The sequence below is a fragment of the Mauremys mutica genome, chromosome 1 (genome assembly GCF_020497125.1).
Source record: "Mauremys mutica isolate MM-2020 ecotype Southern chromosome 1, ASM2049712v1, whole genome shotgun sequence".
NCBI classification, from domain to species: domain Eukaryota; kingdom Metazoa; phylum Chordata; order Testudines; family Geoemydidae; genus Mauremys; species Mauremys mutica.
The window spans coordinates 153,224,779-153,296,867 of NC_059072.1; the positions used below are offsets into that span (position 1 = coordinate 153,224,779).

The following is a 72,089-nucleotide window of genomic DNA, read 5'->3' on the forward strand; positions in this document are numbered from 1 at the left end:
TAACAACCTCCGGGAGGGAAGGGGGGAGGAGCAGGAAAGCAGCGTGCTCAGAGGAGTAGGCGGGGAAGAGGCAGGGCCGGAGCAGGGATTTGGGGAAGAGGTTGGAATAGGGGCAGAGAGGGGGTGGAGTTGGGGCAGGGACTTTGTGGAAGGGGTTGGTATGGAGGCGGGGCAGGGGTGGGGCAGGGTGGAGTTGCGGTGGGGCTGAGGGCAGAGAGGAGGGGGTCGAGCACACACCAGCACCAGCAGAAGTCGGTGCCTATGGTGCTGGGCCCAACAGCCCTCAAGGGCCCAGAGCTCCTCACACTTCTCCCAGCAGTGGGAGAGTGGTAGAGGGGAGATATGTAAGCCTAGGCTCATTAAGGTGTCGTTCCCTGTAGATTTGGAAGGGTTGCTATAGGTTAATTGGAGCACCTGCAGTCAATTAAGGCCCTGTGAAGAACCTAATAAAAACCCTGCTTCAGGGAGACAGGGTGGTGTGAGTAAGGACTGGAGTTTAGTGATTTGTTGCTGACAATTGAAAGACTGGAGAACTGGAGGAAGGGAGATCCCAGGGAGACTCCCTCCCACAGCGTCAAGTACCAGATTTCCCCAAAACATGCCTCCATTAGAAGCTGCTTAGTCAATGAGCTTGACTGTCCCATTCTCCTGCTTTGATGCTTTCTACTACATAATACTAATCTAGAGAACTAGAAGAATTCTTCTGCCAGCTCTGCCTTAAGTAAATTTCTGCCTCAAGGGATAATCCCTGAAATCCAACCACCAGTAGACAAAGGGTGGCACTATTGTAGTCCCTAATCAAGATAACTTTGTCAACAAGACCAACACATGAGTCTCTGACACCACTTACTATAAAAAACCACGTAATAATTCACACAGGTATTTAAAGACACTGTCAAATCTTTCCCCAAACAACTCCAAGAAAAGCTCTATAATCTCATCCTCTCTCAAACCCTCCCCATGGAACTTCTACGTGCTTCCCAAGATACCCAAACGGGGGAACCCAGGCAGACCTATCGATCTGGCCCTGCCACTCTCACTCAAGCAATATCAGGACTCATAGAAACCATCCTCAATCCGCAAACTTCCTCCAAACACTTCCAAGTTTCTCCAGAAACTCTGCAACATTAACAACCTCCCACAGAACACCATCCCTGCCACCATGGATGTCACCTCCCTATACACCAGCATCTCTCACCATGATGGCAGCACTGCCTGCCTCAAATACTTACAAAATAATGTAATGCTCTAAGAAATGTACCCAATATATACAGCCAAACTCACCCATTTTATCCTCACCCACAGCAATTTCATATTTAATCACAAACACTGTCCAAATGAGGGGGATAGCTGTGGGTATTAGGATGGCTCCCCAATATGCCAGCCTCTTCATGGGCCAACTTGAGGTATGTTCTGGAAAAATGTACCACAAAATCAATATTATACCCTGGACGAACGACTTACTCCCTCAGATTTCCACCACAACTTCAACAGCTACCACCCATCCAGGAAATTCTCTCTAGAACACTCCCACACCAGCATCAACACAGAGAAGGACCAGGATATCATATAGGAAGATGTGGATGACCTTGTAAACTGGAGTAATAGTAATAGGATGAAATTTAATAGTGAAAAGAGCAAGGTCATGCATTTAGGGATTAACAACAAGAATTTTGGTTATAAACTGGAGACACATCAGTTGGAAGTAACAGAGGAGGAGAAGGAACTTGGAGTACTGGTTGATCACAGGATGACGACTATGAGCCACCAATCGGAACTGGCTGTTAAAAAAGCGAATGCGGTTTTAGGATTCATCAGGTGACGTATTTCCAGTAAAGATAAGGAGGTGTTAGTACTGTTCTACAAGGCACTGGTGAGACCTCATCTGGAATACTGTGTGCAGTTATGGTCTCCCATGTTTAAGAAGGATGAATTCAAACTGGAACAGGTACAGAGAAGGGCTATTAGGATGAACTGAGGAATGGGAAAACTGTCTTATGAAAGGAGACTGAAAGAGCTTCCCTCATTCAGCCTAACCGAAAGAAGGCTGAGGGGAGATACGATTGCTCTTTATAAATATATCAGAGGGATAAATATCAGGGAGGTAGAGGAATTATTTAAACTTAGTACCAATGTGGACACAAGAACAAATGGATATAAACTGGACACTAGGAAGTTTAGACTTGAAATTAGATGAAGGTTTCTAACCATTAGAGGAGTGAAGTTCTGGAACAGCCTTACAAGGAGAGTAGTGGGGGCAAAAGACATATCTGGCTTCAAGACTAAGCTTGATAAATTTATGGAGGGGATGGTATGATGGGATAGCCTAATTTTGGCAATTAATTGATCTTTGATTATCAGCAGGTAAGTATGCCCAGTGGTCTGTGATGGGATGTTAGATGGGGTGGGGTCTGAGTTGCTACAGAGAATTCTTTCCTGGGTGCTGGCTGGTGAGTCTTGCCCACATGCTCAGGGTTTATCTGATCACTATATTTGGGGTTGGGAAGGAATTTTCCTCCAGGGAAGATTGGCAGAGGCCCTGGAGGTTTTTCGCCTTCCTCTGCAGCAGGGGGCACGGGTCACTTGCTGGAGGATTCTCTGCACCTTGAGGTCTTTAAACCACGATTTAAGGACTTCAATAACTCAGACATAGGTTGGGGGTTTGTTACAGGAGTGGGTGGGTGAGATTCTGTGGCCTGCGTTGTGGAGGAGGTCAGACTAGATGACCATAATGGTCCCTTCTGACCTTAAGTCTATGAATCTATGAATCAACTGCCTGGACAATGCAATTAGCTTCAGTAATGGAAACCTACAAACAAGAATACATGAGAAACCCTCAGATCACCACACTTACCTCCAGAGATCCAGCAACCACCCAGACAAACCGAGAAATCTGGTCTACAGCCAGGCACTCAGATACCACAGAATGTGCTCTGAAAAGAAAGTCCCGGGATACACATCTAAACACTCTTAACACCGTCTTCACTAAACAAGGACATGACACCAGAGATGTAGATCACATCATGGAAAGGGCCACTAAATACCCAGGGAGAAACTGCTTCAATACAGAAAACAAAAGAAAAAAAACACTAACTACACACCCCTAGTTGTCATCAATCATCCCTCACTGGAAACCATACACGGAGCATCATCAAACAGTTACAGCCAAAATTGATGGGGACCACATCCTGTAAAATCATGAACCCCTCTTCTGGCCTTGAAACAACCCCTCCAACCTCACCAACCTCGTCATCAGAAGCCAACTCCCCACAGACTAGGACACACCAACTCACAGCGGCAGCAGACCCTGCTGGAACCAGAGATGCAAAACCTGCAGATGCAGCTCCACTGTTACGATGATCAATATCACCCCCACAACACACCTTTTAAAACTAATGGGTCCTACACATGCCTATCACAGCATGTGGTGTACCTCATCCAGTGCATTAAACGTGCCAGTAACAACTATGTGGGTGAAAGCAGACAATCAGTATTCTCTTGAATGAACTCGCACAGAAAAATAATAGAGAAAGCCACCTTATCACCTGTAGGTGAACACTTTTCACAAAGCGATCACTCCATATCTGATCTTTCAATACCCATTCTCAAAGGAAATCTGCACAACACCTACAAATGAAAAGCCTGGGACTTAAATTTATAATGTGCTAGATGCTAAAACCATGGATTTAACAGGGACACTTGTTTCATGGCTAGTTACAGACATGTAACCGATACCTACCTGCTAATTCTTAATGGCCTACTTCAAAATTTTTTACATAATCTAACTCATCCCCCCTCATTTCAAGTGTCCTCCTACAACATGCATCACCCCTTATGCTTAACAGTCTGTCCCAACTTGTATTTACCTCAGGGCTTGCCAACACTACAGGTTATGTCAGTATAAATCATATCACTCAGGGGTGTAAATAAGCCACCCCCTCCAAGTGACATAAGTTACACCAGCCTCAGTGCCTGAGTGGACAGTGGGAGAGCTTCTCCTGCTGATACAGCTACTACCTTTCACTGAAGTGGTTTTGTTATGCTGACAGGAGAGCTCTCCCCTGTGGACACAGAGAGTTTCACCAGATGCCCTGCGCTGCTGTAGTGCTTCTAATGTAAAAGCCCTCAGACACTCCCATTTCCTTTCCTTGACCCATTAGCTCAAAAACTTGTATCTTCCACTAACAGAAGCTGATCCAGTAAAAGATATCACTACACCTATTTTCTCTCACACACATCCTGGGAACAATATGGCTAAAACAAGGCTGCAAGCAAAAAATTAGAAGTTGATATTGTCTCTTTTAACATACAAGGTTAAAGTGCCCAAACAGAATTGTTGTGGGAATTGTTGCCACAGTTAAATTTCCCAACCTTTGCGGGATGGAAAAATTCTCTCAGTCAGTGCAGTGAATACATTCTTCTGTGTCCCCAAGCAAACACATTGGCAGTTTATGTGAATGTGCAACTTGATGCTCAGAGTGACATCAACACACCAGTATATAAACTGCACTGATGCTTCCAGGGATCCCAGCAGTGCCCAACACATTCAAACATGCTGTCTTATATCCTAAGTAGCTGTCTATTTCAAGACCCGGTGGCCTAGATCTGGAATCCACATCTTGGTGTGCAGTAAAGAATGACACATAACGTACTGTGCTGGGCTTCCTCTCCTCCGTTGGGTGAGCTGCAGGTGGGTGGGGCTTGAGAGACACACTGGTGGAAGAGAGTGAAATTAAGTGTTGATTTGAGTGGTGTCCCCTGTTGCCATTGCTAGGGGAGGCACTGCCGTGTTAGGGTCCCAGGCCCAGATCCTCAAAGGTGTTTAGGAAGCCAGTGGGAGTTAGGGCCCTGGATACCTTTGAGGATCTGGGCACTAGACACAGTCTTAGTTGGATGGTTAGATAATGTGGTCCACTCTTGACTCATTCCCTTGAACAGCGCTGGTATTAAACTGTGTCAGAATTGCAGGATGGTGAAGAAATGAACCCATGCTGGCAAAGAGAAACACGGCTCAGTGAGCAACTGCCACAGCTATAACCAAAAAGGCCAACATGGAGCAGGCCAGGTCATAGTCACCCCCATCCTCAATTTCTATCCCAGAAGAGCAAGTTGAGGATTATTCCTGCTGTCTGGAATTCACATATCACTCAGGTGAGAGTCCTCAGGTTGTGCACACGGAGTTTCTGGTAAGAGTCTGCATCACTGAAAAGCAGCATGTCACCCGCTCGCACTCTCTCCTAGGACATCCCCCAACCCCAACTCCTGAACTGCACTGCCGACATTTTCATCTTCACAGTCGATATCCATCTCCACTTCATTATTATCCACCATCACCCTGCAAGCTTCCTTCAGCTATCTCCCACAGGTCAGTATCCCGCCCCATGCCCTTCCCATGGCTGGTAACAACAATCACCAGCATAGCATTCCGCTGACAGTCTCCCTCCCCCAGCACCATCTATGCCTGTCCCTCCCCACTCCACAGCTGGACCCAGGATGCCAAGGGATCCCACCCCAGGCCCAGTTCTGCTACCACATGGGTCTCGGCCAGAATCTCAAACTGCTTTTGCACTCCTTGTCAACAAGAACAAGGCCATGAGGTGGGAAAGATTGGGCTTGAAATGGGAGCATGCAAGAGGCCTCACATGTAGGCCTTGCTGGGGTCAGCAAGGCCCACATGACCAATTACATTCAAAGTAGGGTGGACTAGGCCATCTCAGCCTTGGCTGTAAGGTTGGAATGGAATAGCAGATGCAGGACCTCCTCAGGATCTGATGACAGCTTCATGGACTGTTCTAGAAAGTGGGGTTTGAGCTTTGCAACTTGCAACTTACTCAGTTTGCCTGTCACTTTTGCTACGTAGCACATCTGCTAGGTGTGTGTGCCTCTGCCCACCCAGTGGCCCAGGTAAGGGATCTTTGCTGCACCAGCCTACACTTTGGCACCTGGAGTGTGAGGCCTGCCTCACTGAGGCTTCTCAATACCTTCCCCACCTGTGCTTTGTGCTCCTCCCTGGTGTTGCTAAATATAGTTGTAACCCCTCTGCCAGGCTGAAACGATAGCAGCAAGGGCCAGGTCCCTTCCCCACAACGTAATGCAAACCAGCTCGAGCCCCCACCCAGTGACCTGGGAAAATCTTACACACACCCCTGGGCGCCTCAAGGAGGCAATACTTCCCCTCTCACAAGCACAGACTCTTGGTGTAGCAGAAAAGGTTTAATCACATGAGATAAACAACAAGCATTAAATTGGGAAAATACCTCAATTAGAGTTCATAGGTCAAACCGTGAGCAAAGACCCACCCCAGCAAATTGGGCCATGTCCTTCTCTCTGGGCCCTTGAGTCCAGCAACCCCCCACATCACCCACAGTCCCAAAAGTCCCACAATCCAAAAGTCTCTGGCCTGGTCCACACTAGGACTTTAATTCGAATTTAGCAGCGTTAATTCGAATTAACCGTGCACCCGTCCACACCAGGAAGCCATTTAATTCGACATAGAGGGCTCTTTAGTTCGAATTCTGTACTCCTCCCCGACGAGGGGAGTAGCGCTAAATTCGACATGGCCATGTCGAAGTAGGCTACGTGTGGACGGAAATCGACCTTAGTAGCTCTGGGAGCTATCCCACACTGCACCACTCTGTTGATGCTCTGGACAGCAGTCCGAGCTTGGATGTTCTGATCAGCCACACAGGAAAAGCCCCGGGAAAATTTGAATTCCTTTTCCTGTCTGGCCAGTTTGAATCTCATTTCCTGGTTGGACATCGGGGCGAGCTCAGCAGCACCGGCAACGATGCAGAGCTCTCCAGCAGAGGAGTCCAGGCAATCTCTGAATAGAAAGAGGGCCCCAGCATAGAATGACTGGGAAGTCTTGGATCTGCTCAATGTGTGGGGCGAGGAGTCTGTGCTTTAGGAGCTGCGCTCCAAAAAACGGAATGCAAAGACCTACGAGAAGGTCTCCAAAGCCATGACAGACAGAGGATCCAGCCGGGATACAACGCAGTGCCGCCTGAAAATCAAGGCTACCAGAAGACCAAAGCGGCAAACGGACGCTCCGGAGCCTGCCACCACTGCCCCACCAGTGAACGTGGACTCTGACGATGGGATAGTGTCGACGGCCAGTTCCTCGGCGATGTTCGCGGACGGGGAAGATGAGGAAGGGTTTGTGGAGGACGAGGCAGGCGACAGCGCTTACAACGCTGGTTTCCCCAACTGCCAGGATCTCTTCATCACCCTCACGGAGAGCCCCTACCAACCCTCCCCGACCGTTAACCCGGACCCTGAATCAGGGGAAGGATCAGTCGGTAAGTGCTTTAAGCATGTAAACTTTTATTATTAATGGAACAGGAATCTGAACCATGTGAAAAGGAGGTATATATATATGGGGATAGAACAGAAATCCTCCTGGGAGATCTCCACGAAGCTCTCCTGGAGGTAATCGAAAAGCCTCCGCAGGAGGTTCCTGGGGAGAGCTGCCTTATTGGGTGCTCCGTGGTAGCACACCTTTCCGCGCCAGGCTTTCATGAGGTACTCAGGGAGCATTGCCTCCCTGAGCACGGCTGCATAGGCCCCTGGTTTGTGCCGGCTTTCACGCAGCATGCGCTCTCTATCTCCTTCAGTGACCATCCTCAGGGTGATCTCGCTCGGAGACTCCTGCATCTAATTAGGGGAATTACTGCAATGTTATGCCTGGTCCAAAATATTTTTAAAAAATCTGCAGACAGACGGCGTAGCAGAGACTCAGCACGCTGCTGCGTGACAAGCGTAACGGAAAGCCAAAGAATCAAATGGACGCTCATGGAGGGAGGGGGGACTGAGGACGCAAGCTATCCCACAGTTCCTGCAGTCTCCGAAAAGCATTTGCATTCTTGGCTGATCTCCCAATACCTGTACGGTCAAACACATTGTCCGCGGCGGTTCAGGGCATAGCTCGTCAATGTACCCCCCTCCCCCACCCCCAGAAGGAAATGGAAAAAAAATCGCCTCTTGACTCTTTTAAATGTCACCCTATGTGTACTGAATGCTGCTGGTAGACGCGATGCTGTGGCACTGTACTGTAGCATCTTCTCCCCACCCCCGCCTCATGGGTGGCTGATGGTGCAATAAGACTGATATCCGTCATCATCATCATCATCAGCCTTGCTGTAGATGGTGTAGTGCAATATGACTGGTACCCGTCCTCGTCATCAGCCCATAAGTAGACGGCCTGCTAACTGTCTTCATCATAGCAACAGGGGGCTGAGCTCCATCAGCCCCCGCCCTTCATGTGTAAAGAAAAGATTCTGTACTGCCTGGACTGTCATAGCAGCAGGATGCTGTTTTCCTCTCCCCCACACTGCTTAATGTCCTGTCTGGACAATCATAGCAGCTGGAGGCTGCCTTCCCCTCATTTCATTTCAGTAACAAGTCACTGTTTCTTATTCCTACATTCTTTATTACTTCAGCACACAAATCAGGGGACACTGCAACGGTAGCCCGGGAAGGCTGGGGGAGGAGGGAAGCAACAGGTGGGGTTATTGCAGGAGCACCCCCTGTGAATGCCATGCAGCTCATCATTTCTGCATAATCTGACATGGAGCGGCTGTGCTCTCTGGTTCTCTGAAACACTAGATCTCTACTACACTAGCCCCATATTCTATACAGGAATTATTCTATTTTTAGATACCATAAAGGAAGGATTGACTCAGGGAGTCATTCCCAGTTTTGTCTTTTGTGCCCCCGGCTGATCTCGGCCAGGGGCACCTATGACAGCAGCAGAAGGTATAATGCAATACGGCTGGTAACCATCATTACCTTGCCAATTTACAATGGCATGGTAGATGGTACAATATGGCTGATAACCATCTCTGCTGTCATGCAAAAGCAAATGAATGCTGCTGTGTAGCTCTGCTGAATCGCCTCTGTCCGCGGCATCTAGTACACATACGGTGACAGTGACAAAAGGCAAAACAGGCTCTATGGTTGCCACGCTATGGCGTCTGCCAGGGTAATCCAGGGAAAACGGGCTCGAAATGATTGTCTGCCGTTGCTTTCCCAGAGGAAGGAATGAGTGACTACATGTACCCAGAACCACCCGCGACAAGGAAATTTGCATCATCAGGCACTGGGATCTCAACCAGGAATTCCAAGGGTCAGGGGAAACTGCAATGGGGTGGAACAGGGGCAGAGTTTATGCTTTCCGGATTGCCTGCAGCAGGAGTGCTCACGAGATAGGTGCTGTGCATGCTCTTGTTCACAGACACAGACTAGACTGTGTTCATTGTTCGCAAAAATGTATCTTTGCAAGGAATTCACTCCCTTTTTCCCATCACACAGCTTCGACTGTCTCCAGACCTGCCACAGCATCCCCCTCACAGAGGCTGGCAAAGATTAGGCGGCGAAAGAAAAAGACACGGGATGAGATGTTCGCTGAACATATGGGCTGCTCCCAAGCCGAGGCGGACCAGCAGAGCCAGTGGAGGGAGACCCTCTCTCTGTACCAGCGCTCACACAGCGAATGGGAGGAGAGGTGGCGTGAGGAAGACAAGCAGGCGACTCCAACGCTGCTTGGACTAATGAGGGAGCAAACGGACACGCTCCGGCGCCTTGTGCATGTTCTGCAGGACCGCAGGCAGGAGGACATAGCCCCCCTGCAGTGTATCTGCAACCGCCCTCCCCTGCCACAAAGTCCCATACCCCCCTCACCCAAAATAACCAGAAGGAGGGGCGCCGGGAGGCGTTAAAACTGTCACTGCACTCCAGCAGAGTGCTCAAGTACCTAAAAGCTCTCATACCCTAAATTTTGAGAAGTCCTTCCCTTCCAGACTCACCCAAGCTCCAATCCCAGTTTCATCCCCTAACTGTCTAGTTAATTATTAAAAATACTTTGCTGTTAATTACTGTTTCTGTCATGCTTTTTTAACAGAAGACTGTGTTTGAAGGGGCGGGGTGGGGAAGGGGGTTGGTAATTGCATAGGACGGTCACCTTTACCAGGGTACAGACACGGGGGCAGGATCAGCAGCAGGTCACACACACAGTGCAGTCAGTAGGCACCCTGGTCGGTATGGGAGGTGGTTTCCAGGTTCTGTGTGGGTGGGGGGGGACGTGACTTTGTAGCGGGGGAGGGCGGTTACAGATCTTATGCAGCGGTCCTTGTCCTGGTATCCGTCCTCCTCCGCCACAAGGTCACATAGCCCCCGCACACGGAATCCCAAAAAGGAGGGATGGCAGGCTCCGTTGAAACAACCAGTCCGGCACTGCGGACCGCTCTAGGAGCAGGAGCCTGTCATTCCTCGAGTTCAGAGGTGGTCTTTACATCACCGCACACCCTACCCAGCACAGTCTGCGTCCCAGTTTCAACCCTTTAACGCAAAGTCATTAATAAAGAAACCTTTCTTAAGTAACAATGGAACATGTATTTTATTTTTACACGTGTGTTGGAAGTGGGGGAAACGGGGTATGTAACTGCAGAGGATAGTCAACAGTAACCGGGTAAAGAAACAGGGGCAGGTTCAGCTTCTCTGTAAAGAAACTGAACAGTCACAGGTCACGCTGCTCGCTGCTCGCTGGTACTTGAAGAGTTCCTTGTCACTGTCCAAGACGCCTGTATAGGGCTTCATGAGCCAGGGCATTAGCGGGTAGGCTGGGTCCCCAAGGATCACTATAGGCATCTGCACATCCCCAACAGTTATTTTGTGGTCCGGGAAGAAACTACCTTCCTGCAGGTGTCTAAACAGACCACAGTTCCTGAAAACATGCGCGTCATGAACCTTGCCTGGCCACCCGACGTTGATGTTGGTAAAACGTCCCCTATGCTCCACCAGTGCTCGCAGCACCATTGAAAAGTAGCCCGATTTCTCAGCAGCTGACTGTGGAAGAGGTGGACGATAAGGTGCGAGGAGTTGAAAACGGCCATAACTGCAGCGGGCTCCATGCTCGCAGTGCTGTGGCATCCGCGCTGTCACTGACCAGAAAAGTGCACGAACAGATTGCCCGCAGGCGCTTTCGGGGAGGGAGGGACGGCGTGATTGACGGTTCAATGATGACAGTTACCCAAAACCACCCTCGATACATTTTTTCCCCCAGCAGGCATTGGGGGCTCTACCCAGCATTCCAATGGGCAGTGGGGACTGCGGGAACTGTGGGATAGCTTCCCACAGTGCACCGCTTCCAAAGTCGACGCTGGCCCCATTAGTGTGGAATCACAAAGTCGAATTAGTGTCCTTAGTGTGGATACACAAATTCGACTTCGTAAGGTCGATTCCACAAATTCGAATTAAGTTGAATCGAACTACTCTTGTAGTGTAGACATACCCTCTGTCCCGGGTCAGTGCAGCCCCAGAGTTCAAGAGTCTCTCTGCAGAGGTCCCCCTCCCCAGCCTGGGTAGAAGGGGCACCTTACGTGGTTCGGGGCCAACTGCCCTGCCTCTTCATGGGGTTCTGCTTCCACTAGTCGTCTCCGCAAACAGCTCAGCTCTGCTGGCTCTGTGGGCTGCTCCGCTTTGCCAGCTGCTCTGGTCCACCAGCTGTCCCGTGATCTGCTCCGGCCATCCTCGCGAGCTGCTCGGCTCCACTCACCCAGTGGCTGCACAAACTGCTCCACTCCGCTCTGCCAGCTGCTCTGCTCCATGGTCTTGCTTCAGGCTCCCCCACTCATTAGCACAGTACTCTCAGCTCAGCAAGTCCAGCTCTTCAGTGATTTCAGCTCTCAGTGATTTCAGCTCATAGTAGGGGAGCCCCAGTGCCAGTGAGTTCAGCTCAGTAACCTGTATCTAGATTCTTAAGGGAATCAAAAAGTTAACTCTGACATTCCACAGTGGAGAGAGGCATAGGTGGAACTGGTGCTTCTGGCTCACACAAGGAGCCTGCATCACCAAGTACAGATATCTGTCCCCAGCCTCTCCCTCTTGACTGGGTTTTGGAACCCATGTCCCTTGTCTAGCAAGTGCTATTTAATTGATAATGAACCCCTCTATCATAAGACAGTTTTGTAGTTCCTCATTTACTTAATCGGGGTGACAACATTTTATTGCTCCTGCCCCAATAACAACGAAATTGGGGCTCCCACAGCTGTGAAAATAACCATCCCAGGCTGCTGTGGAGTATACTAAGTGGGGTGGGAGTGCCAATGCAAATAACTGAAATGCTAATACGAATACTTGAAACTTCTTTCTGCACTCCCCATAATCTACCACCAGATGTCAGGGTAGAGCTCATCCTGACTCTGCTTACATCGTGATGTCATCTACATAGCTGATAGCAAAGCCCTGGAACCCATGTAATACCTGATTAAGCAGCCTCTGGAATATGGCTCTTGCATTAATTAGAAGGATAGCACCTTAAATTCAAAACGTACAAAATCAGTAATGGATGCAAACTTCTCTTGTGGCTCCGTATCCAAGGATGTTTACCACCATCCCTTAGCTAAATCCATAGTAGCTGATTGTCACACCATATTTCATATATTATTTTTATAGTAATTTTTCTTGACATCAACACCCCAATTTTTATAAAGCATTGCATGTGCAAGGGCAGCTAAGGAGTATGCTACTTTGTAGAAACATTGATCCTGGAATCATTTCTTTCTTTTCATCCAGAGTATTGTGAATTCCCCATAAAACTTTTGACACAGATATTAACCAGTTTTATCTGAGATTACCTGGGGAGTATTTCCCAGAATAGAGGAGTCCTGAGGAAGTCACAGTGGGTATGTCTCAAGATACCTTTTTGTGTCACAGTTCCGCCGAGTTCATTTGAGTCTTAGTTACTTATTTTCCATAATCTTGATATGGGGTAGGAAACAGCTTTTGCAGGAGCTAATATTAACTAACATGGTGTTTGGTACATATGGATATCGGCATATGTTGCTTTTTTATGTCTGTTTCCAGAATTTCTCTGATTCATTTCAGAATAGCAGCCGTGTTAGTCTGTATCCGCAAAAAGAACAGGAGTACTTGTGGCACCTTAGAGACTAAGGTGCCACACAAAAGCTTATGCTCAAATAAGTTTGTTAGTCTCTAAAGTGCCACAAGTACTCCTGTTCTTTTTTCTGATTCATTTATATGTCATATTGTTTATATTACATCAGCAAAAGGGGGCGCTTTAATACCAACTTTTCAATACATATTAACCTAACTTACAACAGAGATCAAGATAAGTATACAGAAAAAGAAATAAGATGGACCACTCAAAGAACAGCTAAACAGACACCACATGCCAATTAATCTCTTCTTCCTGAATGGCTCAGCAGTGATCATTTTTTCCGCTCTCAGCTGCAGCCTGAGTGCTGGCATTTACATGTGAGATATGATTAGCGAGCATTACTCACCAATTTCAAACATTAGTTGAAAACAATAATGTGGCAAGTGAGCCAGTCATGTACTAGAATTTGTCTTGTGTATGTAACAATATTTCCTTACCATTGAATACTATGTTTTACAATGCATGGAGGCCAAGATCATATGAACATCATTTCCCCGCTTTAGGAATATAGACAGTACAGAGTATAATACACACATACACATGGCCTGCATTCTTTTACTAAATCTGAAAAAGGTCTGCAGAATAGGTGACCCAACTTCCTTGGGTTCCTCTTAGAATACAGAACATTCCTGACTTCAGAATTTGAGCCACAAATTAGTTCCGCCTTATTCTGAAATCTCATTACACCAACAAACGAAGAAGGGTTCTTCTTTCTCTTCCTTCTGTTAATCCCGTCAAATGGGGTCCACTCTACAAGTCTTCTCCCTCCAAAGTGCCATCTCCTCTCTCACACTACATGCTAACAAGCTTTCCTTTATGATGACATCTCACCACTTCTTGTTGGGTCAGTCTCTGCCTTTTCCCCCATCAATCTTGATCTGTTGGACTGTTTTACCTATATAGTTGTCAGGACTGGGCTGTACATGACCAAATCATCTGAGCCTCCATTCCCTCATTTCTTTTGTTTATGGATGTTACTTTGAGCAAGTCTGTAACACACACATTCTCCATGTAGTCTTTCTTGCTTATGCCACTTCTCCATCTCAGCATTTGAATTTCTGTGGATCATTTGCTCGTTGTTGCCCAACACTGAGTGCCATACATTAAAACTGGAAGGACCACCGTTTTGTAGACTTTCCTTACTAATCTTATTGGTTTCTTCCTGTCACATTCTGCACCGCTTATCTCTTTCCATTAGAGCCAGGCATTTATTATCCTAGCTCTACTATTCTCCTTCACTTCCCCAGATTCTGGAACCCAGATACTTGAAACTTTGCATTTTCAGTCCTGTCTGCCAATCTAGTTTCAAGGAGAATTCTTCAGTGTTCACATTACTGAAATTACACACGGGGCCACCCAGAGGATTCCGGGGGCCCAGGGTCTTTGGCGGTGGGGGGCCCCCGCTTCAGCGGTAAGTCGGCGACGGGGGGTCCTTCCATTCCGGGACCCACTGCCAAAGTGCCCCAAAGACCCACGGTGGGGACCCCCCGCTGCCGAATTACTGCCGAAGACCCAGCTGCACTCCGGCGGCGGGTTCAGCTTCGGCGGTAATTCGGCGGTGGGGGGGGTCTTTCTGTCCCAGAGAGGAAGGACCCCCCACCAGCGAAGACCGGGAGCAAAGAATCTCCGGAGGCCCGGGCCCCGCGAGAGTTTTCCGGGGCCCCCGGAGCAAGTGAAGGACCCTGCTCCAGGGCCCCCGAAAAACTCTCGTGGGGGCCCTTGCTGGGCCTGGGGCAAATTGCCCCACTTGCCCCCCCCCTCTGGGCGGCCCTGATTACACATCCTATACTGTTTTTCCTCTGCTTATTTTGAGCTCATGTCTTTCTAACACAGCTCTCCATTTATCAAGATCCTCTCCTCACTGCATAGAATTTCATTTTCAAACAACATGCACCAAAGTGCCTCCTTCTGTATGTTTCTTGTGAGGGTATCTAGGACCAGGATACACAAGGGCTCTATGCTGATCCCTTATGCACTCCAACCTTTAATGATAGTTCATGGGTTTCAGCACCAGAAGTTCTGACTGTTGGTGTTGCACCTACATATATGGCTTCAATAAGCCACACAAAGTCTGCACAATCTTCCTCCTCATGCACCACCAGATGACTTCTCCTGGAACTCAGTCAGAGGCTTTTTCCAGATCCATGAACTTCATGTGAATACTTTCCCGCTGCCAGAACCAATTCCAAGCCCAGCTGAAAAAAGGGGGGGTTGGCATCAGGTTGGCAGCAAAAATTTACATAAATTGACACTATGAGTCCTGAAACGAATCAAGAAAATGAGGGGTATTCTAGAAACGATGCATAGTGCCCCGACCCGTGTGTGGTGGAAAGTTGGCCAGGGCTATGGTACAGCTTTGGACGTGTGCAGTTAAAGAAGCTACCCCAGAAAACTAAGATCGGACTGGCAAGTTGGAATGTCGGCACACTAACTGGCTGTAGCCTGGACCCAGCGGAGACACTGAAGAGGAGGAAGGTACAGATAGCACACATCCAGGAAACAAAACAGAAAGAGGAAAAGGCCAAAGAAATTGACGAAGAATACAAAATACTGTGGGGGCTCCAGCTTAAGACATGGAGTAGGCATAGCCCTTGAGAGTAAAATAAAGGAAAGAGAGACTGACGGTAAATAGAATCAAGTTAAGGATAGTCAAGCTGGCTTTTGAATATGGCTTGCTAAACATAGTAAGTGCATATGCATCCCAGTCTGGCTGTGGGGAAGATGAGAAGACAAGTTTCTGAGAAATGTTAGACACTGCAAATTCCAGGAAATAGTTATCAGCGCCCACTTAAATGGACGTGTTGGAAGAGACAGGCATGGAAATGAAGTGCTATTAATACAAATCTCAGGAATTTCTGAATCCTCCTTTGTAATCAGGGTTAAAAATGTCCTCTCAGTCAGTAAGTTCCTTCTCCTCACCCCAATATGCTCCGGATCTTGGCAGCACCATTTCTGCGGGATGGATACTGAAATGAAGTTTGTTTTCCAACAATGCTTTGTACCCTATATATCCCCGGGTTTTCTAGCCCATTAAATCCACAGTATTAAACCTCAATCTTTCCCTGCTCCTGATGAGAGCTTCATAAAGCCTCCTGCTTTCTCTCATAGCCAGTTGCATTTTCTGACTTTCCAGATATTTCACAACACATTTCACTCCATTTCCATTGAATCCATTTCACTCTGTGCCACATCAAATCATAGCAGCTACAGCAGCACACCACCTTACATCCCTTTTCCATACTGCAAATCTTTCAAACTCTTGGGAGAAATTTTCAATGCAAGTTAGATTCCTAACTGCCATTTGTTCTTTGAAAAATCCCCTCTTGTATGTCCTTCAAAACTTATTTTTACCATAGTTGCTATTTGCTGGGGTCAAAGTTTTCAAAAGTGACTGCCTAAAGTTCAGCTCCTAAGTCTATACTTAGGTAGTGTCATGGTTACAGGGCTAGTTGCACCTCTGTTGCCTTTCTGGTCTCTCTGAATGCACCCCTCCCTCAGGCCTTAGGCTTCTTCTCCTTACCTGCTTCTCAGGGGAATCTTATGATTCTTCCACTCAATGTCTACACTTCGAGCTGGAGGTGCAATTCCCAGCATGAGGAGACATACCCGGGCTAGCTCTGATTGAGCTAGCATGCTACAAATATAGCATCACCTTTCTTCAACCAGTTAATAAATAATACTACTTAGCTCTTATATAGCACTTTTAATCTGCATTTTAATGGCAGCTGGTCTGTCAGGGAGATTGCCCTTTCTTGGGGCTGTGAGGAAGATGGCCCTTATAAATAAAACAATCCAAATCAACACATACATTTTCAACAACAGCTAAGAAAACAGAGCAAAACTCCTGCTAAATACACCCTGTACCTTCTGTAGAAATATTATCTGTTTAGAAGTGCCTATGTGGTTTCAATGCCTTACAAGGACTTTTGGTTAAGATCTGGTGAAGAAGCACTCTCATATCTGACATTTCCTCTATGGAGAACTATATCATATCCTTGCAGGGGAATGGATTTGATTGCCTAGGAAATGCTTCTATTTCAAATGACTATGAGCCTATTTCTTTTCACTTTTTCAAGTTTGCTCCTGTGTTGTAAACCTCCATCTTTAGTTCCCTATAATAATAGGAGATAAACCTATCTCCTAGAACTGGAAGGGACCTTGAAAGGTCATTGAGTCCAGCCCCCTGCCTTCACTAGCAGGACCAAGTACTGATTTTTGCCCAAGAGCCTTAAGCGGCCCCTTCAAGGATTGAACTCATAACCGTGGGTTTAGTAGACCAATGCTCGAGCCACCGAACTATGCCTCCCCCACCCAACAATAATGTGTTTGTTCTTTACAATGTATTGAGTAACACTGTCATTCTGTAACAGGGCTAGAAGAAATTCTAATTCTTATACTGCTCTATGTCACAGTTGTACTGGTTACACTCCCTTTTCTCTTCAGCTCACAACAGATACTATGGGCATGAGTCTCTAGTCACTTACATGGAATTCACGCCTGCGTAAATCCGTCGATTTCAATGGAACTTCGCCTGTTTTACACTAGTGTAAGTGAGAGGAGAACCAGGCCTCTTCTTTGGGATACTGAGGAGGGCGGGAACTCTAGAAAAGGAATTGATATTTTAGACAAGATTTTTCAATGCATTCTATTCATTGGTATGGGAAACATTACTTTGTAGCCTATAAAAAAAATTTAAAAAATTGAGAGAGGCTCTTCCAAAGAGCCGGTAAAAGTAAGTCAGCTCATCAAGCTTAGTCCTGCTGCTCTGATAACTGGAGAGGCTCAGAGGTTTGTTCTCATGAGGAAGGCTTTTGAACACCCGCAAGTGCAAGAACTCCTCATTGCCAACATGGACCTGAAAGGTAAGAAGAAAGAGACAGTAAGTTCCATGGAATAAAAGCCTTCCAGGGACAGGACATTTTAGCGTGTGTGTGTTTTGGGTTGGGGGAAGGGAAGAGGGGGCCGAGGAGGGGCTGTCTTCTTGTTGGGGCACAGATTAGGAGTCATGAGCTCACTCCCTGGCTGTTTCACACATTCATCATGTGGCCTTGGGGCAAGTCACTCAGGCACACTCAGTTTCCCATCTGTAAAACAAGGATGATCAGACTTGTTTACCTGGCAGGGGTGGTGTTGATTTATTAATGCAGTGAGATGCTCTAATCTAATCTGGGACCACAAACACTAAAACGCCTTCATCATCATAACATGGTTGTTACATGGGGTCATTACAGGGAAGAGTGGCTCGTTTGGGTCCACAATAAACAAACATACAGTGGGTTTTTCCATCTCCTTCTCCAGGGACACAACCAGCAAGTCACCACCTGGGAACACTTTGTTCCCAGTTCCTTTTGCCACAATCCAGGGTCCCTCTTTCCAGGCCTCTTTGCCTGAGAGTGACCAGTCCTCCCACAGCCTTTCATTCAGGTCTTCACCCTGAGGACTCCCGCTCTTCCAGCATTCCACTCCTCCAGGCCAACCTGCCTGTCAGACCTACCCCTCTCCACTCAGGGGAATCCACCCTCCTGCAAGAATCCTCAACTTCTGGGCTCAACTTCCCCTGACTTGGCCAGTTCTTCCCCTTTTCCTGCCTGCTTTGGTCTCCTCTCACCAACAGCCTTCCTCCAAGCTCTTCATCAGCAGCTCATAGTTACTGCTCTCCTTCTAAACTCAGCTCTCTGCCAAGCAACTCCTGCCAGCTCTTCCTTGCTGCTTCCAGTTTCTCTCTCTGTGTGTGTCTGTCTCTCTCTCCCTGCCATGGTCTCAAACAGTTCTCACCTGCCAATCTTGAACACACACACACACACACACACACACACAGGTGATTGCAGTATATGTAGACCAGGGGTCTCAAACTCAAATGACCCCGAGGGCCGCATGAGGACTAGTGCATTGGCCCGAGGGCCGCATCACTGACACGCCCCCTTGCTGCCCCTGGCCCCACCCCCAATCCACCCCTTCCATGAGGCCCCGCCCCTGCCCTGTCTCTTCTCCACCTCCTCCCCTAAGCGCGCGCAGTTTTAATAAATATATACACTCAGTAATGCACCTCACTCAAAGGACAAAACACGCACTTAGATTTACTGCCTAAGGCTCTGGGAGGGAGTTTGGGTGGGGGAGGGGGTCTGGATGCAGGCTCTGTGCTCGATGCAGGCTCCAGGCTGCGGCAGGGGGTGGGGGTGCAGGCTTTGGGATGGAGTTTGGGGATAGGAGGGAGTGCAGGGGTGAGGGCTGTGGGGCTGAGGGCGAGGGGTACATGATGCAGGAGGGGGCTCAGGGCTAGGGAAGAGGGTTGGGCTGTGGGGTGAGGGCTGTGGATGAGGGGTTCATGATGCGAGGGGGCTCAGGGCTAGGGAAGAGGGTTGGGCTGTGGGGTGAGGGCTGTGGATGAGGGGTTCATGATGCGAGGGGGCTCAGGGCTAGGGAAGAGGTTTGGAGTGTGGGGTGAGGGCTGTGGATGAGGGGTTCATGATGTGGGGGTGCTCAGGGCTAGGGCAGAGGATTAGGGTGCGGGGGGATGAGGGGTTCATGATGTGGGGGCGCTCAGGGCTGGGGCAGAGGATTAGGGTGCGGGGGGATGAGGGCTCTGGCTGGGGCTGAGGATTTGGGTGTGGGGGGATGAGGGCTCTGGCTGGGGCTGAGGTAAGGGTGCAGGGGGCTGAGGGGTTCATGATGGGGGGGGGCTCAGGGCTGGGGCAGAGGTTTTGGGTGCGGGGGGAATGAGGGCTCTGGCTGGGGCTGAGGGTTTGGGGTTGGAGAGGCTCAGGGTAAGGGAAGCCTGCCTTGCCAGTACTGGCGGAGGGCAGGCACTAGGACCCTGCACCCTAATCCTCAGCCCCAGCCAGAGCCCTCATCCCCCCCCACCCGAATCCTCTGCCCCAGCCCTGAGCGCCCCCACATCATGAACCCCTCATCCCCCCGCACCCTAATCCTCTGCCCCAGCCCTGAGCGCTTCCCTTCCCCCCCCCCAGCCCGGCCCCGGCGGGTCCCGCTTCCCTTCCCCCGGCCCGGCGGGTCCCACTTTCCCGCCCCCCTTACCCGAGCGCGTCTCCGGCGGTCCCGCTCAGAGCCGCGTGGTGAGGGGGCAGGGCTGGGAGCTCCACGCCGAGCGCAGCGCTCAGCCCAGAGCTCCCAGCCCCGCCCCCTCCCCACGCGGCTTGGATTGGGGCGGGGCTCAGGCGCTCGGACGGAGACTCGGCGCTCTATGCGCCGAGGCTCCAGGAGAGGGGCGGAGGCGGGAGCCTCCGCTTTTCTCTTGGGGGCCCCTGCGGAGCTCCCCTGGGGAGCTCCGCGGGCCGCAGGGAAGAGCTCCGCGGGCCGCATGCGGCCCGCGGGCCGCATGTTTGAGACCCCTGGTGTAGAGCTTCTGATTGTAGCAAAGTCCCTCCAGCGGTAAGAAGCAGGATTGAAGACAAGATGGAGATGAGGCATCAGGCTTTTATAGTCTTTTCCAGGTGTAAGAACACCTCTTTGTTCTGACTGTGGAAAATTACAGCAAAATGGAGTTTGGAGTCACATGGGCAAGTCCCTGCATACTTTGTCGAGTCCCCATGAAGTCACGGGACCTCCTGGTCAACCTCCTCCTCGCCCTGGCCAAAATGGCCATCTATGCGACCAGGGAGAGGCGGTTGGCCAATGGAGACTCCAGCGACTGTGGGGCTTGTTTCCGATCCTTAGTCCATTCACGTCTCCGGGCGGAGTTCGTATGGGCGTCGTCCACTGGCTCCCTTGACGCCTTTGAGGAGCAGTGGGCGCTGTCCGGGGTTCTCTGCTCGGTGTCCCCGTCAGGCTCCCTTCTTATGACCCTTTGACCGCACTCCTGTCCCTGTTCTTTTATTGGTTGTCCCCCACAATTAGTTGGTTTCTGAGGTCCTGTAGATCCTCCCCTTAGGCTGGGGGGGGGAACCATTCGCATTGGGCTGGCTTCCGCCCGCCCAGTTTCCCGGAAACCCAATACGTACTTTGATGAGTCACATGGTGTTTCTGCCTTCTCTCAATGAGTCAGTTGTATAGCTGATGGTCCTTAATGGGCCATTAAGCAGGCTAGGCAGAGCTGACACCAACTTGTCTGGGATGTCACCCAGAAGTATAGCATAAGTTTGAGATACAGACAGTATAGAGCCAATACTTATAACTTTAAATACAAAAATGATACATGCATACAAATAGCATAATCTTAACCAGCAAACCATAACCTTGTCTTAGACACCTTATTTGACCCCCCCCCGCCCCCTTTATACCAGATTTGGTGCCACTACAAGACCTTGCTTGCAGCAGTTATCTATATGGTCCCAGCTTATGTCAATAACGTCACAGAATCGTGGTCACAAGAACATGTATAAAGAAATCTTCTCCCACAAGAAAGGTCACCACAGTCTCAGAGACACACAAGAAATGCCTAAGCACTATGGATGAGAAGCAATTTCAGGCCACACAACCTTACCAGTCACCCCTGCAGCAGGGTGGTAACCTCTGGGTGAGTTACAGAGGTCTTCAACTCTTCATATGAAGATTTTTCAAGTTACAGAAAATCTACCACTTATTCTAGTTCAAACCAGCAAGTGACCCGTGCCCCATGCTGCAGAGAAAGATGAAAAAAACCCAGGCTTCCTGCCAATCTGACCTGGGGGACAATTCCTTCAAGACTAAGGTGACCAGATGTCCAGATTTTATAGGGACAGTCCCGATTTTTGAGTCTTTTTCTTATATAGGCTCGTATTACCCCCCACCCCGTCCCGATTTTTCACACTCGCTGTCTGGTCACACTATTCAAGACCCCAGTATAACGAACAGTTAGACCCTGAGCGTATGGGTGAGACCCACCAGCTAGACAGCTGGGAAAGAATTCTCCATAGTAACTCAGAGACCTCCCCATTGTGAAAGCTGTTTGGTGTCCTCCCCCCCACCCCGCCCTTTTCATAGTTTTGCAAGCGGCCAGTAGGTGGAGGCAGAAGCCTCCAAAAGGCCTCACGTACACAGTACCTTGAACTTTGTAACTAATCTTTCTTTTGCTGCCAGAGGCAGAAAAGGATCCTGCTTCAAGCCAGTTTTTCCTTACCAGATAACGGTTTACGGGGTTCAGTAACCACCAATGAAGTCTTAACACGGCATGGTCTTTGTCTGAAAGCGTATAAAAAGCTTGTGAAACTTGTGTGCAGTAGAGTCTTCTGTATCTATTACAGAGCTCTCCTTTCTTCTGCAGAATAAAGAATGTTTCCTTATCCCTGTCAGGCTGTTATTGGCTCTCAGCTAGGCAGACCCAATATTTCGGTAACACCATCTAGAGTCCCATCTCTGGCTGCAGGAGATCTCTGCTGACAGCAGTGGCAGATGGGCCATATGCCACAGTAGGCAACCTCATCATACCACCCCCTCCATATGTTTATCAAGCTCAGTCTTGGAACGAGTGAGTTTAATTGTCCTCACTGCTCCCCTTGGAGGGCTGCTCCAGAACCTCATGCCTCTGAAGTCAAACCACAATATGCAGATTCCTCTGGGGTGACAGGTTTGCCATCTTATCAGCTTAAGGATTGCCCACTGAGTCCGGGTGCAATCGCTAGCAATAAAGATAACTTTAATGATGTTGATTCCACAGAAGTTCATGTTTCTAAAGTGAAGTCCACATGTTGTCAGTTCCTGATAGCTCAGCAGTGATTATATTCTTTCTACCCAGTCACTGCATTGCTTGTCCTGTCTCAAGACATATATTAACACCTCCACACTTGGTGGGTAGCCATAGAACGTGAATGGGGAAAGCAAGTCACACATTTGTTGCATAAAAATCAACCACAAGTTTCTCACGTCTCCACATCTCCCCGTCTTGAAAGCGGGCTCAGCCAGGCTGTCAGTGCAGTGCCCCAGGGGAGCCCACACATGCCCTCACATGGCCCCCAAGACTGTAAAACCCCTGGGACTGAAATGAGGACCTGAATCAGCACCTCCCTCCTCCCTTTCATCTGCGAGGGATAGAGGGGAGTGGTGCCCTCTTGGTCCGAGATGTGCCAGTCACCCAGGCTGTCGGCTGGAGTTCCCGCTCACTGGTGGGGGGTGGGGAGCACCCACTCCATCACTGGGAGAGGGCCACACTGCTGTTAATCATGCAGGTCTGTTACCAGCTGAGGGATCACAAGCCTCTGCAATGGAGAATCTGCATGTCTTCCTCAGAGCCAAATTCCTTCTTCTGCCCATCTCCTTGCAGGCCAGGGCCTGGTGACACCCGTGGCATCCCGCAGTTCCCCCATCAAGGGGAGGTTGCACATGCCCCGCTGTGCTGTTGCTCCATTGGATTTGTCCTTTGTCCCACACGCTGAGATGAGCTGAGCTGAACTGTATTTCTTCCCCCACCCCACTCAAAGGCATGCACCCTTTCACAGCCCCCCCTCGTCCCCTGCAAGGCTCCTGCTACCTCTTCAGGAGCCATGGCAGCTGTCTTACACTTGACTTCATCTTGTCCCTCCCTCACGCGGCAGGTGCAGGGCCGCGGTTTCTCTCTAGCTTCAAAAGGAGCCGCGGCCCCGCACCTGCCGGGTACAGAGAGCACCGAGGCTGCGGGCGCCGATGCTCCCTGTCCCAGGGACGGGCGGGGCCGCGGCTCCTCTCCAGCTTGGAGAGAAGCCGCGGCCCCGCGCCTGCCGGAGACAGAGAACTCCAGGGCTTCAGGTGCCAGTGCTCTCTGTCTCCGGCAGGCGTGGGGCCGCAGCTTCTCTCCCCTGTTGGGCACCAGGCGGGGGCACATCAATGTCCCGGCGGGTGCCATGGCATTGGGGACCACTGATATTAGGCCTTAAGGGGGAGCCAACTTATGATCGTGTTATATGTGATTTCGCATTATGGTGGGGTGTGTTATTGCGAGGTTTGACTGTATATTTATAAAACTAGATGACCTCTTGAAGTTTCTTCCATCCTGACAGTTCTCTCATTCTATCAATGACCACACAGGGGCCCCCACAAGTGCTTGGCCAGATCTTGGAGAAGCTGCCCCATTATCTCTGCCAAGACACCATGGCATCCAAAGACATTGAAAGGAATGTCCACATGGATGAAAGAGAAGGAGTCAACCAAAGAGATTGTCGGCAAACTGTATCACAACAAGCTCTAGTTTCTCTAGCTCAAGCGGGTAGGAAAGGTGATGGGGAGGGGGTTAAGTTCCTTTGTGGAGATAGGAACCTCTAACCCTTCCCAGGGGATAAATGAGACACCTGCTAATCGGGAAACTGTCAAGGTGTCTCTACTGGCCAAGACCTCTCCTCACACAGAGCTCATCATCCAGGCCGTGAGGTGCCATCTCAGTCTTTCTGGTGCTGATCACCCCCTAGGATGGGAAAAGGAGAACTGAACATGAGATGCACCAGAGCACATTGGGGTGTAGCACCCGCCCATGCCACTCTAGACCAGGAGAGGAGTGGCTGGAACTCAGGTTTCCCACATACCAGACCACACCCCACCCCGCACACACACAGTCTCTCTTTCCCCTCCCCAGACATTGACATGTTCTCCTGAATGGAAAACCAGCAGCTGGACACAATTTCATTGTTCTGTAAATGTTTAAACTATTTGGGTTTTGTTCCAATGCAAAACAAAAACAGAGTTGGAAACCTTGAAAGCTCCTGATAAATAGCTCTAAGAATTTACCCTCATTGTCCAATTTGTGAGACATATCTCTAGTCTGAATTGATCTAACATCAGCTGCTAACCATTGTCTCTTACTATGCCTCTTCCTGCTTGACTGACGGGCTGTAGCCTCAGAGAAATCTCTTCCCCAGGGAGGCGTTTGGAGCCTGGGATCCAGTTGTCCCAGATCATGAGGTAAATGCGCCTTTGATCCTTTCCTGGCTTCACTGAGGACACCTCACATAGGTCTCCTGCTGTTCCCATTCCTGGGGAAGGATCCTGCATTACCCTCCCGCCAGGCCAGCGATTTAGGCTACACTTCCACCTGCAAGCCACTGTGGTGGTCAAGTTTGAGTTTAGTCTGGCACCTGCCACCCTGCTCTATCCGAGGTAGGGACAGAGTTAACCAGTGACCAGCCATCCTGCATACAGCAAAGAATTATTTATTCGGAACAGAAGCATAATTGAGTAAACATATCACAATAAACAGTTCATACCCACGCTTACCACGCAATGCCTGTCTCCCATGAAGGAACCTGGTAGGTTTCAAATAATTCAGGTTCTCTCGCAGGACCTGGTTCTGTTTGGGTCACACATTGTCAGTTTTTGGATTGGGTGAGAGCCACCTTCATCAGGATGGCTATTTTATAACAGTTTCCGTTCCTTGCCAGTCTCGCGAACCAAGTCTTTCCCACGTAGGTCACCAGTCTGAATCCAGCCTGACTCGGAGACTTTGCAGAACACAGAACCTCGCCCGCCCACCCTTGCAACAGTGTGGTAAACTCTGGCTGAGCTGCTGAAGTCCTCAGCTATTCATATAAAGATTTCAAGTTACAGAGAATCTAGCACTTATTCTAGTTCAAACCAGAAAACCACCTGTGCCCCATGATGTGGAGGAAGGTGAAAACTCCCCAGGCTGCCTGCCCCTCTGACCTGGGGGCAAATTCCTTCCTGACCAAAGATTGGCGATCAGTTAAACCAGTGATTCTCCAACTTTTGTACTGGTGACTCCTTTCACACAGCAAGCTTCTGAGTGCGACCCCCCTAATAAATTAAAAAAACTTTTTTATATATTTAACACCATTATAAATGCCGGAGGCAAAGCAGGGTTTCAGGTGGAGGCTGGCAGCTGGCAACCTCCTATGTAATAACCTTGCAACCCCCTGAGGGGTCTCAACCCCCACTTTGAGAACCCCTAAGTTAGACCCTGGGCATGTTCGTGAGACCCATCAACTAAACAGCTGGGAAAGAGTTGTCCATAGGCACTCAGAGCCCTCCCTAGCTAGAGTCCCGTCTGTCTGCAGGAGATCTCTGCTAATAGCAGTGGCAGGTGGGCCATATGCCACAATAGAGAGCCTCATCCTACGATCCGCTCCATAACCTTATCAAGATCAGTCTTGGAACAAGTGAGTTTATTTGCCCGCACTAATCTCCTTGGAAAGCTGTTCCTGAACCTTATTCTTGTGAAGTCAAACCACCATATGCAAATTCCCCTGGGAGGTGAGAGGCTTAGCAGCCTAAGGATTTGTTAAATTACACACTAATGACTTTAACTGCCCAGCAAACTCCTGCACTCACCCACTGAGTCAAGGTGCAATCACTAGCAATAAAGATAACTTTAATTATGTTGATTCTACAGAATTTGGTAGTTCATGATTCTAAAGTAAGTCACATGTTGTCAGTTTTCAATAGCTCAGCCGTGCTTATATTCCTTCCGCTCAGTTGCTGCATTGCTTGTCCTGTCTCAAGACATACATTAACACCTCCACACTTGGTGGGTAGCCATAGAACATGAATGGGGAAAGCGAGTCACACATTTGTTGCATAAAAATCAACCACAAGTTTCCCAGGTCTCCACATCTCCCCGTCTTGAAAGCGGGCTCAGCCAGGCTGCCAGTGCAGTGCCCCAAGGGAGCCCACACATGCCCTCACATGGGCCCCAAGACTGTAAAACCCCTAGGACTGAAATGAGGACCTGAATCAGCACCTCCCTCCTCCCCTTCATCTGCGAAGGATAGAGGAGAGTGGTGCCCTCTCAGTCCAAGATGTGCCAGTCCTGCTACCTCTTCAGGAGCCATGGCAGCTGTCTTACACTTGAATTCGTCTTGTCCCTCTCTCACGTGGGTGTCACAGGACTGGCAGAAACTACTTAGCTGCCTCAGATTCCCAACTTGCAGCTGGAGTCACAGCCACAACCTTGATCTGTTCTGCCTCCATTTCCCTGGTAAGGGCAGGCAGAGATCTGTTCCCCCTGGCCATGGCTCAGAACACAGGCAATGCACTTTCGCATCAGTGAAATATCTGGTGTGGGAGCTGATGGAGGTGTCACCTGTCCCTCCCCTCAGTCTCAGGGATCAGCTGCATAAGCTGGGAAGGTAAATTGACCTTCACCCTGCTTCCTTTTCATTACAGGAATGGGGAACATGGCCCCCCAACACACATTTCTCCCTGCCAGCTACTTCATTTGCATGGGCACTATAACTAACTAGCTGTACTACTTCTGCAGTCAGCTGTTAGTGCCTGATCCAGATGCTTTGCCTTTGCAGGAGAAAAGGCTGGAGCACATCAAAATGTGTATCATTTAAGATCCCAACCAACAGCACATCTGACACTTCCTGTGTCTGCAGACAGTGCAAATGGTTTCACACCAGAAAATGGCATAAAGTCACTGCCCATTCTGCAAAATGTTGTACAATTCTCTACAAATATTGTTGAATCTACAGAGGCTTACCAACTGCTGCGCATCTCCAGGTTTATAGGAACGTTCCTGCCATTTATAATGTTCAGTTTCTGTGATTAGGGCTCCAGCCCACTGTCACTGACTATACATCCCAAGAAACTAATGTGACTCCTTACAAACTGATATATGTGTCCTGCAAATTTAATCCCTGACTTCTTAAAAAGCTTCAGAATCTTTCCCACTGCTACCAGATGTTCCCCCCATGTTTTGTGGAAACAAATTAAGTCATCTTTACTTCTCAAAACTTGGGTTAGACCATTTACTCCCCTTCTGAAATATCCTTGCTCAATGAGCGTGAAAGGTATTCGGCAGACAAAGGCTTAACACAATCCAATGGCTGAGAGTTGAAGCTAGACACATTCAGACTGGAAATGAGCAGATTTTTAACAGTGAGGGTCATTAACCATTGGAACAATTTACCGAGGTTCAGGGTGATTCTTCCTCACTGGCCATTTTTAAATCAAACCTGGATGTTTTTAAAAGATCTGCAGGAGTGCCAAAGGAATTATTTTGGGGCAGTTCTATGGCCCGTGTACTACAGGAGCTCAGACTAGAAGATCACCATGGTCCCTTCTGTCCTTGGAATCTATGAATCTAGCTCTTTTACTGATTGGATGCTCCACAGCTCCTGAGCTCTGCCCCTGTGAGAGGCCAGGAGACACCAGCAACGCTGAACACTGGCCCCATGGTCTTATTTTTCACTAGCTGAATATCTGGATCAGTCACATTATCTGCTCTGATCCAGAACTCACCCATTGGCCCCTCTTGAAACAGAGCTCTGCTAAACAGCGATCCTGATTGGATAGCCACAGCTTCAAACACTTCGACAGGATCACTGCACCAGAGCTTCCTCCTTGGGAGTTATGGCATGATGACCTGGCTTCACCACACTGTATTGTTAGCCATCACCTGCCTTTCATGCTGTAGACATGGTAAAGGGCCCTCTAAGGTTTGTCAACACTGAAGCTGGGCGTGTGAATGGCAGCTCATGTAGACACACCCAAGTTAGCTGTGCTCCAGCTAGCTCACTGAAAATAGTGTGGATGATGCAGCATGGGCTGCACAAGCCTGTCTGAACCTCTGGGTAAATACAGGTATTGCTAGTCCACATCATTGCACCGTCACTGCTCTTGTTAGCAAGGTAGAGTACAGCTAGCACAGGTACGTCTACACGCACTGCCATGCACATCTCTGACTCTAGTGTGGATGTACCCTGAGACCCCCAGAGTTTCCCCCAGGGTCCACATTTCCTCCTACCTACATTCGGCAGAGGTTTCTGAGTATTGCCAGTGGGAGCTAGATTTTTTCTCTTATCTGCAGGGGCTGATTGTTAGTAGACACCATTTTAATTCCCACAATATTGAATTTTCTTTCCTTCAGCAGTGGGTGTTGTCCATGGATCAGACATTTCAGATGTATTGCCATCCTTACTTCTGCACTCCTGCTGGTGGTGGTGCTGTCTTTTGAGCTGGGCTCCCAGCCAGAAGCCACCACTCTCCAGCCACCCAGCTCTGAAGGCAAAAAATCAGAGATCCGCTAAGTTACAAGAAATTTTTCACACTATGTAACATAACGTGATTTTGGCAAAAAACAACAATTTCAAAGCACTATGCAGAACAACAGATTTTTCTGTACATCATAAAAGACACCACTTAGTAGAGCTTGTCTCTTACATCTGCTCTATCCGGCTGGTTTAATACAATGCCATGAGAAAGGATCATTTATAGATCAGCTTTCCTTCTTGCTGGTCTGTTATTGCAGAGTTAATGTTTTAAAACAATCAGGATAAAGATTTATTTTACCCTTTTGTTTTTGTACATTCTTTCACACAGTTCTGGAAGGGGTGAGAGCAAACCCCCGCCTCAGTCAGATGATCATTATATCTTTTTCAGTTCTTTGTTTGCCTGTCTCTCGAACCAGGTCTTGCACATATAGGTCACCAATCTGAATCAGGATCAACTCATGGTCATCTAACGTGAACATTTACTCCCCTCTGAAATGTCTCCAGGGCATTCGTGAGTCTGAAAGGCATTCTGCAGAACCGACACAGTTCAGAGAGTGTCACACAGGCAGTTTTCACTTATTCCAGAGCTTAACCACCCATATAGTTTAAAAGTATTTCCTCATAGCCAACCTAAATCTCCCCTGCTGCAGATTAAACCCACTACTTCTTGTCTTATCTTCAGTGGACATGGAGAACAATGGGTCATTGTCCTCTTTATAACAGCCCTTAGCATATTTGAAGTCTGTTATCAAGTTGTCACCCCCACCCCCTGCCACCAGTCTTCTTTTCTGAGACTAAACATGGCCAGTTTTTGAAACCTTTCCACATCTGCATCACATTGTTGATTCATCTTCAATTTGCAATTCACTATAACCCCCAGATCCTTTTCAACAGTACTAGTACCTAGCCAGTTATTCCCTCTTTGAATAAAGTCTTTTAGCCATGTGTGCACCCACATTATAAGCAGATGGGCCATATGCCAGAGTAGGCAACTTCCTCATACCATCCCCTCCATAAGTTTATCAAGCTCAGTCTTGAAAAGTGAGTTTATTTGCCCTCACTAATCTCCTGGGAAGGCTGTTCCTGAACCACTTTCCTCTGAACTGTCAAACTGTTATATGCAAATTCCCCTGCCGTGTGCGACTTCCCTGATTTATCAGCCCAAAGATTTGTTTATTTACACACAAGTGACTCCCTGCTCCTTTCATCAGCTGGGGAGAGGGGAAAGGTGGTCTCTCAGTCTGAGGTGTGCCAGTCACCCAGGTTGTCTGCTGGGGTTGTCTCTCACTGGTGGGGGGTGGGGAGCACCCACTCAATCACTGGGAGAGTCAGGACAGGCCTGTCCCCCTGCCACATTGCTCTTAATCATGCAGGTCTGTTAACAGCTGGGGGATCCCAAGCCTCTGCAATGGAGAATCTGCATGTCTTCCCCAGAGTCAAATTCCTTCTTCTGCCCATCTCCTTGCAGGTCAGGGTCTGGGGACACCTGTGGTATCCTGCAGTTCCCTCAGGGAGGAGAGGTAGCCGATGCCCCTGTTTTCCTGCTCTTCTGGATTTGTCTTTTGCCCCACACGCTGAGCTGAGCTGAGCTGTATTTCTTTCCCCACCCCACTCAGGGGCATGCACCCTTTCCTAGACTGGCTAAAGAAGTTCCCTCTCCCTCATGGCTGCTGCCACCTCTGCAATCTCCCAATCTTTACACTTGACTTGGGCTTTTCCCTCCTTTACATGGGTGTCACAGAACTTGCAGAATTCCTTAGCTGCCTCAGATCCTCACTTGCCACCAGAGTCTGAGCCACGACCTTGCTCTCTTCTGCCTCAGTTTCTCTGGTAAGGGCAGGCAGTGATCTGTTCTCCCTAGCCATGGCTACAGGACCCTATAAATTTGATATTCTGATATTTGAAATATTTGATATTATGTCCAATGGCCTTTGCCTCGCCTGCAAGTGTCAGCTGACCTGGAACCCACAGAGCAAACAGCCTCTCTCATCTGATCCAAGGGATGCCTGTAAATAGCTTGCCCCTGGGCCTGCTCCACTTTTTTTTAACACTTCACTGTGACAGATGTGAGACCTAAGAATCACAAAATCATAGAATCCTAGAAATGCAGGGCAGAAAGGGACAGATCTAAAGCCCTCTGAAGGCCTTTCCACTGCCAGCAGCAGCAGAGAATTAAGGGTGGCATGGTATATGATGTATTGCCATCCTTACTTCTGCACTCCTGCTGGTGGTGGTGCTGTCTTTTGAGCTGGGCTCCCAGCCAGAAGCTACCACTCTCCAGCCACCCAGCTCTGAAGGCAAAAAATCAGAGATCCGCTAAGTTACAAGAAATTTTTCACACTATGTAACATAACGTGATTTTGGCAAAAAACAACAATTTCAAAGCACTATGCAGAACAACAGATTTTTCTGTACATCATAAAAGACACCACTTAGTAGAGCTTGTCTCTTACATCTGCTCTATCCGGCTGGTTTAATACAATGCCATGAGAAAGGATCATTTATAGATCAGCTTTCCTTCTTGCTGGTCTGTTATTGCAGAGTTAATGTTTTAAAACAATCAGGATAAAGATTTATTTTACCCTTTTGTTTTTGTACATTCTTTCACACAGTTCTGGAAGGGGTGAGAGCAACCCCCGCCTCAGTCAGATGATCATTATATCTTTTTCAGTTCTTTGTTTGCCTGTCTCTCGAACCAGGTCTTGCACATATAGGTCACCAATCTGAATCAGGATCAACTCATGGTCATCTAACGTGAACATTTACTCCCCTCTGAAATGTCTCCAGGGCATTCGTGAGTCTGAAAGGCATTCTGCAGAACCGACACAGTTCAGAGAGTGTCACACAGGCAGTTTTCACTTATTCCAGAGCTTAACCACCCATATAGTTTAAAAGTATTTCCTCATAGCCAACCTAAATCTCCCCTGCTGCAGATTAAACCCACTACTTCTTGTCTTATCTTCAGTGGACATGGAGAACAATGGGTCATTGTCCTCTTTATAACAGCCCTTAGCATATTTGAAGTCTGTTATCAAGTTGTCACCCCCACCCCCTGCCACCAGTCTTCTTTTCTGAGACTAAACATGGCCAGTTTTTGAAACCTTTCCACATCTGCATCACATTGTTGATTCATCTTCAATTTGCAATTCACTATAACCCCCAGATCCTTTTCAACAGTACTAGTACCTAGCCAGTTATTCCCTCTTTGAATAAAGTCTTTTAGCCATGTGTGCACCCACATTATAAGCAGATGGGCCATATGCCAGAGTAGGCAACTTCCTCATACCATCCCCTCCATAAGTTTATCAAGCTCAGTCTTGAAAAGTGAGTTTATTTGCCCTCACTAATCTCCTGGGAAGGCTGTTCCTGAACCACTTTCCTCTGAACTGTCAAACTGTTATATGCAAATTCCCCTGCCGTGTGCGACTTCCCTGATTTATCAGCCCAAATATTTGTTTATTTACACACAAGTGACTCCCTGCTCCTTTCATCAGCTGGGGAGAGGGGAAAGGTGGTCTCTCAGTCTGAGGTGTGCCAGTCACCCAGGTTGTCTGCTGGGGTTGTCTCTCACTGGTGGGGGGTGGGGAGCACCCACTCAATCACTGGGAGAGTCAGGACAGGCCTGTCCCCCTGCCACATTGCTCTTAATCATGCAGGTCTGTTAACAGCTGGGGGATCCCAAGCCTCTGCAATGGAGAATCTGCATGTCTTCCCCAGAGTCAAATTCCTTCTTCTGCCCATCTCCTTGCAGGTCAGGGTCTGGGGACACCTGTGGTATCCTGCAGTTCCCTCAGGGAGGAGAGGTAGCCGATGCCCCTGTTTTCCTGCTCTTCTGGATTTGTCTTTTGCCCCACACGCTGAGCTGAGCTGAGCTGTATTTCTTTCCCCACCCCACTCAGGGGCATGCACCCTTTCCTAGACTGGCTAAAGAAGTTTCCCTCTCCCTCATGGCTGCTGCCACCTCTGCAATCTCCCAATCTTTACACTTGACTTGGGCTTTTCCCTCCTTTACATGGGTGTCACAGAACTTGCAGAATTCCTTAGCTGCCTCAGATCCTCACTTGCCACCAGAGTCTGAGCCACGACCTTGCTCTCTTCTGCCTCAGTTTCTCTGGTAAGGGCAGGCAGTGATCTGTTCTCCCTAGCCATGGCTACAGGACCCTATAAATTTGATATTCTGATATTTGAAATATTTGATATTATGTCCAATGGCCTTTGCCTCGCCTGCAAGTGTCAGCTGACCTGGAACCCACAGAGCAAACAGCCTCTCTCATCTGATCCAAGGGATGCCTGTAAATAGCTTGCCCCTGGGCCTGCTCCACTTTTTTTTAACACTTCACTGTGACAGATGTGAGACCTAAGAATCACAAAATCATAGAATCCTAGAAATGCAGGGCAGAAAGGGACAGATCTAAAGCCCTCTGAAGGCCTTTCCACTGCCAGCAGCAGCAGAGAATTAAGGGTGGCATGGTATATGATGTATTGCCATCCTTACTTCTGCACTCCTGCTGGTGGTGGTGCTGTCTTTTGAGCTGGGCTCCCAGCCAGAAGCTACCACTCTCCAGCCACCCAGCTCTGAAGGCAAAAAATCAGAGATCCGCTAAGTTACAAGAAATTTTTCACACTATGTAACATAACGTGATTTTGGCAAAAAACAACAATTTCAAAGCACTATGCAGAACAACAGATTTTTCTGTACATCATAAAAGACACCACTTAGTAGAGCTTGTCTCTTACATCTGCTCTATCCGGCTGGTTTAATACAATGCCATGAGAAAGGATCATTTATAGATCAGCTTTCCTTCTTGCTGGTCTGTTATTGCAGAGTTAATGTTTTAAAACAATCAGGATAAAGATTTATTTTACCCTTTTGTTTTTGTACATTCTTTCACACAGTTCTGGAAGGGGTGAGAGCAACCCCCGCCTCAGTCAGATGATCATTATATCTTTTTCAGTTCTTTGTTTGCCTGTCTCTCGAACCAGGTCTTGCACATATAGGTCACCAATCTGAATCAGGATCAACTCATGGTCATCTAACGTGAACATTTACTCCCCTCTGAAATGTCTCCAGGGCATTCGTGAGTCTGAAAGGCATTCTGCAGAACCGACACAGTTCAGAGAGTGTCACACAGGCAGTTTTCACTTATTCCAGAGCTTAACCACCCATATAGTTTAAAAGTATTTCCTCATAGCCAACCTAAATCTCCCCTGCTGCAGATTAAACCCACTACTTCTTGTCTTATCTTCAGTGGACATGGAGAACAATGGGTCATTGTCCTCTTTATAACAGCCCTTAGCATATTTGAAGTCTGTTATCAAGTTGTCACCCCCACCCCCTGCCACCAGTCTTCTTTTCTGAGACTAAACATGGCCAGTTTTTGAAACCTTTCCACATCTGCATCACATTGTTGATTCATCTTCAATTTGCAATTCACTATAACCCCCAGATCCTTTTCAACAGTACTAGTACCTAGCCAGTTATTCCCTCTTTGAATAAAGTCTTTTAGCCATGTGTGCACCCACATTATAAGCAGATGGGCCATATGCCAGAGTAGGCAACTTCCTCATACCATCCCCTCCATAAGTTTATCAAGCTCAGTCTTGAAAAGTGAGTTTATTTGCCCTCACTAATCTCCTGGGAAGGCTGTTCCTGAACCACTTTCCTCTGAACTGTCAAACTGTTATATGCAAATTCCCCTGCCGTGTGCGACTTCCCTGATTTATCAGCCCAAAGATTTGTTTATTTACACACAAGTGACTCCCTGCTCCTTTCATCAGCTGGGGAGAGGGGAAAGGTGGTCTCTCAGTCTGAGGTGTGCCAGTCACTCAGGTTGTCTGCTGGGGTTGTCTCTCACTGGTGGGGGGTGGGGAGCACCCACTCAATCACTGGGAGAGTCAGGACAGGCCTGTACCCCTGCAATGCTGCTCTTTACCATGCAGGTCTGTTAACAGCTGAGGGATTCCAATACTCTGCAATGGAGAAGATGCACATCTTTTCCAGAGCCAAATTCCTTCTTCTGCCCATATCTTCACAGCCCGCGGCCTGGGGATGCTGCTTTACATTTAGTTCTTCTGGTGTGGTGGTGTATTGAAAATCTGTTCCATCTAGGGTGACCAGATAGAAAGTGTGAAAAATCGGGACGAGGGGTGGGGGGTAATAGGTGCCTATATGAGAAAAAGCCCCAAATATTGGGACTGTCCCTATAAAATCGGGACATCTGGTCACCCTGGTTCCATCATCTAGTGGTCTCTTGTTAGCTTATATTTCTTTGTGTCCTGCTGCTCAGGTCTCAGCAGAGTGCATAGTTCATCATCCACCACATCTGTGCTTTTGTCTTGTGTTCATAGTGGGTGTAGGTCTTTGCAGTTTGGATGTAATATGTGCCCATCCACTGCTACGTTATATGAATGAGGATTTATTGTTCAACACATGTAGCTTGGTTCCAAGTGCATGATTTGTCCAGAGGAAATAGTTTGATCCTGACAGTGTCTCCATTCGTAGTTCTGGGAGGTCTTTAGTTTGTTGACTGTACTAGGCTTTGGCCTTTGTTTTGCTTCCTTTTTGTCTATTACTCCTTATACCACTGCTGGTTGTAGTAACACTGAGTCTAAAAGTGCCAAGATACACATGGTCTTGCCATCAAGCACTGAACTGGGCTGCTATTAATGTCTTTTGTGGGAGTGTCTCTCCAGTCAAGGATGGGTTGCCATGTATTTTCTTTACTTTTCTTGTCTGCAAGCTTTGACATAGTGATTCCTCTTGCCGCAATTATTGCCCCCATATGAAGGGCATTTTCCATGATCAAGTTTTTCTCCACTTGGGTCTTCCTTTACATTTTGTTGATCTCTGCTGCTTTCTAATTGAGCATTTTTGCACAAATGTTGATGTTTCCTTGTATTTTCATCCTTTCCTTGTGCTACTTGGTGAATTATCTTTATGTCCACTCTACTTATGCCCTGCATTTGGGTGTGTTGGTGTTCACTAGCTTTGCACACATTTATAGTTCTTGGCAGACTTAGTGTGGATTCTCTGAGCTTTTTCATTTCAGCTCTTGCATCTTTCATCCCTCTTATTGATCTATTAGTTCAGCTTTTAAGATAAGATAATGGCATGAGCCAGCCATTTTGTATGCTTAAGCAATATATCAACCTATTGTTTCTCCAGATGTTTTATTACATTGTTACAAAGTTATCTTTCATATATATTTTTATGCAGGGGCAGCTCTAGGATTTGTGCCACCCCAAGCAGGGCGGCACGCCGTGGGGGGCGCTCTGGCTGTCGCCGGTCCCGTGGCTCCAGTGGACCTCCTGCAGACATGCCTGCGGAGGGTCCGCTGGTCCCGCGGCTCCGGTGGACCTCCCGCAGGCACGTCTGTGGGAGGTCCACTGGAGCCGCGGGACCAGCGGACTGTCCGCAGGCATGCCTGCGGGAGATCCACCGGAGCCGCTTGCCGCCCTCCCGCGTAATGCCGCCCCAAGCGCGCGCTTGGCGCGCTGGGGTCTAGAGCCGGCCCTGTTTTTATGAGTTGAAAGTGTTTTTGTTGTGTCTGACATATATCGTAAGTTCCTGCAATATCTTTGGAACATGTTACTGTGTCTATGTGTCAGCAGCTGGCTCCCAAATCCCCCCACCCCCAGTACTTATCTTCATGGGTGAGGTATATATGCTTGGATGGGTAGGTGACCAGGCCTGCTGCAATCCTCTGCCACACAGCATCCTCAGACTGGGTGGTGTTGGCGGGGACCCCCAGAGCAATGGATATGGGAGTGAAAATCCCATGGGGATGAGTGGAACAATTCACACCTCTCAGAGATGTTGTTTCAGGCTCTCTGCAGACCCAGGCAGACACCACTGCATCGGTTACACTTGGGCCACATTTTCAAAGTGTTAATTTGCTAGAAATTTACATTTTTTAATTGAAAGCTGAGATTCTGCCCTCATCGTGTGACTCCAGGAGCTGGGGCTCTAGGCAGAGCTCTATAGTGCTTATGCTTTAATCTGGCCAGGCTCCTTGGAATACTTTGCATAGACAACAACTATATATTTGTTTGGCAGTGAGCTCTAAATCCAACCACCCACCTTAGGAAATACAAGTGCAACACACAGGGCCACTGTCATCACAAAGGGACTGGGGATTGCTTGGGTGGTCACCTTGGTGATTGTGGTTGGTAACAGTTGAATGGCTTGTGGGGATGTATAGGCTCCCTGTTGAGTGGCTGTGGGGATGTGTGTGATTAGACAAAATTCTGCATGTAGTTGCATGGCTTTACTATCTGTTTTTTGGTTTTGGTAGTTATGAGCTGGATATTTGCCCTGAGTTACCCTAACTGTAACAAAGGTTTTTTTCCTATGTGTTTGAATCAATATATGATTCCATGCTATTGTTTTCACAGGGACCCTTTTTCAACTAGACGGCCTATATCCTTGTAAGCGTGCAGACTCACTCCTGCGGTGCCTCCTGCTGGTCTCTCAGGGAATTAGCTCTTTTTCCAGCCCAGCGCGCCCTTAGCAGGCCGGTGATCCACTACCGCTTGGCCCCCAGTGTCCCTCTCTGGACTCTGGTGCCCTGTTAGCTGGGGTGCTGCCCCCTCAGTCTTAGGGTCTCCCCTCCCTGGGGAACCTCCACCCACCATCCCCACCTTGCCTCAGTGTAAGGCTACTGCCAGTCATCGTCTAGCCCCCATGCCCTGGGGCAGACTGCAGTATTAGCCACTCATCACTGGCAAGGTTGGGTTTGGACCTGCTGCCTTTGCCTACCCCTAGGCTGCCCTCTGCAACCCCCAGTACCTGTTGGCCTTGTGCTAGGCCGCAGCCTGGGGCTTTCCGGGCTGGAGGTCCCCAGCTCCTCTGCCTTTCCCCAGCCCTGCTCCACTCAAGTACCCTGTCTCTAGCTCCCTGAAGCCAGGCCCTTCTCCCTCTACAGGCAGAGGGAGACTGTTTGGGCTCCTGGCTCACAGCCTTTTTATACAGGCCAGCTGTGGCCTGATTGGGGCGTGGCCCAGCTGCGGCTGCTTCCCCAATCAGCCCAGCTTTTAGAGCTGCAGCACTCTCCAGGGCTGTTTTTTAAACCCCTCAGGGCAGGAGCGGGTAACCACCCCGCTACAATCCTGGAAAGCAACAACTGTGAAGAAGAGCCAGGGGATCAATGTAGATAAGCAGCTGTGCCATAAGCTTCCTGTGCAATACATTGTGTTAGCCCCTTTTGCTACAGAGCTCGTGTTCAGTTAAGACACAATTTGATCAGTCTGTACCTCCTCAGAGTGAAGATGTCTGATCAAAGGCAGAATGAGATCCAAAAGAGGTGGAGGGAATTGAAGTTAAAAAAATTCAAATTGCAAATATGATGCAACTTTTTAACACTGAGAATAATTAGCCACTAGGCTGTTGAATGTTACCAAGGGATGTGATTAATCATCACTTAGGCCTGGTCTACACTACAAGTTTATACCGAATTTAGCAGCGTTAAACCGATTTTACGCTGCACCCGTCCACACAACATAGCCCTTTATATTGATATAAAGGGCTCTTAATACCGATATCTGTACTCCTCCCCGACGAGGGGAATAGCGCTCAAATCGGTATTGCCATGTCGGATTAGGGTTAGCATGGCCGCAAATCGACGGTATTGGCCTCCGGGAGCTATCCCACAGTGCACCATTGTGACCGCTCTGGAAAGCCATCTGAACTTGGATGCACTGGCCAGGTAGACAGGAAAAGCCCCGCGAACTTTTGAATTTCATTTCCTGTTTGGCCAGCGTGGAGAGCTCATCAGCACAGGTGAACCACGCAGAGCTCATCAGCACAGGTAACTATGCAGTCTCCTGAGAATTGAAAAAGAGCTCCAGCATGGACTGCACGGGAGGTACTGGATCTGATCGCTGTATGAGGAGAGGATTCCGTGCTAACAGAATTCCGTTCCAAAAGACTAAATGAAAAAACATTTGAAAAAATTTCCAAGGCCATGATGCAGAAAGGCCACACCAGGGACTCAGTACAGTGCCGTGTGAAAGTTAAAGAGCTCAGACAAGTCTACCAGAAAACCAAAGAAGCAAACGGAAGGTCCGGGGCAGGGCCGAAAACATGCCGCTTCTACGCTGAGCTGCATGGAATTCTAAGGGGGGCTGCCACCACTACCCCACTCCTGTCCGTGGGTTCCGAGGTGGGGATGGTAATCGCAGCCATGGCTGAGGATTCTGCGGACAGGGAAGATGAGGAGGACGAGCTTGCAGATAGCCACACAGCACTCCATTCTCCCCAACAGCCAGGAGCTTTTTCTCACCCTGACGGAATTACCCTCCCAGCCCTCCCAAGCAACTATCCCAGACAATGAAGCCATGGAAGGGACCTCTTGTGAGTGTACCTTTGTAAATATAAAACATGGTTTAAAAGCAAGCATTTTTTAATGATTAATTTGCCCTGAGGACTTGGGATGCATTCGCGGCCAGTACAGTTACTGGAAAAGTCGGTTAACATGTCTGGGGATGGAGTGGAAATCCTCCAGGGACATCTCCATGAAGCTCTCCTGGAGGTACTCCAAAAGCCTTTGCAGAAGGTTTCTGGGCAGGGCTGCTTTATTCCGTCCTCCATGGTAGGACACTTGACCATGCCTGCATGTAGCAAGTAATCTGGTATCATCGCATGACAAAGCCTAGCTGCGTATAGTCGCGGTGTTTGCTGGCATTCAAGCAACATCCGTTCTTTATCTCGCTGTGTTATCCTCAGCAGAGTGATATCCTTCATGGTAACCTGGTTGAAATTCAGGAATTTAATTAAGGGGACAGAGATGGGCATTTCTTCTGAGCTGTTTGCCTGTTGCTTAAAAGAAATCCTTCCTTGCAGGTAGCCAAGCGGGGGGTGGGTGGGTGATTGACGCTGAGCTTTTTTGCGTTTGGCTAGCAGGGATCTTCCCTGCTACCAGCCACGTGGTGGGGGGGAAGGGGGTGTTTAGCAGTGATCTTCCATGATACCAGCCACACGGTGAGGGGAGGGGTAAAGCGATCATCACAGAGAATTGGATGGGGGTGGTGGTTTCTGCTGCTGCATGTTAACAGGAAAGAAGCAGCACTGAACGGGCTTTGCTTGCTATTTGGTAAAGGAGGGCGCTGGATATATGAAGACTGCAGAAGCCGAAAGACAATGGCTTACCATGACCACAAGCCGAATTCTGCTGCCCGGACCTGCGTCATGAGATCTCTAACACCAGAGCCGCAGGCACTCAATATTAAGATGTAAAATGCGACCTTGTAGTGAAATCACATGTGATATGTAAGGTGAATAGTGTTGTTCACCGTGAAAGAGTGTAAGCATTGTTCTGTAAAATGTATCTTTTTAAATACTTCTCTCCCTATTTTCCCTCCCTCCTGCAGCTGCAAATTTTTCAAGACTTCCTACTCCATCCCGAAGGCTATCTCAGATAAGGCAGCGGAAAAAAAAAACACGAGACGAAATGGTCTCGGAAATCATGGAAGTGACCCACAATGAAAGAGCTCATCTGAATGAGTGGAAGGACGTGGTATCAAATTACAGGAAAGATGCCAGTGAACGTGAGGACAGGAGGGATGCTTGAGATGAGAGGTGGCGGCAGGAAGATCAGAGGTATAGGCAGGAAGATCAGCGGTGGCGGGATGCAACTCTGGGGCTGCTGCGTGATCAAACTGACATGCTCCGGCGTCTGGTGGAGCTTCAGGAACGGCAGCAGGATCACAGAGTGCCGCTGCAGCCCCTGTATAACCACCCTCACCCCTCACCATGTTCCACATCCTCCTCACCCAGACGTGTAAGAACGCGTGGGGGGAGGCTCCGAGCACCCGCCCACTCCACCTCCGTGGACAGCCCAACCAAAAGGCTGTCATTATTGTGAAATTTTTTTAGTGGCCTTTTCCTTCCCTCCTATCCTCCTCCCAAACCACACCTGGGCTACCTTGTCAGTTCTCTCCCTCTTTTTATAATGAATTAATAAAGAATACATGATTTTTAAACGATAGTGACTTTATTTCCTTAAGCAAGCTCTAATCGAAGGGGGAGGGTGGGTTGCTTACAGGGAATGAGTCAATCAAGGGGGAGCGTTCATCAAGGGGAAACAAACACAGCAGTCACACCCTACCCTGGCCAGTGATGAAACTCGTTTTCAAAGCTTCTCTGATGCGCACCACTTCCTGGTGTGATCTTCTAATCGCCCTGGTGTCTGGCTGTGCGTAATCAGCGGCCAGGTGATTTGCCTCATCCTCCCACCCCGCCATAAAGGTCTCCCCCTTACTCTCACAGAGATTGTGGAGCACACAGCAAGCAGCAATAACAAAGGGGACATTGGTTTGGCTGAGGTCTGAGCGAGTCAGTAATGTGCACCAGCGTGCCTTTAAATGGCCAAATGCACATTCTACCACCATTCTGCACTTGCTCAGCCTGTACTTGAACAGCTCCTGACTACTGTCCAGGCTGCCTGTGTATGGCTTCATGAGCCATGGCATCAAGGGGTAGGCTGGGTCCCCCAGGATAACTACAGGCATTTCAACATCCCCAACTGTTATTTTCTGGTCTGCAGCCGTTTAAACAGAGTAGTGTTCCTGAAGACGCGAGCGTCATGAACCCTTCCTGGCCATCCCACGTGGATGTTGGTGAAATGTCCCTTGTGATCCACCAGTGCTTGCAGCACCATGGAAAAGTACCCTTTGCGGTTTATGTACTGGGTGCCCTGGTGCTCCAGTGCCAAGATAGGGATATGGGTTCTATCTATCGCCCCACCACAGTTAGGAAATCCCATTGCAGCAAAGCCATCCACTATGACCTGCACATTTCCCAGAGTCACAACCTTTCATAGCAGCAGCTTAATGATTGTTTTGGCTACTTGCATGACAGCAGCCCCCACAGTAGATTTGCCCACTCCAAATTGATTCCCAACTGACCGGAAGCTGTCTGGCGTTGCAAGCTTCCAGAGGGCTATTGCCACTCGCTTCTCAACTGTGAGGGCTGCTCTCATCTTGGTATTCTGGCGCTTCAGGGCAGGGGAAAGCAAGTCACAAAGTTCCATGAAAGTGCCCTTCCGCATGCGAAAGGTTCGCAGCCACTGTGAATCGTCCCACACCTGCAAAACTATGTGGTCCCACCAGTCTGTGCTTGTTTCCCGGGCCCAAAATCGGCGTTCAATGGCTAGAACCTGCCCCATTACCATCAGGATCTCCAAAGCGCAGGGGCCCGTGGTTTGAGAGAATTCTGTGTCCATGTCCTCATCACTCTCGTCGCCACGCTGCCGTAGCCGTCTCCTCCTCGCCTGGCTTTGCAGGTCCTGGTTCAGCATAGACCGCACGAGAATGCGCGAGGTGTTTACAACGTCCATGATTGCTGTCTTGAGCTAAGCAGGCTCCATGCTTGCCATGCTATGGCGTTTGCACAGTTCACCCAGGAAAAAAGGCGCGAAACGGTTGTCTGCTGCTTTCACGGAGGGAGGGGTGAGGCTGTACCCAGAACCACCCGCGACAATGTTTTTTGCCCCATCAGGCACTGGGATCTAAACCCAGAATTCCAAGGGTGGGGGAGACTGCAGGAACTATGGGATAGCTATGGGATACCTACTCACAGTGCAACGCTCCGGAAATCGACACTAGCCTCGGTACATGGACGCACAACGCCGAATTAATGTGCTTAGTGTGGCCGCGTGCACTCAACTTTATACAATCTGTTTTACAAAACCGGTTTATGTAAAATCCGAATAATCCCGTAGTGTAGACATACCTTTAGAGTCTTCAGAGTCTGTATGTCTTTCAAAAAGATATGGTTTAGTTTAGTGTTTTTCAGGGGGACCACCAATGGCAATGATTGCAAGACATAAAAAATGTTATTACAAATTAAAGCAAATAAATTCTTGCTCCCCACTCACCCTTACACTTCAAGGTGTCTCTGCAAACCTCTCAAAATACAATCAAATTCTGTGGGTATATCAGTGTTGTCATTGAATAATGGTAAATAATGTTCACTATTACTTTCGTAAATGTGAGAGGTTGCAGAGAATTTTGACATTGAAGAAGTTGTCTCCCACCTGCAAAGCTTGAGAAACACTGATCAAATTCATCCATGTGTTATAGGAATTGCTGGGAGAAATCCTGTGACCTCTGTCACACAGAAGGTCAGACCAGAGGAACATAATGGCCCATGCCATTCTTAAACTCTATGAATCTGTTACAAGGGGATTCCTTCTTGATAACATCCATCTACACATTTGAGTTCAGTTAGATTAACTTTCCATATGCCACTGTGCTGACTCTGCTGCACATTCTATTGCAATGGGATGCCTCATAAAACATGGGGGATATGAGGCCGCCCTGCTCCTGCCCTTCACCTGACCCAGCTCCACTCATGGGACTGACCCTTGTGAGCCACCCTCACAAAGATTTCTGGGGGATCAGGAAGAGGGGGCATAGTGAAGAAGAGTCACAGCTCCCCTCCAGCTGTGCCATCCCCAGAGGAAATGTATTAGTGCTGAGTTCCTTCTGCTCTGAACAGCTAAGTCCAGCCTGGACCAAGGCAGTTACTATGCAGGAAGGAGCTCACTGCAACTTTACTGGCTATCGGAACAGGAGACCATTAGCCCAAGTTTCACTGCAAATCACTTTATTGGAGCAGGTTAACAATAAATCACTCAGAGAAGCTAGCAGACTGGAAACCCTTCAACCCTTTCTTGGAAGCCGACATGAGCATGTTGGGATGGAAGAGGGAGGAAACACAGTGGGTTTGTGGAGCCACCTCCATGCTGGAGCTTACTCCTGGGCTGGTGCTATGCACAATGTGTTCTGGTGCACTTCATGCTCGGTTCTTCTTCTCTGATCATAGATAGTAATCAACTCGATCAACCTTGAGATGGCACTTTAGGGCACAGATGACCAGCACTGTGTGAGTAGATCTCTTGGCCAGTGGCACACCATGATTTTTTCCCTGTTGGTGGGTGGCTCATTTATCCCCTGCTGATACTGGGAGATGCTGGAAGTTCCTATCTCCACGAAGAACATGATCCCCTCCCCATTCCCTTTCCCACCCCACATGAAGCTGTAGAAATTGGAGATCTCACACTGGAGAAGGGATTGAAAGGAAAATAAATGGCAGACAGAGGCCAGCAGATCCCTGAATAAGCCTCCTAGTTAGAGCTGTGTGAAGAGTCTGGGAGGGAAGGGAACACCCCAGAGGAAGCTGCCAATCAGGGAAAGCGTGAAGGAGACTGGGAGGGTGAGGTCTGGGAGGAAGTTCTGGCATGGCCTTGGGGGACAAACAGCAGGATACCAGGCTATGAAGCACTGCACAGGATGAGCTGCGCTTTCCCAAATTCACTGATTCTGTGGTGTGTGGAGCAATGAAGTGCAAGCATGGGCAGAGCTCTAACTCTGCCCCTTCCTGTGGGGGCCTCTGATCGATGGCACCCCAGGATGGCAAGGTCTGCAGCCCATTGGAACTAGCCCCAGCCGGCTCTCAGGGGATGCAGAAATGAAAGCTTGTCATCGAAATTGATCGATTCATAGTTTGGAAGCTGTTCACCTTTCAGGGCAACATAATTCAAGCCTCTTTCATCCGCCCGGTCACACAATAGCCAGGCACCGCTCTGCACCTTATGGGATGACACTCGGTCATTGAAAGATCCCTTGCTCAGGCTGGTTGCTTCTTTTACCACCTTGATTTCCCCTTCATAGTTGGCAAGTTCATACAGGGTGATCTTGGGATTCTTCAGGTCTTCAGTAATCAGCTTGAGAGAAGTGATCTTGTCATTCATATCTTCACCAACAAAGCTGTATTCACCTTCCTCAAACACCAGGAACTTGCCTGAATAATTAGGATACTCATAGGCCACCCAGGGTTGGCCAGCGACCTTTACAGAAGAGACACAGTGGCCCCACTCTACAGGCTTCAAGTCAGCGATGTCAGAAATGAATTCTTTGGATTTACCTTGGAAGTTTATACGCTCATAAATGATGATCCCATTCATTTTGGTGGGTGTGGCAGGATCTTTGTGATTGGTTCTTGGAGCTGAAGCAGTGACTGAGAAGCTGTGGAGAGAGAACACAGCTTGGGAAGCAGCCCCTACTCAGTAGAGAATCTCTGTGAGGGGATGAAACATCAGGAATTAGCATTTCATTTGAAACAACAGATAAATACACAAACGATTGAACAAAATGGGTGGGAGATGGGCAAATGAATAGAGGGAATGGGCAAAGTCCTTCCTCAAACATTTAGCCAGCGGGAATAAAAGTAGGGTCTTTTTCCCCACCAGCTGACTCCAAGGACTATTGTCTTCTCCCAACCTGCAACTCCACAGCTTATGAAGAATTGCAGTCTGGGTCAATGGAAATGTTTTGTTTTGATAAAATTGAAATGTTTCACTCCAATTTTGACTTTTTAATATATTATTTTTATATTATTTTATCTTCTATTTAATTAGGGTAGAATATTTTAAAATTATAAAATAAAAACAATAAAAGAGGTAACTGGTACTGTATTTGGTCGCTGGTATCATATAATTATAACAGGGTGGCTTGTCCCACGGGTTGCAGTGATCCCCAAAGAAAGGATAATATCTCAGGGAGGAGGGGCTGTGCCCAGCTTAAGCCTGGGGGGAAGATTTCTTTTGTGTTTGTTTGAGAAATTTGTTAAGTTAATAATGCTACTAAAAAGACAGAGGCCCCAGAAGGGTTGTGTTGAAAGAGAGACCGTGTGGAGTTTGCTGAAGGAGCCCAGAAAAAGGGGGAAACAAGGCACTGCAGAGGCACTCCTGGCCACAAGCAGATGCCCGGGTGGCAGTTGACCCCCTTTCTATAATATAATTAAAATTAATAAATAATACGTTTCAAAATGAAAAATCATTTCAAAATTGGAGATAAAACAGTTGCAAAATTGTGGAAATCAAAATGTTGCAAAAACCTGCGCCTCACCTTGAGCTTTGTGGGCACCACATTTTAGGAAAGATGTAGACAAATTGGAAAAAGTCCAGAGAAGAGCAACAAAAATGATCACAGGTCTAGAAAACGTGACCTATGAGGGAAGATTGAAAAAATTGGGTTTGTTTAGTCTGGAGAAGGGAAGACTGAGGGGGGACATGATAACAGTTTTCAAGGACATAAAAGGTTGTTACAAGGAGGAGAGTGAAAAATTCTTCTCATTAACCGCTAAGGAGAAGACAAGAAGCAATGGGCTTAAATTGCAGGAAGGGAGGTTTAGGTTGGACATTAGGAAAAAGTTCCTAATTGTCAGGGTGGTTAATTACCTAGGGAAGTGGTGGATTCAACCGTCACCCAAGGTTTTTAAGAACAGTTTAGACTAACACCAGTCAGGAATGGCCAAGTTATCACTTAATCCTGACTTGAGTGCAAGGGACTGGACTAAACGACTTATTGAGATCCCATCCAGTCCTACACATCTGTGATTCCAGTAAGACTGAACCAGAATGTTTAAAGCTCACTGAAAAGCTTTGTTTCAAATTTCATCAAAAACAACACATTCCTGCAGAATGCTTCGATTTCAATGAACCAGCATTTTCTAGCAGAAAAAAATGTTCTTTCCAAATACTTTTTGACCAGTTCTCATCTCTGTAAAGGTCTCAGAGCATGAAACAAATGTCTCCTCCAGTGCAGAGACGCTCACAGGTCTGGCAGCAGCACTGGCTCCACATCAGTGGGTCTCAATCTTTTTTGGCTCAGGAGCCATTTGTAAACCTGGATGGCCGGTCACAACCCAGTAAATAGCCTTAGTGCAAACACATCTGGCTTACTAAATATTTCTCATCCACGATATACAATATATACACGGATATAATGAGTACTAAGTAAGTACATGGCGAGCACCATAACAGCAGCTCCTGTGACTCCTGTCCTGTGGGGTGGCTGGGCTTGGCTCCCCGTTCAGTGCATTGTGACCTCTGGGGATGCCGTACTGCTCAGGTTGGGCCCACCCCCTCCGTATTTTTGTGTGTAGCATTGTGACCTGGCACATGTGGCTCAGCCCCACTTACTGAAATTTGGCCCCTCACGACAGAGGGGTGGCTGGGTCAAAGCAGAGCAGCATGGCAACCCCAGAGCAGGAAGCCAAGCCCAGTCAGGCCCATGGGACCGTAGCTGCAGGAGCCTGTGAAGGACTGTATTCCCCACACTTGCCCTGAGAGGCCAGGCAGGTCCGATCAATCAGTTAAGCAGTGAGCAGGAGAGAGACTTAGGCTGCGAAGGGGCCACTAACTGGAAGCAGGCTCATATGAACAGGAACAAGAGGAGCCTGTATAGAGCCTAGAAACAGAGAGCAGAAATAGGGCTGCAGGGAAGCAGGCTGCAGTCACTCCCTGGGAGAAGGGAGGTGTGTTTAGGGATGCAGGGGAGTAGTCTGCTGTCAGTCCCCGAGAGGAGGGAGCTTGGGCTCGCAAACCCAGAGGGAGGGGGAGATAGAAGGTAGAGCTGCGAAGTAGGAAGGAGTCCAGGGGCACAGCAACATGGTCTGGGAGTGACAGTTGCTAGAGATATGGTCCCTGGACTGGAACCTGGAGTAGAGGGTGGCCTGGGTTCTCCTACCAGCCACTGAGGACATGGCATAGGCCAAGCAAAGGACAATGGACTGCCTTGGATCGTTTGCCCTGGAAGGGGAAACAAACAAGTGACCTGGCTGGAGAAGCAAGTCAAGAAAAGGGAACACCCTGAATTGCAGAGGATACGACAGGACAATGGGAAAGACACCACCAGAAGAGGCCACAATGCCTGGCCAGACCTAATCCTCAGAGTGAGCAGGAGGAAGCACCTCTTGTGGTGAGTGAACCCCGAAACAGAGCTACTGCTTTGAGGTGAATGGGACAGGCTGCAACCCCCCCAGGGCAACCCCACCTCCCCAGGGAAGGACCGGACCTTTCCCCGCTCAGGCCTCCCACACCACCCTTTGGTACATTCTGGTGAACCAATCTGGGGTCACAGTGCACAGGTTGAGAAAAGCTTCTCCACATGGAGACAAGAGGGAGAGAGAGAGCGAGCACATAAATCGAGTTCAGCTTTTGCATCCAGATGTTGAGCACTGGATATAAATTGACAGAAAATGCCTGTGAGCTCTGAGCAAATGTTGATGAGCGAGAGGTGGAGAGCCCATCTCAGGGCTCCTCCCACCAGGGACTGGGAGGAGGAGGCAGAGCAAACCCCAATATCCACAAGGCTTTTTCTCTTTCCGACTGGGGTTTTGGATGAGAAGAAAGAGACAGTGCCCCCCCGACCCTTCCCCCCCCCCCGATTTCCTGCATGCTGGGGAGGAGGGAGGAGTGTACCCTTAACAGATACCCCCAGCTGCTCTCTCTTCTCCTCTGGGATTTTGGGAAAGAGTTGGCTGGGAAAGGATGGGGAAGCAGGGAGAAAGGGGACTGAAGAGCGAGGACACAACACAGACAGGAGGAGAAGAGAGGGGCTATGCGCAAGGGGGAAGAGCTAGAGAGAGAAGATGAGAGAAAGGGAAGGAATGTGAGAGAATCGAGAAAGAGAGACAGGGTCATGATGAAAGCAGGGAGTGAAAGAAGAATGGATTTAGAGCCTGCAGAGTCTAGTGCATGGAGCCCCTACAATGCTTGACTCTGAGCTGGTGGTACACAGCCACTGTACCAGACATCCAGACGGGACTAGTGTGCCACAGGACTTAGAGAAGCACCCTGCAGTGGGGTTGGCTACCATAGTTTGGAGCCAGTCCTGCAGACATGTAAGCAGCTGCACAACTTTACTCACACGGATAGTTCCATTGGCTGCCTAGGGGCGCGTGGTGCTTTGGTGTAAAGTGTTTGCATTTACTGGGCTAGATTCACCACCAGTGTAACACAATCTTACACACACAATAGAAGGATTTATGCTGATTTATTCTGACATAAATTGGCAACGTTCCGTGTGGATAGGAGCTCTGAGGGGCACCAGGTTATAGCTGTATAAAGCAGCCATAATTCCACTGCTGTGTGATGAAAGGGGGCTGTAGATCCCAGAAGTGGATGGTCCTGGCAGAGAATGGGACCTGGCCAGGGTCTCCATCGTACATAGAGCTGATTGGGCATTTCCTGTTGAAATGATTTTTGGACAATTTCTAAAAAATCTAAATTTTCAATGGGAAATTTTCAATTTTGCTGTATTTGGTGGGGGGGGGGAAATCAAAACAAAATGTTTCATTTCAGGGCTGTTCAACAGTACACTGCTTCCGCCCAGAGTGCCTTGGTGGTTCCTGGGAGTCACATTTCAGGTGCTTCGTGCCCCCGTTCTCTCCTATGACCTGGACCCTTACCCAGACCTCATTCCCATGATGCACTGTGGTCCCTCTCCTGACAGAGCCACATGGCACCTCCGGGAGATGTATTCTTGGCAGGGAGCCTGCCCCATAGGGAAGAATGAAAGCATGAGGTACCCGAAACTACTTGTCCCATGAGACAATAAGCAAATGCAGTTCAATGTCAAACTGACTTGAAACAAAATGTTTCAACATTTACTAAACAAATTCTTTTGTGAAAATTTTTGATATTTTTCCAGTTTGGGACATAAACAAATGTCAAATTATTACAATTCCCTATGAGCCAAATTCCTATTTTGTCTCAGCTGCATTTATGCAGTATACGCTCACCTCCTGTAGTGTGTGCTCTTCCTCCTCCTCCTCCGCCTACGGGCCCCAATTCAGGAAACCTGTGAAGATTAGACTATTACAAAGCTGCCTGAATATGGATTTAAGAACCTAACTTCAGGCACGCAACTGAAATTTTTCATGTTAACCTCTGTGCCTTAGTTTCCCCATCTGTTCAAGAGTAATATTAATACTTCCCTTGTTCTTCTTCGTGATGATTAAGCACTTAAGCATTGTAAAGCAAAGCTAAAAGTCACCAGAGTTCACATAAAAACCTCCAGTGGCCAATCCCGCACTCTCTCTCCCACCCCACCCCCATCTTATTGAGGCAATTGGCCATTGCAAATGTTTTAATGTTGATGTGCAAAAAGCCCAGCACAAGCAGGTTGCTCTTCTTCTTCAACAGAAGAATTAAAGATCACAAACATGCATTTCCCTTAGGGGGAGCATTTCTTGCCTATAACATACTGTTATGCTGGAGATTGGCTGGCTCCCACCAAGCGTGTCTTTAATCTACAGGCAATCACACACCTCACTGAAGCTATGGGCATGGCACCCACCTTTCATTCAGACTAAATAACATAGCAGTTAAATACCCATTTGTTTAATGACCACTGGAAAAATGGAAGCCACCACCCAAAGACTAGACTGGATGCAAACACAAGGGCTGGGGATTGATTTGTGAGGAGCTGTGTGTGTCTGTACGTCAGAATCAGCCACAAAGCATGGAAAGAGAGTTTTTCTTCATTCCTGTAGTACCTGCCACCTCTTCCTACAAACTAAATATTCCCTCCCCTTCCTATAGTATTTGGTGTGGTGTCCCCCTGTCAGAACCTGTGCTCTCAGAAACCACCTTCCCTAAATACAGGAGGTGCACTCTCACGCCTGGTGGTAGCAATAACATCTCCCTACAAAATCATCTCAGGGGATGTGGTGAGCTCGTGTGAACCATGCATACTAAACCCACAGACACTCTGTAATTCTTCTCTAGGTGCTCTCATCAGCTCCCCAGACAAAGCATAATAACATAACAATTTCTACCTTGGCTTCTGGCTAAAGCTTCTGACACTTGGGAGCTCTCAGTGCACCTTCCTATCCAGCTGCTGCTGCAGACAGGAGATACCCTCTCCAACTGGCTTTATACCTGAACATCGGCTGCTCACTATCACAATATTACGTAGCTGCCCAGTGGGAGTTCACCACTTGTGCTATCTATGTCCAGAAGCAACTGAGTGCCCCAGGATAATGCGATAAATGGTAACAACAATGTGATTGAAGCATTTCTTTCAAAATATTTATTCTACAGAAAAGGACCTGGGGATTACGGTGAATGAGAAGCTGGATATGAGTCAGCCCTTGTTGCCAAGAATTCCAATGGCATATTGGGCTGTATTAGTAGGAGCATTGCCAGCAGATCGAGGGACATGATCATTCCTCTCTATTGGACATTGGTGAGGCCTCATCTGGAGTACTGTGTCCAGTTTTGGGCCCCATACTACAAGAAGGATGTGGAAAAATTGGGAAGAGTCCAGCGGAGGGCAACAAAATGATTAGGGGGCTGGAGCACATGACTTATGAGGAGAGGCTGAGGGAACTCGGATTGTTTAGTCTGCAGAAGAGAAGAATGAGGGGGGATTTGATAGCTGCTTTCAACTACCTGAAAGGGGGTTCCAAAGAGGATGGAACTAGGCTGTTCTCAGTGGTAGCAGATGACAGAACAAGAAGCAATGATCTCAAGTTGCAGTGGGGGAGGTTTAGGTTGGATATTAGGAAAAACTTTTTCACTAGGAGGGTGGTGAAGCACTGGAATGGGTTACCTAGGGAGGTGGTGGAATCTCCTTCCTTAGAGGTTTTTAAGGTCAGGCTTGACAAAGCCCTGGCTGGGATGATTTAGTTGGGGATTGGTCCTGGTTTGAGCGGGGGTTGGACTGAAGGGCCTCCTGAGGTCCCTTCCAACCCTGATATTCTATATGTCATAAATAACACTTCTGCATTCACTTTCTGAAACCACACCAAGATTTTATAGTCCTCTTTTTCCCAAGCCAAAAAGTCCCAGTCTTTTTAATCTCTTCTGATACAGATTTTGTTTCATACCCCCACGGTCATCTGCCATTTCTCACCGAGCATTGTCCTGAAGGTTTTGAACGCTTTTTTGGTTTTCTCGTGTTTCATGGTTGGAAGGATTTCCAGAAACAGCTGAGTTTTCTTGACATATGTTTCTCCTGCAGCTTTTGTGCTCATTTCAGCTGAGAGTATGGTTCTTAGGTTCTGGTAAACATCTGTATTTGCAAACATGTTGGCAGTAGTCAGAGAAAACTCCAGAGTTTTCTGTGTGTCACGCAGTGATTCCATGTTTTCAAGATTGAACATTACCTTGGTGTGCAGAATCTGGTGGCCATTTTGATTATTTGCCAGTCTCTTTAGAGTTTCTGCTTTAGAATAAAAAAACTCAGGATGATCTAGGAGACGCATTAGCATGATCCATGAATTATTTAATGCCTGGCAGTGAACTACAAGCTCATCCACTGATGTGGCACAACAGGGGTAGGTATATTCACCTCTTGGACCAGATTCTGTCCTCCACTTAGGACTAAATCAAGAATTGCCTCTCCTATTGTGGGTTCCAGGATTAGCTGCTCCAAGAAGCAGTCATTTAAGGTGTCAAGAGAAGCTTACAAGGGATGGATCAGTTGGTGATTACCTGCTCCGTTCATTTCCTCTGGGGCACCTGGCGTTTGCCATGGGACACGGGACAGGGTGGCCAGTGATCTAAGGTGGCATCCAGCATTCTCTCTTTCAAGTGCTTGGCTGGCTGGTTCTTGGTCACATGCTCGTGTTCTAATTGATTGACATATGTGGGGTTGGGAAGGAATTTTCCCCCAGGTCAGATTGGCATGGAGCTTGGAGTTTGGGGGGTTTTATTTGCCTTCTTCTGCAGCATGTGGGGGCAGATCATGTGCCAGAACAACTGCAGGGGCCTCAGGCATTGGTGCACCTCAGTCCCTGCTATTCTCATAGACTCATAGATTTTAAGGTCACCTGTTGGAAGACAGGATACTGGGCTAGATGGAGCTTTGGTCTGACCCAGTTTGGCCACTCTTATGTTCCCAGAAGAGAATTAGTTGATAATGCAAGAAGCCAAAAAAAATCTCTACCTCTCCCACAAAAGCCCTGTGTAGATAAAGCTAATCACAGGATGGAACGGAAGGTTACTGGCAGAGCTTTGTGTGGGAAATTCAAAGCTGGAACGGCAGTGTTGCTGTGAGCCAGGCTGCAGGTGTGTTGGCAGCACTATTGGACTCAGTAACAGCGCTGTGTTCTGTGCACCTGGAGACTCCCCAAGAGGCCTGGGTTACAATCTCTGGCCATAGTCCCTTGGAATGTCCTAAATTTTTAAACACCAAGCACACCATCCATAAACTTAAACACTGTTCCCTCAAAAACCATTAATATGAAGTTCATTTTGTGGTCTACTTGCTCTGAAGCATCAGAGATGGCTGCGGCCAGAGATGGGACACGGGACAGGGTGGCCAGTGCTCTAAGGTGGCATCAAGCATTCTCTCTTTCAAGTGCTTGGCTGGCTGGTTCTTGGTCACATGCTCGTGTTCTAATTGATTGACATATGTGGGGTTGGGAAGGAATTTTCCCCCAGGTCAGATTGGCATGGAGCTTGGAGTTTGGGGGGGTTTATTTGCCTTCTTCTGCAGCATGTGGGGGCAGATCATGTGCCAGAACCACTGCAGGGGCCTCAGGCACTGATGCACCTCAGTCCCTGCTATTCTCATAGACTCATAGATTTTAAGGTCAGAAGGGACCATTATGATCATCTAGTCTGACCTCCTGCACAATGCAGGCCACAGAATCTCACCCACCCACTCCTGTAACAAGCCCCTAACCTATGTCTGAGTTATTGAAGTCCTCAAATTGTGGTTTGAAGACCTCAAGTTGCAGAGAGTCCTCCAGCAAGTGACCCGTGCCCCATGCTGCAGAGGAAGGCGAAAAACCTCCGGGGCCTCTGCCAATCTGCCCTGGAGGAAAATTCCTTCCCGACCCCAAATATGGCGATCAGCTAAACCCTGAGCATGTGGGCAAGACTCACCAGCCAGCACCCAGGAAAGAATTCTTTGTAGAACTCAGATCCCACCCCATCTAATACTCCTGTGAATAGCAGGGAGTCCAGCCTCCAGAGAGCTGTAATACTTTGGTCTAATCAGAGGCGACTCTTAACTCTTGATAGTGGGGGAGGCATAATTTAAAGGTTGGGGGGCACATGACCGCCCCACGCGTCACCTCTGGGCCCTTTCCCACTACTCCCATGCCTCCCACACCTGCTCCAAGCTGGCACCAACTTGCCTCCATTCCCCTCAGGGCTCTTTCCTCACTTCTCCCATCGCCTCCCCACTGTGGGCGTGGTGCTCCAGACATCTACTGCCAAGCATCAGTAACTGCAGCTGCAGGCGAGGAAGGGATAGGACTCAGTGGGCTTCCCTGTGCCCCCTCTGGCAGAGATGTGCTGCCAGCCCAGACTCTGTCCCCTGCCCAGGGCTCCTCCTAACACGGCTCAGCAGGAGTGTTAGGTGCCAGTGCCTTTCCCATGCACGTCCCTTCAGGCACGCTCAGCCCAGCTCCCATCCTGGCAGAAATCTGGGGGTCGTGTGCCCCACATTCCCACCCCCACAAACACGTCACCCTTTGCTATAATTTCAGTTGTTGGATTTAGTGTGTGGGTGGTGTTGGTGGCCTGACATGAGTGTTCTGCATTATCAGTTTTTATTTCTAAAACAAAAAAAATCACTTCTTCCTCTTTCATAGTTTTGATATGAAGTAACTGGCAACCTCAAGGATTAAACAAAATTACAAGAAAAGTAAAGCAATCTTCACCATCAGCAAAAACAAAGGGAGAGAAAATTACCCACCAACCCCATACTAAGGACCTAAGAAGATAAGAATGGCCGTACTGGGTCAGGACCAATAGCCCATTTAGCCCAGTATCCTGTCCAGTAGCCCCACTTTCTGCTTCCGATGTACTTTAAAAAAATTTGCTGTTAACTTTTTGGTCTTTGGCTAGTTGCTTTTCAAATTCTTTTTTGGCCTGCCTAATTATACTTTTAACCTTGACTTGTGAGAGTTTATGCTTCTTTCCATTTTCCTCAGTAGGATTTAACTTCCAATTTTTAAAGGATGCCTTTTTGCCTCTAACCACTTCTGGGAGATACTTTTTCTCTGTGTGTTTTCTGCCTACAATACTTGCTTTAACTGCCATTGGCACGTATTGGCAATTCCTCTTCACTGTCACAGATCCCACGCACATGGCCACCAGGTCACAGTTCACAAGGTAACTACACCTGTGACCCTTTTGTGGCTGGCTCAGGACAACCCACTAAGGTCTCAGGCTCCAGCTCTCACCTTTCTCATGGTGCAGCCCATATTTTTCTCCCTCCAGATCAGGGATTTAGGCAACGCCTCCTGCCCTTCATTGGGATCACCTAAACAAGTCTGAGGGCATGTTTGCTCTACAATACTGCAGCTACACTGCTACAGCTATGCCACTGTAGTGTAGATAGGTCCTACTTACTCATTTTCCTATTCTTTGTTTGCCAGCCTTCTGAACCAGGTCTTTCACATGTAGGTCACCAGTCTGAATCCAGCCCAACTCAGAGATTTCAAGCCCAAAAGGCACCATCATAATTATCTAGTCTGATCTCCAGCACATTGCAGGCCACAGAACCTCGCCCACCCACTCCTGCAATAGGGCGGTAACCTCTGGCTGAGCTACTGTAGTCCTCAAATCTTCATATAAAGATTTCTAATTACTGAGACTCCACCACTTATTCTAGTTCAAACTAGCAAGTGACCCATGCCCCATGGTGCGGAGGAAGGTGAAAACCCACCAATGTCTCTGCCTATCTGACCTGGGGGAGAATTCCTTCCCAAACTCAGTATGGTGATTTGTTAGACCCTGAGTGTGTGGGTGAGACCCACCAGCTAGACAGCTGGGAAAGAATTGCCTGTAGTAACTCAGAGCCCTCCCCATCTACTGACCTTAGGAGACCGCTGCTAACAGCAGTGGTGGATAGGCCATATGTAAGGCTATGATTTAGTGACTTCCAGCAACCTCCGTGACTTCAGCCTGCGGTGGTTGAGAGCTGCAGGGTCTCCCACCACCCGCGGGAGCAGGGAACTGTGGGGTACTCTTGAGTTCCTAGCTGCTGCAGACAGTGGGGGAATCCCCTGAGCTCCTGGGCTATTGGGATCCCTGGAGCTGCCAGTTGTGGGGGAACCTCCGAATTCCTGGCCACCGTGGACCTAGCCTCTTAGCTCCTAGCCTCTGTGCAGGTGGTGTGGGGACCCACAGATCCTCAGTTTTTCACGGCTTCTGTGAATTTTTCTTTTTTGCCTGTGACTTTTACTAAAATTATCTGTGACAAAACCTGAGCCTTAGCCATAGGCAACCTCATCGTATCATCCCCTCCATAAGTTTATCAAGCTCAGTCTTCAAACAAGCGAGTTTATTTGCCTTCACTAATCTCCTTGGAAGGCTGTTCCAGAACCTCACTCCTCTGAAGTCAAACGGCAATATGCAAAGTCCCCTGGGAGGTGAAATTTCCCAGGCTTATCAGCCTAAGGATTTATTTATTACACAATAGGTGAGTTTTGCTGCAGGAAACTCCTGCACTCGCCAATTGGGTCAGCATTCAATCACTAGTCAATAAAGATAACTTTAATGATGTTGATTCCACAGAATTTAGTATTTCACGATGTTAAAGCTCACTTCACATGCTGTCAGTTCTTGATATCTCAGCAGCGCTTACATTCCTTCTGCCCAGTCGCTGCATTGCTTGTCCTGTCTGAAGAAAGACATTAACACCTCCACACTTGGTGGGGAGCCATACAGTGAGTGGGGAAACTGAGTCACACATTTGCTTAATAAAAATCAGAGGTTGCCCAGTTCTCCACACATGTCCTCCAGTACTGTAAGACCCTTGGGACTGAAATGAGGACCAGAATTGGCAACTCCAGCCTCCCTTCCGTCTGCTAGAAAGAGAAGTGGGTAGTGCCCTCTCAGTCCGAGTTGTTCCAGTCACCCAGGCCATTCGCTGGGGGTGGTGATGATATGAATGACAAGATCACTTCTCTCCAGCTGATTACTGAAACCTGCACAATCCCCAGATTATCCTGTAGAAACATATGCACTGTCAATGGGAGATCAGGGTGGTGAGAATCATAGATTCATAGAAACACATCTTTGTGAAGTGTCATTTTCTACCTTGACTACCATCAAGACAAAGAGTAGGAACAGACTCAATGTGAAGAAAAACTTAAATTGTTGCTGTTGCTTCACTGCCTCCCAGAATGACAAGGCTCACAAATGAAAAACAGACTCAAGAATCACACTGAAATTTTAAGTATGAGATTTATATTCCAGTCAATTTATTTTATAATTATATGGTAAAAGTGAGAAAGTAATCAATTTTTCAGTAGTAGTGTGCTGTGACATTTTGCATTTTTATGTCTGATTTTATAAGCAAGTAGTTTTTTAAATGAGGTGAAGGTTGGGGGTACACAAGACAAATCAGAGTACTGAAAGGGGTATGGTGGTCTGGAAAGGTTGAGACCCACTGCTCTACTACACCGAAGAGCCATGTAGGTAATTACAGATTTTAAATTAGGCCGTGTGTGTGTTTTGTATAATATAATGTTGAACAGCAAGTATGAACGTGTGTTTTTGCTTTGACTATAAAACAAGTTTGAATGTACGCTTAGGGTAGTTTATTTATGCAAGATGGCTTGAATGTATGCTTAATTGTTTTGGGAAGGAAGAGCAATGGGTGGACATTGGTGCTGTGTGCATGTGTGTGCTGAGGGGTGGGACGGGTTGCCAGTGGGGTGCCACCTGGAACTGGGGTACCACTGAGCCCAATGACCCACTAGACCGGGCTCCCTCTCACACCGTGCTGCTGTGACAAGTTGCAAAGCCCTCCAGGCTTGCACTGTCACCAGCACTTGTACAGACAGGGACACGTCCAGCTGCAGTTACAGGCAGGCTCTCTAACCACCAGCTTCGGACCCCAGAGCAGCACCGTCCTGCCCTGGTCAAATCTGGCCAGTATATGGGTTGAACACCCAGTCCACCTCTCCCTCAGTGTGAAGAGGACTGTGGACACTTGTGGTAACCAAGCTAAGATTTTCCTCAGACACCTTAGTTAAATGCTCACTGGTTTGGATTAAAACACAAAACAAGGTTATAAACTACAAGCTATAGTTTAAGTTATTATAAGTGATAGCAAACAGATCAAAGCAGATTACCTAGCAAACAAACAAAAACACAAACTAAGCTTAATATACTACATAGATCGGATATGATTAGCAAATCCTCACCCTAGTGATGATACAAGCAGGTTGCATATTCTTAAGGGGACAAGCTGCCTAACTTACAGCTTGGAATCCCCAGGTGTTCCCTTCACAGGCTAGAAATCCCTCTAGCCTGGGTCCAGCACTTGTCCCACTTCAGTCTTTGTTCCTCAGGTGTTTCCAGGAGACTTTGGGAGGGGAGTCAGTGAAGAACCTCGATGAGGTCACTCCCCTGCCTGAAATAGCCTTTGCTCATGGCAGGAACACTTTGTTTCCAAGCTCAGTTCCCACACCAGCCAGTGGAAAAATACTGATATCCCAAGACGAAGTCCAGTCCCAGGTGACCTGGTCACGTGTTCCTGTATGGCCACAGCAGCCATGAATCAGAGGCTGTTTGTAGCGTGCTCAGGAAGGCCCCCCAGTGGGCGGTAAGTTTCTTTTAGACCTATTGTTTTCTCCTAAGGCCTCATTACCCCGAATGCCATCTAGACTGAGAGCCTTTTGCCTAGTGGGTGTTCCACATTTGAAACACAGATATAGTGTCAATATTCCTAACTTCAGATACAAAAATGATACATGCATACAAATAGGGTAATCATATTTAGTAAATCATAACCTTTTCAATGATATCTCACATGACCTATCTCGCATAAAATACATCATAATTATGCCATAATCATATCATAATATCTCTATGAAGAATATGGGGTGCAGTGTCACAAGGGGGAATAGCAGTAACCTTATCCCTGATTTTAAAAAATGTGTAATCAACTGTTTTACATAAAACAGTTTAAACAAAACCTTCATTTTGTCTACATGGGGTGTATTAGCCAATTGTACATAGTTAGATTTCTTTTAAGTTAGACTTTGTGTATGTGCATGTTTGGTATAAAATAATGCTGAACAAATACAAATGTGTGTGTGTGAATGGGTGACTTATCTATAAAATACATAGTGAGGTGGAGTGGCCTCCCTCCAAGGCTGACAGGGAGGAACCACTCCCCACCCTCTAGTGGGTGGAGGCAGGCAGGACCTGCCCCTCATGCCAGAAGCAGAGGGACAGAACAGAAAGTATAAAAGGCAGGACCTCCAGCTAAGTTGAGCCAGACGCCTTTACTTTGCTGCTGGCCTCTACACCAGAGACTGAGCTGTGCTAACCACTGCCTGTGGAGCAGGACCCCGAGGAAGGGGAGCTGCTAAGGCTGCCATTGGCCGAGTATCCCGAGGAGCTGCTGGGTGCAGTGTACCCAAAGGAGACTGAGGGCCCAGGAGCAACGAAGCCCTACGAACAGGTAGTGGTAGAAAGTAATCCAGGGAAAGTCTGGTTGTGTGGCTGAAACCACAGTCAGCATGTTTCCACAGCATCCCCACTGACCCAGTGGCGGGATTCCTTGCTGGGACCTGATGAAGTAGGGTGGGCCAGGGTCCCACTACCCCCTGCTGCCAACCCCACTCCTAAGGTGGTGCCTAATGACCTTAGGCCAGATGGCCTGTGTTTCTCCGCTGTCTGCCCCAACCAGAGAGCTGGGCCATAGGCTGCTACTGCTCTACCCCATCCACTGGGCTTTAGCCTGACTGTGTTTGGTGTCTGTCCCAGTCAGGCAGCTGGGCTAAAGACTGCCAATTGCTCTGCCGCACCCCAAAGGCCAGGGCCCTAGATTCTTTGCTGACACTTAGCATGCGAATCCCCCATCCTTTGGCCTCAGCTGTAGGTGGTGCAGCAAGGTGGTGTGGCCTCCCTCCCTGGCTGATGGGGAGGAATCTCTCTAAGCCACTACTAATAATATACAGCTATTTTCAATGTGTGTTTCCAGTGGTTTATCTATCAAAAAGGACACAAGTTGGCTTGAATGCATGCTGAATTGTTTGGGGGAAATAGAGCGGAAGAGAGGGTGGGCATGTGTTGTATATTTTGCTAAAATATTCCTTTAAATTTATCTGTCCTTCAAAAACTTTACTAAAATTAAGAGGCCTCTGCTACAGTGCTAATTTCCAATATTATTATATATATATAAAAATAAAGGGCTGTGAAGAAATACAGTACTTTGAGTAAATGGAATAAGGGAAATTGTTCTAAAGATTAGGCACCTCTTTCATGGGAGTCTACCAGTGAGACAAATGCTAAAGGAATTATGCAGAAAAAGAAGATTATTTTGGGTCCCAAAACTGAAAACAAAAAAGTCTAATTACTAAGTGTCCATAGGTTTTGTAAAAAGTTTGAGAGAAATTTCCCTGCATGCTCCTTTTGAAGGGTTGGTCATATTTCTGCAAATAAAAACTACAACACGGGGGGAACAGGAGGGTGGGAAGAGGTAAGGAGGCAGCATATACCAGCATTCTTATCTGTCCTTTAGAGAGGTGGAAAAATCTTTCTGCTTTATAATGAAAAATAGAGAAATAAAATCATTACAGTAAAAGGCCTGCTGCCTTTGCCTATCTAAGGATATAGAGAAAACCACAGTTTAAGTTAAAGAGGAATTGCTGCAATGAGAACGTGTGGTAGTTTTAAGGCTAAAGTTTGGATATAGTTGGGTGTAGCTCAGTGTTTACAATCACTTCCCTAAGCACAAGAACAGTCACCCACCCATTACATGTGTTCAAACTAGTGCTAAGTTCAGAAATTAACATCTCAGGCTGAACCAATTACCGTAACTATGGGAGTTGGGTGGTTTTTTTTTTTCCTCTGCTTTTCCCACGTCTACAGAGCACTTTACACAGTGATATTTAAAATGCTCTTTCCCTCACTATTAACAAGATTAAAATTTTGCTTTTGTTTTGTGTTGTTCCTTTCTTCCCTTCTCTCCCCTCCTCAAACCTGATGATGGTAAACGCCACATGTACAAATCACAGGACTACGTGACTACATAATATCAAATCTTTGACTATTCTCTGATCACATTTGCTCTAGATCTTCCTTGTCAGCGTTTCCCAACATGTCATCAGAAGATAGTTGGTCGGAGCCTTTGCCTGTGCAAGAAATCCAAGAAATTGCTGACAAGGTGAGTGGCATGTGATGAAAGATGAACAACAGAAACAAATACAACAAAAGTGTACGTCTTTAAAGCAAATTCTAGAGAAATTAGAGAGCGAAGCTACAACTTTCTTTAAAATCCAATATTCAGCACTGAAAATGGAAGCCCTCTTGATTGATTAGAAGCATGCTTTAAAAGTGACTGTGCTAACTCAAGTCCATGAAAATTCGTAGGTTCGTATCTGCCAAGGCCAGAAGGGACCATCTAGTTTGACATACTGTATAGCACAGGCATAGAACTGTTCATTCTTTTAATCCGTTTGATGTGGCCATGTTAATTTTGTATCATTCTAGTTTAATTGAAATGTCATGTGATATCAAGCGCGGTACAGAAGTCTAGGTCTATTACATCAATGCTATTACCTTTATCAACCAAATTTATAATTTCATCATAAAAAGACAGATCCTGTCATACTGACTTGATATTTTCCATAAAGCCTCATTAATTGGCATTAAGTATATTATCCTCCTTTAACTCTTTATTAATCGAGTCCCATATCAGCCACTCCAATATCTTGCCCACTATCGATATCAGACTGGCAGGCCTATAATTGCTGGGTTATCCCATTTATCCTTTTTAAATATTGGCACAACATTACTTTTCTTCCAGTCTTCTGACCCTCTGCTTTTCAGTCTTCTGGTTGCTCTAGAGATAGTCCCGACAGCAATATATGAAAGACAGCAAGGTCTAGTGGTGAGTACTGGCACCTAAAGCTGTCGGGACTGTCTAATTAACTACCAGAGCAGTTCCACTGATAGTAGCAGTGGTAGAAGCACTTGTGCAGACAGGGTTTTAGGTGTCTTTACAAGTGTGTCATCGCACTCTGATCTGTACAGAACTGGCTGACAGGGCAGTAAAAATATCAGTGTTCTGCCTACACTGGTACTTGGGCTAGTGGAGCTGCACTGGCAGTGAATTGGAGGTCCCGTTTGCTAATGCAGAGCAGGCCAGGGAGTCAGGCTTTTGTTCCTGGTGCCAGGGCCGGTTCTAGGGTCCCATTACTGGGGGGCAGAGGAGGGAAGTGGGTATTTTGGGGGCCCTGTAAACAAATAACCTTCTAGGAGTCCAGGGGCTTGTCTGATCCCTGGAAAATCTTGGATTTTAGGCAAGTTGGTTACTATGTCAGTATTTTCCTGTGATTAATAATTTTGGCTTTTCTGACAATGATTTAGGGCCCCTTGAAGGTTGTTCAGGCTCCAGGGGGCATGGGGCAAACACCCTGGGTCTGCCTGGCTCAGTTTTCTCAGCTGTAAAATTGGACGTGAATAACGCTTCCCTTCCTCACATGGGAGCCGTGCGGTTTAATTAGCTCATGTTTGTCAGGTACATTGAGAGTCTCCCTCGAAAGACACTAGAGACCTACAATATGTTACTGCTGGTGTATGTGCACTCACTGTTGAAACCTAACAGAGTGTCCGAAAGATTTTATAATCCAAGTTTAAATGTGCACCCAGCATGTGTCAGGAATGAGGCTGCAATACTTAGTTTTCAGTGGCCACAAATATGGGGCAAATGGTGAATTTTCAAGTCAGATTCTGCTTTAATTCACACAGGGGTCAACCGGGGTTTTAAATTTACTCCCCTGTTAATTGAGAGCACAATATAGCCTCCGGAGCGCAGATATGTAGGATACTTTCCTGAAAGTAGTTCAGGTGTCATGCACTTTGAGTGCTTTAAAGCACACACCTGTTCAGTCATCTTTAAAAATGTAAACAAAATTATTCATTGCTCTTTATTTTCTAGAAGGTGAAACTTACCTTGGGCTTGGATGAGGAGAAAGAACTCAGGAGTTCTGGTTCTCCTTTCTGGCCTCGCCCTTGCATAAAATCTGTGTGTCCTGTGGAGAGGTAGATATTGAACAGTATTTGACTCACAAATGCCTATTAGCAACTCAGAACTCCCCAGGATTCTTTAGCAGCTATGAGACTCTGACCACCAGATTGCGGACTAGCAAACGTGTGGTGGCTCTGACCTCACCCTTCTTCAGGCACCTCTTTATGGAAAGGGAGACCAGCTGCCAACAGACAAATGTCATTGATGATTGGCTAAAATACATTTATTGCCTTTACTGACTAAGTGTTTTTAAATAAATGGTGAAAGTTCATTCATTAGCTAACTGGGAATCATAATGGGTCAGTGGTTAGTGCACTGGGATTGGTAGTCATCAGATGTGATTCCTGTGTCAGCCACAGACTCACAGGGCTGACTTTGGGGAAGTCACTTCAGCGCTCTCTGCCTCAGTTTCCACATCTGTAGTGCTATTGCTATGTGGGACATCATTGTAGTATCTAAATGCTCCTAAAAGAGGCTCCAAAGCAGACAATTAAAATCACAGCAAATAGAGAAGATGCTTTGCTCTTCAGTCCTTCTGAGAGGAAGGATTTTAACTCTGATTTCCTCAGCAGGTACAAAGCACTTTTCATGGGCAATCTGAAAGCACGAATCCCAACCAGAGATGGGCACCTCTCTCCAACCTGTCAGTCAGGTGCCTAAGTATCTTTCTGGAGCTGGGACCTAAGCCCTGTCACTTTTCTCTCCATTTTACTTCTGGCTAACTTAGATGGCTCCCCACTCTGCTGGCTTCTGGGAATCCTTTTCCCCATACAGTGTACAGGAAACCTGGGTGCTTAACTCAGGGCTAAGAATTCCACTAGTCAGCAGGGTGCCTAAGATTCCTGGTGAATCTGACCCCCAACAGCCCTAGTCCCATCGCCTTGGGACAGGTTCTCTCATAGACCCCCTGAGTGTTACCTTCATGTCCACCCTACGCCTAACTGAGTCCAGAAACCACCACCAACATTTGTTCAGGAATGTCTTACGTATTAAACCCCCATGTCCTACATCTGTTAAGCATCAGAACAGCTGCTCCTGAGCTGACACTGACACAGAACTGAAACTGTTCCAGAGTCACATGCTCACACAAAAGATGCTGCATCAGTGTGGAAGCGCAATGCAGAGCAGCCCCTAATGCAGGGGTGAAAGTAATTTAAGGACTTACTGGTACTCTGGAGTCCTGAGTAGGGGGCAGGGCCTCAAACAGAAGGGGTGAGGGCTTTAGCGCCCCGGATCCTTTAAATCACTACCCAAGGCCTGCTGCTGGAGCCCTGGGGCAGCAGTGGCAGCTGGCGGCTCTGGCAGCAATTTAAAGGACATGGGGCTCCCAGCCGCCACCGCAGTGGAGCCCCAGGCCCTTTAAATTGCCATCTGGGAAAGCTGGTCCAGTATGGTGTAGCGGCTACTTTCACCTCTGCCCTAATGAGACAGACCACAGAACTGAACTCCGACCAATTACCTCTACTGCATGAATGCATTAAGATGTTCAGATTGCACACTAACTTCTTGGGAACTGCCCACCCTCCCTAAACACACCAAGAGTTAAACTGGGAACTACTCTGTTATTGTTAATAGGAACTGTTTAAACTAGTGAGCCCAGGGTATTTGCAGCCTTTTCTGGCAGCCTTAATACATTAGTATTTAATTGGTGCTGCAGGTCAGAGCTTTGAGACTCTGTAGCTGTTGCAGCCCATGGTGCCTGACAGCTGAAGTTTCTTTAATGCTTTCCTCTGAGACATGGTACATCTGGTGTGCAAACAAGTTCTGTATCTGAGAAGGGTTGATGTACCACAGCACTCCAATGACCCCCATCAGGTGAGGGTGATCACAGGCATCTTAGGGAAATGTGTGACATAGTTGGGACAGATACGACACTAACTGGGACTAACCTCATGGAATTATGTTTAAGTATTTTAGGCGTTCATTGTATTAAAAATGTAAAAGTTTATGTACAATTCAGGGATTGTACATAATCCCATGGGGGAGGTGAATCACAGCCCTCAAGGAACTAAGAAGACTGGAGGGTGCTTAGGCAAATCCACTCAGGTTGCAACACCTCCAGAGAGGTACCACCAGTTGGAAAGAAGTTTGCATTTACTGATACAAACTGGATTCTCCAGAGCCCAACAGACAAAGAAATAGCCTGAGTTTTAACTGACTTGGGGCCTTTTCCTTATCCAGCAAAGGCAGAAGGTCTGGTCCCTAAGGCCAGGAGGTGGGGCGGGGGGGACATGCAATCCTTGTGCAAGGGTTTAACCTACTAGAGCCCTAGGGTAGAGCTGGGGTGACCTCGGGCAAGTTTTCTAGAATGTGTTTGGGTTTTTATTGTGTTTTCTGTGTAATGTTTTTACCTTAAGAATAAATGTGCTTGCTTAGAAAGAGCTGTGGGATAACCTGTCACTGCTGGCACTCTACTGTTCATAGCCTGTGGAGAGAAAGCAGCACAGGTGCTGGGCTGTTTAGGCACTCTGGCTTGCTGGAGGTATCACAGCATAGCGCAGGAAGTTGTGCAGCCTGAACACATTGGTCAGGAGAGAGAGAGACATGGGTCTGCCCAAGAGACGTGACAGCTGAGGAGCTGCCCCCCTTCCCCCGTAAGTGGGTGCCCTTGGTGGACACAATGAGGGAATGCAGGTGCAGTTGTCCTAAACCAGGGGTTCTCAAACTGGGGAACAGGACCCCTTGGGATTGTGAGGTTATTATGTGGGGTCGTTAGCTGTCAGCCTCCACCCCAAACCCCACTTTGCCTCCAGCATTTATAAAGTGTTTTTAATGTATGGGGGTGGGGTTGCACTCAGAGGCTTGCTATGTGAAAGGGGTCACCAGTACAAAAGTTTGAGAATCATTCCCTAACCTGGGAAAAGGTTATTGATAATGTCACTGTCAATTCACTGATGAGCCCCAAACTTCCCTTCCCTTCAGCTGTATGTTACAATAGGTAGCACTCTTCATGCCACATATTTTGAAGTACTGGTACTGAATAAGTTTTAAAATTCCAGTGTTTAAAGTTATTCCCCTGCATAAACACATCTACCCAAACCTGCTTCCAGTGCAAGAGAGTCTTGCCTTTGCCAGCTGGGTGTTAGCTCCTAACACAACCAGCCTGGCAGCCACTCAGGTGCTCTCCTCTGGGCTGTGCCAGCCCTGCCTTTGCCCTGCAGATTGACATTAAGTGCACCGAGTCCCTGAGTCCCTTCAAAGTGTCCCCCTGTGCTAGCCAGCCCCGATCCCTGGATACCCACAGAAATCCCAGTTCCTCCATTCCAGAAGGAACAGTGGACCCCAGGTTTACCTTATATGACAGCTCCTGTAGCACACCTAGCAATTGAGTTCACTTACAGTAAAAGTAAAGAACATTTATTGAAGGAAGAACAGATTCAAAGAGAAACAAGCGTGAGTGATGGGTACAAGTAGTTCTATATAAAACAAAAATCATAAAATGCAAAACACTTGTTAACAGTTACTTTGCCTATCTAATAGAGTAGATTCTCACCCCACAGTTCAGTCCTTTGCAGAATTAGCTAGCCCCAAAGAGCCAGACTTCCAGGAAGCTCCCCCACTCATCAAGGTGCCACCTCAGTGAATGGTTGCAGAGTGTCTTTCTCTACCCTGTGATCTACTGGATCAGAGTTTTGTCTTTATCCACAGACAGGGTGATCCACTCACTAGCATATTGTTCCTTTTCACTTGCTAGTGGTTTTGATACTTATAGTTTGTCTTTGATGATTTCCCATTGCTTTTCTGGGTTGGTGCCACAGAAGACAATGAGTAATGAAAGTTATAATTGGCTAGCTCAGGACAAACAACTCCCTCCTGCTTGTATTGGCCAAGACTGAGACATATTATTGCCTGGTGACTCACTTTACCTCCTTGACCATAAGGGCATACTTTTCAATATAGTTACATTATTCCTTAAATATCACCCTGCAACAGAGTCACACTCACCTCTCACAAGCGCCCCCAGCCAAGCGTGTGTGCCTGCACTCTCTGTTTGTGGTCAGTCTTCAGTGACTCAGCCCTCCGGCCAAGTCATGACCAATCTGGGTGAGATAAAGCAAAGCAAACCCCTTTCAGAGTACAAGTACAACAGGGGTCTCTCTCAGTTTGCCCCTGCTTTGGACTAGATCTGTGCTCCAGGGCTCCTCCCCTTGAGCCAGTGTCTTTGCCCCCTTAGGGCCTTTCCAGCCACAACTCTCCAGCTGGGCCAGTGCAGTCCTCCCCTCTGGGGATGCCTCAATGTCCAGGCCACTTCCCCACTGTGGCTAATGGGCAGGGGGCGGGAGAGACCCAAGCCCACCCACTACTCCGGGTCCCAGACCAAGGACCTTTTAAATAGCAGCTGTCCGCTGTGTCCCTTTATCTAAATCACACTGCTGCTCTAATTCCCTGGGCCACTCTCCTGCAGTCCTGCACCATCTTCACCCTTACCTCAGCACCTTGTCCTGATGGAACCTGCACAACCAGCTCAGGTTGTGCAGGTTCCTTCTTGCTCTCCCTGGCTTCTGGCAGCACTACCTTCCCCATGGTGCTGCAGCTCCCTCAGCCAGCCACACACCATCCACACTCCTCCAATTCTAGCAAGGTACAGAACTCATGCTGGCCCTGCAGCTCTTCTTATATTGACCTGATGGGCCCGGATTGGCTGCTTCCCACACAGCTGCTCTAGGGAGCTTGGAGGACCTCTCTACTGCCCTTTTCTGGGGGTGGCAGGACCACAAGACCTCCAACAGAGGGCCTCAAGGCCTAGTCCACCCCGTCACACACATCTTACAGTGCTTATGGGTATTGATCAATTACAAGTTTTCATCCATGCTATCCTTCATGGATGAATACCATGAAAGCAGTGTGTTAGGTGTAGTGAGTTTGTCAGGTCTGAGACAGGAGTTGCTTGTAAAGAACAGTGAACCTTTTGACAGTTGGCACCAACGGGTCTCTATGTCACAGTGCCCAAGGGTCATGTGATGGCAAACTGGAGGTGGTGCCTCCTTTAAGAGGGAGCTGGACCTGACAGACTGAGGTCAGTGGATGGACAAGGGTTTTTGTGGGGGAGATGTTTGCAGAAAGCAGGAGCTTCAGGTGAAAGAGACTTTCAGGAAAGGCCAGGCAGCAATCCTAGTTTTCACAGGGCTGTGAAGCCTGGTTAGAAGGAAATGTTGAGCCTAGGGAATAAGGCTGAAAGATCTAAGTTGAGTTGTTTATTTAATAAGCAAGGTCCAAGAAAGGAAATGCTATATGCTGCATTTAAGTCTATGTGCATTCTAAGAGGGGGAAACTGAGGAAGTGGACATATGACTAGAAAGGATATGCTGATCCCATTACACCATCTAACTCTCTTTCATTTTTCTATAGGTGAAGCCACAGCTGGAAAAGAAAGTGGACAAGACATATCCAGTCTTTGTAGCCAAAAAGTATAGATATCGGAAAAACATAGTTGGTGCAAGGCACTACGTCCTTAAGGTCAGTATTCAATGTAGGATGGAAGAAGTGAGGGATTTTGTCAAGTTCTACCTGCAGAAGAACTTAGATGTCATTTGGAGTGGCTTGAGACAAGAAATACTGATCAAACATTGCAGGGAAAGGGCTAATTTAAGTTTTAATCAAGGTAGGGACTATCTCTCGTGTGCTTGTACAGTGCCCTGCTAGCACTTGCCGGGTGATATTTTGCTACAGAAAAGAAGCTGGTTTTGTGAATCTCATCTCAGGATTTATAAAGCATGAGTCACATGCTTTGAGTTGTATATTGTAAAATTTTAGGATTGCCCAGAGGGCGATCTCCATTCAAGACTCTACAACCACTTTCTCAACTCTCACCCTCAGAGATAGAAAATGTCTAAATCATGATAGACCTCAGAGACAGGTGTAGAAGAGGTTATTTTACCCCTATATTTGGCACAAGTGCGCCTGCTGCTGGAATACCGTGTCCAGTTCTGGTGCCCACAATTCAAGAAAGGTGTTGATAAATTGGGGAGAGTTCAGAGAAGAGCCATGAGAATGGTTAGAAAACATGTCTTGTAGTGATAGACTCAAGGAGCTCAATCTACTTGGTTAACAAAGAGAAGATTAAGGAGTGACTTGGTTCCTTTCTGTAAGTACCTACATGGGAAATAAATATTTCATAATGGGCTCTTCAGTCTAGCAGAGAAAGGTATAACATGATCCAATGGCTGGAAGTTGAAGCTAGACAAAATGAGATTGGAAATAAAGTGTAAATTTTTAACGGTGTGAATAATTAACCATTGGAATAGTTTACCAAAACTCATGATGGATTCTCCAGAAGTTTACAGGAGGCCAGACTAGATGATCATACTAGGACACTTGCTTGGGAGGTAGGAGACTCTGGTTCAATTCCTCTCCTTTGCCTGGTGGGGAGAAGGGATTTGAAGATGGTCTCCACATCTCAGGCATGTGCCCTAGTTACTGAACTACAGAGTCACTCGCTCTCTGTTTGGGCCAGTGCATATTTAATTAGTTACACAGTGGAACAGCTTCAATGGGAGAGTCAAAGTGCCCCCCTGCCTCAGACTACCCCATAGCCCAGGGATTAGGACATTCAGCTGACAGGTAGAAGACCCAGGACCAACTCCCTTTGTCTTGTCATGCAGAAGGGGGACCTGAATGGGGTCTCTCATGGCCCAGGTGAGTGCCCTTACCACTGGGCTAAAGGTCATAAGGGAGGTTATTGCCTTCTCTCTTTTTTCTGGTGTTAGGTGTGCTCTGAGCACACCTCCTGGATCAGGCCCTGCAGGTAAGATTAGGCAGGACAAAGCCTCATATGAGAATCCCGCTGCAGATTTGCTGTGAGTTAGGTGTCTAGGCACCTGCCTGAGACAGGACTGCACATGCCCAGTGGCAGAAACTTAGGCGACTAGCAAAAATGTAGGTGTTCAGGGAATATAGGCACCTCCAGCATTAGGTGGTAGCTGAGCGGGGGTTTTGTGAATACCAGTGGTGCTTAAACATTGGACTTAAACTCCTTAGGCTCCTGAGCCCCTTTGTCAACCTGGCCCTGAATCTCCCAGCACAAGCTATCTGGGTAAGGACACTGCTCTGTCAAGGCAGGTGCTGTGTATTTACCTGCTTTAGGCCAAAAAAAAAAAAAAGAAAAGAAAAATACAGAGGAGGTTCACTGTAGTACTCACAAGTTCACCTCGCTGCAGAAATAGCCAATAGTTGGGTATGTGGTAACTCACCAAGGCCTCCTGGGGTACGTCTACACAGCAACTAACACCTGTGGCTGGCCCGTGCCAGCCGACTCGGGCTCACAGGGCTTGGGCTGCGGGGCTGTTTCATGACTAATGTCTGGGCTTGAGGTTTGAGCTAGAGCTTGGGCTCTAGGACCCTGCGAAGTGGGAGGTCCCAGAGCTCAGGCTCCAGCCTGAGCCCAGAAGTGTACACAGCAATGAAACAACCCCACAGCCCGGGCCCTGGGAGCCTGAGTCAGCTGGCACAGGCCAGTCACAGATTTTTCTTTGTTGTGTAGACATGCGTACAGATCCCACCACCTTAATTGGTTTACACCCAACAAAATTAATTATACAGCAGACACAAACAATTACAGAACCAGACAGAGATTACAGACAAACAATAGGGAAGTGGAGACTACACTGATAGAATACAGAAACGAGTGACTAGTTTGGAATGTTAAACTCCCGAGGTGGAATTTTCAAGAATGCTGAAGGGACTTAAGTGACTTGTGCTCTTACATCACTTCAGCAGTTTTGAAAATCAGGCCACTTATTTAAGCTAAGTGTTGAGTGGGATTTTCAAGAGCACCAGAGCAAACAGGTTATTTTTGGTGGGGAGAGGGTTTCACAAAACTGCCTATGGAACTTGTGCTTTTAAGTGACGTAGGTGCTTTTGAAAATCTTTCCCGGGGCCCTCACATTAGGTACCCATTTTTGAAGATGTAGGCCCAAGACTTGAGGATTAAATGTGTATTTTTGCTATTCACAGTCTGGGAAGGGCTGGCTCCTGAAACACAGATTTACATTGAGCCCCAAACAAAGATGCCTGTCTGCTCGCAATCGAATATCTTTGGCTCTTTGTTACTGAAAACTGGCATATTGGTTGGTGACAGCTGTGCCTGAAGCTGCTGCTGCTCTATTGCTAAGCTGTACCACTGCAGTCCTTGGACACGTGCACAGACTTGGGGAACAGAAAACTGGGCCTGCTCTGCTCTGAGAGTACAGGCCTCAACCACATGAATTCAAGGCAAATTATCATTAGTTCTGAGCAGATTTCAGGATTTCAGCCTCTGGGGAGGTCCAGTCACTAGAGTGCATGAGGAGCAGTGCTTACCGAGGGGGGCTCCCCAGAAGAACTACAGGAAATCCCCTCCCTCCATGTGCTGCCTCAGCAGGCAGGCATCACCCTCACAGCTCCCATTGCCGTGATTCCCAGCCAATGGGAGCTGCAGTACCAAGGCTTGGGGCAGAGTGAGGTAGCACATGGAGCTCAGGAGCCAGCTAGGGAGCCTACCACAGCCCCATGAACCCTCCACCCCAGCACCCGCTGTGACCCCTGAACCGCCCTCCTCCAAGCACCCACAGCGTCCACCCACCAGGCTGTGCCCCTCCAGCATCCGCGGTGCCCCCAGGGCTTTCCCCCGAGCTGCCCACACACACACACACACACACACACACAGAGAAGTCAGGGGACATGAATTTTTGTTTCCTGCCCATAACCTGTCCGTGACTTTTACTAAAAATACCTGTGACTAAAACGTAGCCTTACACATGACTACTCCCAACCACTGGACTAAAATACCCAGGGAGAAACTGGATACCACCATCTCCTCCTCTGGCCATTTTGTAAATCTGTCCCCCCAAAATCAAAAAGAATCATTTGGGAAATATTGAAACAGTTTGTCACCAGTTAAAAAACTATTTTTTTATTTGACTGACAGTCGAAATTGACACAAACAGTTTTGGTAGATTTGAAACGGCATTTTTGGTGAATAAAATATTAATCCGAAAAAATTTCACCTAGCTCATGTGGGAGGGGTGTCTTACCTAATCCCAGCATCCAGTCATCTGTGCCTTGATTTCCCCTCTGGTGGTGGGGTGCTTTGGGTATGGTCGGTAGCCAGACAAGTAGTCAACAAAAATTCCAAACAAGTCTTCAGCCCATTCTGTAAACTCAGACAGACCCTCTTAGACCTTGGGAAGTCCAGCAGGAGGGTTTCTTCCCACTATGTGCCTCCTTCCTCTTCCCTGCCTTTTATCAACTGACTTCTTATACAGAGACTGATGAAAACATCTCCTTTTTTCGAACTTTCTTTGCCCTTTCCTGAGTGGCTTTGAAAACTAATATGGCCTTCTTGGAGAAAAAAGGGTTAATTCGTTCACTACCAGAGATCTGATTGAAGTCAATGAGAGTTTGCCTTAGGAAAAACTGAAAACTTTTGGGTTTATGTGCAAAAAGCAGAAGATGAAGGGGCTGAGTGGGAAGGATAATTTTGGGGGTATAAAGACTGTGGCCTC

The 72,089-nt window shown here is 47.8% G+C and overlaps 1 protein-coding gene and 1 long non-coding RNA gene across 2 annotated transcripts in view; one reads left to right on the top strand and one right to left on the bottom strand.

Annotated features, from left to right (window-relative positions):
* Positions 1-43,394: 43,394 nt before the first annotated feature.
* Positions 43,395-49,436, bottom strand: LOC123358318. Its single transcript, XR_006575715.1, has 2 exons — positions 49,394-49,436; positions 43,395-44,884 (listed from the first exon to the last, which is right to left on the bottom strand). It is a non-coding gene; the product is annotated as an uncharacterized LOC123358318 (long non-coding RNA).
* A 9,400-nt stretch (positions 49,437-58,836) lies between these two features.
* Positions 58,837-72,089, top strand: part of LOC123358266 (cystatin-A5-like) — a 13,827-nt gene continuing 574 nt past the window's right edge. The window contains exons 1-3 of the mRNA XM_045000906.1: positions 58,837-59,034; positions 60,651-60,741; positions 67,957-68,064. Coding sequence (XP_044856841.1) covers positions 60,676-60,741; positions 67,957-68,064 — 174 coding nt within the window. The 5' untranslated portion in view covers positions 58,837-59,034; positions 60,651-60,675. The remainder of the gene's footprint in view (positions 59,035-60,650; positions 60,742-67,956; positions 68,065-72,089) is intronic.